This window comes from Gopherus flavomarginatus, chromosome 11 (genome assembly GCF_025201925.1).
Source record: "Gopherus flavomarginatus isolate rGopFla2 chromosome 11, rGopFla2.mat.asm, whole genome shotgun sequence".
Lineage (NCBI taxonomy): Eukaryota > Metazoa > Chordata > Testudines > Testudinidae > Gopherus > Gopherus flavomarginatus.
The window spans coordinates 13,659,338-13,731,426 of record NC_066627.1 but is presented as its reverse complement, the minus strand read 5'-3'; the positions used below and the strand labels follow the sequence as shown (position 1 = coordinate 13,731,426).

At 48.5% G+C, this 72,089-nt stretch overlaps 1 protein-coding gene and 2 pseudogenes across 1 annotated transcript; 2 read left to right on the top strand and 1 right to left on the bottom strand.

The window, feature by feature from the left end:
* Window positions 1-42,375: 42,375 nt before the first annotated feature.
* On the top strand, window positions 42,376-43,346 carry LOC127030819 (olfactory receptor 11A1-like; annotated as a pseudogene).
* An 11,177-nt stretch (window positions 43,347-54,523) lies between these two features.
* On the top strand, window positions 54,524-55,495 carry LOC127030818 (olfactory receptor 1052-like). The gene has a single exon (XM_050917547.1). The coding sequence runs from the start codon at window positions 54,524-54,526 to the stop codon at window positions 55,493-55,495; it is 972 nt and encodes a 323-aa protein (XP_050773504.1).
* Window positions 55,496-68,301: 12,806 nt separating this feature from the next.
* Window positions 68,302-69,004, bottom strand: LOC127031289 (olfactory receptor 6F1-like; annotated as a pseudogene).
* Window positions 69,005-72,089: the final 3,085 nt, after the last annotated feature.

Genomic DNA, 72,089 nt, shown 5'->3' with positions numbered 1-72,089 from the left:
AAAAGTCTGTCCTATCTCGGGGACTCTCTTTCTGCCCTGCCACCCCCACCAACATGATACAGTTCTGCAGCGATCCGGAAGCCTACTTTTGCAGTCTCCGACTCAAAGAATACTTTTAGGACAACAGACAACACTGAACTGCGCACTGATACACAGGTACCCTCCCACCAACAGCACAAGAAGAAGAACTCCACATGGACTCCTCCTGAGGGTCGAAATGACAGTCTGGACCTCTACAATGAATGCTTCCGCCGACGTGCACAGGCAGAAATTGTGGAAAAACAACATCACTTGCCTTATAACCTAAGTCGTGCAGAACGCAATGCCATCCACAGCCTAAGAAACCACTCAGACATTATCATCAAAGAGGCTGATAAAGGAGGTGCTGTTGTCATCATGAACAGGTCTGACTACCAAAAGGAGGCCGCCAGACAACTCTCCAACACCAAATTCTACAGGCCTCTTCCCTCAGATCCCACTGAGGAATACACTAAGAAACTGCAACATCTACTAAGGACATTCCCTACACTAACACTGGAACAAATCAACATACCCTTAGACCCCCGACCAGAGTTATTCTATCTACTACCCAAGATCCACAAACCTGGAACTCCTGGATGCCCCATCATCTTGGGAATTGGCACTCTCACTGAAGGACTGTCTGGATATGTGGATTCTCTACTCAGACCCTATGCCACCAGCATTCCCAGCTATTTCTGTGACACTATTGATTTCCTGAAGAAACTACAATGCATTGGTGACCTTCCTAGCCACCATGGATGTAGAGGCTCTCTAGACGAACATCCCACCCACAGATGGAATACAAGCTGTCAGGAAGAGTATCCCTGATGATGCCACAGCATAACTGGCTGATGAGCTCTGTGCCTTTATCCTCACACACAACTATTTCAAATTTGATGACAATATATATCTCCAGAACAGTGGCACCGCTATGGGTACCCCCATGGCCCCACAATATGCCAATATTTTTATGGTCGACCTGGAACAACGCTTCCTCAGTTCTCATCCACTTATGCCCCTTCTCTACCTACGCTCCATTGATGACATCTTCATCATCTGGACCCATGGGAAGGAGACTCTGGAAAAATTCCACTACGATTTCAACAGCTTCCACCCCACCATCAACCTCAGCCTGGACCAATCTACATGGGAGGTCCACTTCCTAGACACCACGGTGCAAATAAGTGATGGTCACATTAACACCACCCTATATTGAAAACCTACCGACCGCTATGCCTACCTTCATGCCTCCAGCTTCCATCCTGGGAACATCACACTATCCATTGTCTACAGCCAAGCACTGACGTACAACCGCATCTGCTCTAACCCCTCAGACAGAGACCAAGACCTACAAAATCTCCACCAAGCATTCTCAAAACTGCAATACCCGCACGAGGAAATAAGGAAATAGATCAACAGAGCCAGACGTGTACCCAGAAGCCTCCTACTGCATGACAAACCCAAGAAACCAACAGGACTCCACTGGCCATCACATACAGTCCCCAGCTAAAACCTCTCCAACACATCATCAGGGATCTACAACCCATCCTCGACAATGACCCCACACTTTCACAGGCCTTGGGTGGCAGGCCAGTCCTTACCCACAGGCAACCTGCCAACCTGAAACATATTCTCACCAGTAACTGCACACCGCATCATAGAAACTCTAGCTCAGGAACCAATCCATGCAACAAACCTCAATGTCAACTCTGCCCACATATCTACACCAGCGACACCATCACAAGACCTAACCAGATCAGCCACACCATCACCGGTTCATTCACCTGCACGTCCACCAATGTAATATATGCCATCATATGCCAGCAATGCCCCTCTGCTATGTACATCGGCCACACTGGACAGTAGCTACGGAAAAGGATAAACAGACACAAATCAGATATTAGGAATGGCAATATAAAAAAAACCTGTAGGAGAACATTTCAACCTCCCTGGCCACACTATAGCAGACCTTAAGGTGGCCATCCTGCTGCAAAATAACTTCAGGACCAGACTTCAAAGAGAAACTGCTGAGCTTCAGTTCATCTGCAAATGTGACACCATCAGCTCAGGATTAAACAAAGACTGTGAATGGCTTGCCAATTACAAAACCAGTTTCTCCTCCCTTGGTTTTCACACCTCAACTGCTAGAACAAGGCCTCATCCTCCCTGATTGAACTAACCTCATTATATCTAGCTTGCCTGCATATATATACCTGCCCCTGGAAATTTCCACTACATGCCTCTGACGAATTGAGTATTCACTCGAAAGCTCATGCTCCAAAATGTCTGTTAGTCTGTCTGTCTGTTAGTCTGTTAGTGCCACAGGATTCTTTGCTGCTTATATAGAGCAGGGAGTTTCTAAGTGTCTGTGTTAGCATTTCTGGGTTCTACTCATTCCCCTTATGCAACAACCTTCAATTCAGGGTCTCTGTTTCCTTTCCTACCCTTGGCTCATCTTGCTCTTTGTGCGTTACCTAGTGCAGTGGGCCACAGCTTTCAGGGGCATCTATCATCCAGATTTGTATTATTGTTACCCCTCAGCGTTACAGAGTGGGAACGTTAGTAGTTATTATTATTATTATTAATTTATTTTGTTATATTTCCTTTCATAGATTAACAGATTCCAAGGCCAGAAGGGACCACTGGGATCACAAGATGTTTAAGCAGACAAAGGGGAAAGCTACCATCTAAAATTTATCCCCATGAGTCACCAGTGAATCCTGGCCACAGACAGATTTCCACAGGTTTTGGTTAGAAGTTTTGTTAAACCCACCACAGAAAGCCTGCATTTTTGTTGCTCAAATGCCCTCATTTAGCTTTGACTAAAGAACACTGTCTGCTGGAGGTCATAGACTGTGATGTCTTCCATTCTTTATCTGCTCATTCATATCCATAGGGGGCGCTCCAAGGGCTCCAGTAATCGCCAGCACAATCTTTGCTCATAATCATTGCACTTTGTGGTAGAGATGTTCAAACTTTGCCCTCTTCTCTTTTCTTTTCTGTGTTTCTGTCTGCTGCTCCGGCAGTATCAATTAACATGGGCTTGTTTATCTAAAACAGCTATGTCCAGCGTCTGTGACTGCAGTCTTTGTCATGTGACAATTACCATAGCCTTTTTTTCATTCTCTAAAGCATCTTTGATTCAGTGGTTGTAACACTACATGGTTAATTTAAATCCAGAGAGGCTTCAGTGCAGAAAGGTGGCAACCTCATTGTGTCTGTTCATATATACTCTCCCAGCTAGGCTCCTGCAGGTGTTTAACACATGCTCCACCATCTCTTCCTTTTTGGAAGACATTCTGCAGATTGGGGAGCAGTTCTGTCAGTCAATTTGATTTCAAATGTCATTAAGCCTTAAGGACAGCTCTTGTGCACTCATAAAGAGGGTCTCTGCCTCTCTTTTGAGGCATCCTTCTTTAAACCATGAATCTGTGAATCTTTTATCGCTAAGGGTTTTGATCTGTCTCCACCACTGCCCATGCATTGGTTTCTGTGTAAATCTTTCTAGGATTTCTTCGGCAATTTGCTTTCCCCTTCTTTTATGCTTTCTTGGGCTGGTATGGATGTTCACCCATTGACTGGTATCGCAACAAGGTGATCTGTTTTCTCTGGCTGACTCCTCATGCATTTTGATGTCATATTCTTCTATGTCAATTGCTTCTTCCAGAGATAGCAAACACATCACATCGCTGGCTGTACATCCTGTCCAGGTTTTCATTCATATTCAGTACTCTGTGTATCACCAGGAGCTGTCTTGTTTAGATACCTTTTTTTAGCTTCTCCTTTTGATTTCACTTGATCATTCAGACATTGTACCATGTTATATGTACCACTCCCATGTTAATGGCTTAAGTCAAATTCTTCAAGTCAAGCTTTGTCCTTAGAGTGGTTCTTATTCATCTGTATTATCTGTCCTCACTTCTTCTTCGAAATCCTTATTTGTAACTCTCACATTTCCCTGATCCTAAGGGATTATGTTATAGTAGTAGTTGTAAAGGGCTAGGGGCCAGTATATCCTGAATTATTCATTTGACTTTGCTTAGTTACTTCACCTCAGCTTTTCTCAGTTCATCATCTGTAAAATGGAGATAATAATTACAGTTTGGCAGATAATTCATAATCACTTAGAAACCTGCAAGGAAGGAGATTTGCCTCAGGACTCCAACCTGTCAAAGAAGGCCTGAAAACTGTGTAAAAGACTCTTGGGGCTTGATCCTTTCATCTCAGATCTGTTTGATGTTTTATGAAGGGGAAGTTTAAACCGTAAAACTGAGATCTCCAGCCCTAATCCGCAATCATCCTGAATATAAACATTGGATTATAACCTATGAACTAATTCTGAAAGAACTCTTTGCAGATACAAAACTCACCACCTCTGCTATGAATCTGAACATCAAGAATTGAACTCATGTCTGTACGTATACTGATCTTTTAGCCAACACTCTCTCTCTTTTATTTTTAATAAATTTTAGTTTAGTTAATAAGAATTGGCTGTAAGCATGGATTTGGGTAAGATCTGGAATATTCATTAACCTGGGAGGTTCTGTGTCCGATCCTTTGGGATTGGTAGAACTTTCTTATATGATGAATAAGATTTTCAGTAATCCTCATCATATTTGACTTGAGTGTCTGGGTGGAGGCCTAAGGCTGGGTGGCTTCTAGGTAACCAGTAAGATATTATAGAAGCTGTTTTGTGCTGGTTTGGTAAATTTATGTGTTGGAATATCCACCAGCTTTGGGGATTATCTGCCTCGTTCTTTGCAGTTCACTCTAATCGAGTAATTCCAGGGTGGCACTCTGGGATCTCAGTCACAGAGAGCCATCAGGAGGCAGAACCATGTGATGGGGAGCCAGATAGAGTGAAAAGTGAGTTGCAAAGCAGAATGGATGTGCCTCCAGCTAAGCCCCTGTGATGCCCAAAGATAATCAAAAGGCCCAGGGGTTCAGAGGTCTAAGCTCTCAACGACATGGCTAAGGCCTGCCTATCATAAACCTAATCCCAGATTTGGACCTTAGCGTCCAAAATATGTGGGTTAGCATGAAAACCTCCAAGCTTAGTTACCAGCTTGGACCCGGTAAAGCTGCCACCACCCAAAAAATTAGAGTGTTTTGGGGCACTCTGGTCCCCCCAAACCTTCCCTGGGGACCCCAAGACCCAAATCCCTTGAGTCTCACAACAAAGGGAAATAAACCTTTTCCCTTCCCCCCTCCAGGTGTTCCTGGAGAGACACACAGAAGCAAGCTCCGTGAATCTAAACAGAGGGATTCCACCCTCCCCGTTTCCAGCCTTGGAAAACAGAAGTACCGAGAGCTAATCTCTCTTCCCCCCTCACCCAGAGGGAATGCAAAGTCAGGCTAGTAAATCTAACACACACAGATTTCCTCCTGTCTTCTTCCTCCCACCAATTCCCTGGTGAGCACAGACTCAATTCCCTGGAGTTCCCCACTAAAGAAAAACTCCAACAGGTCTTAAAAAGAAAGCTTTATGTAAAATGAAAGAAAAATACATAAAAATGGTCTCTCTGTATTAAGGTGACAAATACAGGGTCAATTGCTTAAAAGAAATATGAATAAACAGCCTTATTCAAAAAGAATACAATTCAAACCACTCTAGCAACTACACACATGTAAAATACAAAAAAAATGTAAATCACTATCTGATCTTTTGTACTTACAACTGGGAAACAGAAGATTAGAAAGCAAGAGACAGAAATCCTCCCATAGCCGAGAGAGAGACAGGCACAAGACCAGAACAAAGGACTCACACACAAACTTCCCTCCACCCAGATTTGAAAAAGTCTTGTTTCCTGATTGGTCCTCTGGTCAGGTGTTTCAGATTACTTCTTTCCAGGTGAAAGAGACGTTAACCCTTAGCTATCTGTTTATGACACTGCCCCAGAATGCTGACAGCTGAGCCTGCTGAGAACTGATGAGCTGCCAGCTGATAGCAGAAATTCTCAATAATAGACCATTAGTGCATGAACTTGCACTTTGTACAATTGAATGTCACCATATTTCTCTCACATAAGAACATGAGAACGTTAAGAATGGCCTTACTGGGTCAGAGGAAAGGTCCATCTAGCCCAGTATCCTGTCTTCCAACAGTGGCCAGTGCCAGGTGCCTCACAGGCAATGAACAGAACAGATAATTATCAAGTGATCCATCCCCTGTCACTCATTCGCAGCTTCTGGCAAACAGAGTCTAGGGACACCATTCCTGCCCATGCTGGCTCATAGCCATTGATGGACCTATCCTCCATGAATTTATCTAGTTCTTTTTTGAACTCTTTTATGGTCTTCACAACATCCTCTGGCAAGGAGTTCCACAGGTTGACTGTGTGTCATGGGAAGAAATATTTCCTTTTATTTGTTTTAAACCTGCTGCCTATGAATTTCATTTGGTGACCTCCTAGTTCTTGTGTTATGAGAAGTAGTAAACAACACTTCCTATCTACTTTCTCTACATCAGTCATGATTTTATAGACCTCAATTATATCTCCCTTTAGCTGTCTCTTTTCCAAGCTGAAAAGTCCCAGTCTTATTAATGTTTCCTCATATTGATGCCGTTCCATATCCCTAATCATTTGTGTTACCCCTTTCTGAACCTTCAGATGGGGCAACCACATCTGCACACAGTATTCAAGATGTGGGCATATCATGAATTTATAGAGAGGCAACATGATATTTTCTGTCTCAAAATCTATCCTATTTTTTATTATTATTATTCCCAGCATTCTGTTTGCTTTTTTCACTGCCACTGCGCATTGAGTGGATGTTTTCAGAGAACTATGCACAATGAGGCCCAGATCTCTTTCTTGAGTGGTAACAGCTAATTTAGACCCCATCATTTATATGTATAGTTGGGATTATGTTTTCCAATGTGCATTATTTTGCATTAAACAACATTAAATTTCATCTGCCTTTTTGTTGTCCAGTCACCTAGTTTTGAGAGATCCTTCTGTAGCTCTTCTCAGTCTGCCTGGGTCTTAACTATCTTTAGCAATTTTGTACCATCTGCAAATTTTGCCATCTCAATGTTTACCCCCTTTTCCAGACCATTTATGAACATGTTGAATAGGACTGGGCCCTGGGGGACACCACTATTTAGCTCTCTTCTTTCTGAGAACTAACCATTTATTTTACCCTTTGTTTCCTATCTTTTAACCAGTTACCAATCCATCAGAGCACCTTCCCTCTTATCCTATGGCAGCTTACTTTGCGTAAGAGCCTTTGGTGAGAGATCGTGTCAAAGGCTTTCTGAAAATCTAAGTACACTGTATCCACTGGATCCCCTTGGACCACATGCTTCTTGACCCCCTCATAGATCTCTAATAGATTGGTGAGCCATAATTTCCCTTTACAAAAACTATGTTGTCTCTTCTCCAACAAATTATGTTAATCTATATGTCTGACAATATTGTTCTTTATTACAGTTTCAACCAGTTTCCCAGTACTGAAGTCAGGCTTACAGGCCTGTAATTGCAGAGATGACCTCTGGAGCCCTTTTTAGAAATTGGCATCACATTAGCTATCCTCCAGTCATCTGGTACAAAGCTGATTTAAATAATAGGTTACAGACTACAGTTAGAAGTTCTGTAAGTTCACATTTGAGTTCCTTTGGTGAATACCATCTGGTCCTGGGGACTTATTGCTGTTTAATTTATCAATTTGTTCCAAAACCTCCTCTAATGATACCTCAATCTGAGACAGTTCCTCAGATCTGTAACCTAAAAAGAATGGATCTGGTTTGGGAATCTCCCTCATATCCTCAGCTGGGAAAACCAATGCAAAGAATTCATTTAGTTTCTCCACAATGGCCTTATCATCCTTGAGTGCTCCTTTAGTACCTTGATGGTCCAGTCTTCAAGTTCATTCACATTATCCTGTATAAATTTCTGATCCTCCCCTGCATTGACGATGCTTCCCAACTCTGTGTCATCAGCAAGCTTCATTAGCACACTCCTACTCTTTGTGCCAAGGTGAATAAGGCTTGTCCAAAGACAAACACTCGAGGAACTCTACTTGTTACCTTCATCCAGTCTGATAATTCATCTTTCAACACAATGCATTGCCTTCTCCCCTTTAGCCAGCTCCTTATCTATTTTACAATGTTTGTTCAAATCCCCATCTTCTCTAATTTAACTAATAATTTCCCATGTGGTATTGTCTCAAAGGCTTTACTGAAGTGAAAGTAGACTAAATCGACTGAACTTCCCTTCTCTAAATAATCAGAAGGAATTCAGGGTAGTGTGGCATGGTCTACCTTGGGTATATCCATGTTGCATTACATTCCCTTTATCGTTTACCTCCATGAATTTAATTGTTATTTCCCTCACCATTTCTTCTAAAGCTGTGATTACTATTGAGGTCAGACTAACAGGTCTCTAATTGCCCAGATTGCATTTTTCTCTTTATTAAATATAGGTGTTAGAGAGCTTTCCCCTCACTCCTCCCCTGGTTCTTGTCACGCAGACAGAAAGCAGAAGACAGAAGTCCAAAGTGCAGGCAATGCAATGTTTATTGGGGTTAGTTCCAAGCAAGCATATCCATAGCTCTACACCTCGGCAGAGTCTGTTTCCCAGTGTTCTGTTCCCAGCTCTGAAACCACAGAGCCTTGCCTGTGTCCCTATTCCCACCTCCTCCTTCTTAGCAGGCCCATATATACCTGCAGTGCACGCCCTAGTCTCATCCCTTACAATTTATGGTCATGTTCCATATTGGAAGGTTGTGAGGCTGGGGGCTTTGTCCCATCTCTTTTGTATCCCATGGGCGAGTGTCAAAACCTAGTCCCAGATTTGGACCTTAGCGTCCAAAATATGGGGGTTAGCATGAAAACCTCCAAGCTTAGTTACCAGCTTGGACCTGGTAAAGCTGCCACCACCCAAAAAATTAGAGTGTTTTGGGGCACTCTGGTCCTCACAAACCTTCCCTGGGGACCCCAAGACCCAAATCCCTTGAGTCTCACAACAAAGGGAAATAAACCTTTTCCCTTCCCCCCCTCCAGGTGTTCCTGGAGAGACACACAGAAGCAAGCTCCGTGAATCTAAACAGAGGGATTCCACCCTCCCCGTTCCCAGCCTTGGAAAACAGAAGTACCGAGAGCTAATCTCTCTTCCCCCCTCACCCAGAGGGAATGCAAAGTCAGGCTAGTAAATCTAACACACACAGATTTCCCCCTGACTTCTTCCTCCCACCAATTCCCTGGTGAGCACAGACTCAATTCCCTGGAGTTCCCCACTAAAGAAAAACTCCAACAGGTCTTAAAAAGAAAGCTTTATATAAAAAGAAAGAAAAATACATAAAAATGGTCTCTCTGTATCAAGGTGACAAATATAGGGTCTATTGCTTAAAAGAAATATGAATAAACAGCCTTATTCAAAAAGAATACAATTCAAAACACTGCAGCAACTACATACATGTAAATACAAAAAAAACAAACCTATCTTTGTACTCACAACTTAGAAACAGAAGATTAGAAAGCAGGAAATAGAGAAATCCTTCCCATAGCCGAGAGGGAGATAGGCAGAAGACCAAAAAACAAAGGACTCACACACAAACTTCCCTCCACCCAGATCTGAAAAAGTCTGGTTTCCTGATTGGTCCTCTGGTCAGGTGTTTCAGATACTTCTTTCCAGGTGTAAGAGACATTAACCCTTAGCTATCTGTTTATGACAGAGGGTAAGGAGTGGGGTTGTGTTCTGGCAAAGGCCAGGCTTTTTGCTGGCTTTTAGTGTTTCTTATGCCTGTTCCTCCCTCAACATTTCCCCTTGTCCCTCCTAACTGGTTGCTTGACCTTGGCTTGAGAGAGGAGCCAGGCAACCTTCCGATTTAGGCTCATATATTACAGTCTTGCCATATTCAGTAACACTTTAGCTCTATCCCTTATCTTTCTCATTATACTAAAAGCCCCATCTGTCAGGACTTCTGGGATCTATTCATTGTTGCCTTTGAATCTCTGTATGACCATCTGGTTGTGAGAAATGTGTGTGACCATCTGGTTGTAGGAAATGCAACGCAGTGTCTAAAAGTTAAACCCAAAATCTATCTCAGGCTAATGAACAAGACTATATATTAACAATAGGTATGATATTAGCTATTCTCCAGTCAGATGGATTTATTTAGCCAGACTTTTTTTAAAGTATAGACAGATTGTGACACTGTCTAAACAGTTTGCCAACTCTGTAATGCAGACAGACCAACAGGGCAATTCACTTGCATAAAAATATCAAAGAGATAGCAAGTGGGCTAGTAGACATAGCCCCATTCACTTGTCTTGATAGAAATCAAGGGAGATGTTAACTACATTGTTTTTATCTGTCTGTATCCTGGATTTCATTAGCCTTAGATCAAAGATGTGTTAAAATAAAAATCTACTTGATGAACACAGTGCATGAAACACATGAATGTTACCTCTAATATTGTCACTTATCTGTGCCTATTGTAATAAATGGCTGACAATTACATTAGATAAATCACTGCACCTAAATTACTGCTTCCCTCAGCTCCCATTGGCTGGCAACGGTGAACTGCAGTCACTGGGAGATGCGGGGAGCCATGCCCAGAGATAGTCAACATAAACATAATGTCTCACAGCCTGCCAGCAGATTACCCTGATGGGCCGCATGTCAAAGGTTGCCGACCCCTGGTCTATGCGGTTTTTTAACGGCATCACTGCAAGCTAGTAGGGATCTAAATTCTGCCCCCATGAGAGACGTGGAAAAACCATCAGATTACTACACCTCTGCAATCATTCACCTGTAATGTATGTTACCTGCTTTATCCTCTCAATACTCTCTCTCTCTTTTCTCATATAATAAATCTTCAGCTAGTTTACTATAGAATTGGCTACAGTGTTGTCTTGATGAGATCTTCAATGTCCCTTGACCTGGGGCCAGTGACTGACCCTTTGGGGCTGGAAGTAACCTAATGTAAGGTGATTTTTGGCTTTAATAACCTTTCATCACAGTCATCTGGCTTGTCTGGGTGGTAATATAGGCTGGAGTGCCGAAAGCAGGGGTTACAAACTCAATTTACCTTAGGAACAGTGCCAGTCCTTAAATGCTTCAAGAGGGCCAATAACGTCACCACCTCCCAGCCCGTTTCCCACCTTTTCCCCACTCTCTTCGCCTCATGCCATCCCAGCTGACTCTGCCCAGCAACTAGTGATGGTATCTCTGTCCCTCTCCCCCAGCCAATGGGAGCTGCGGGAGGCAGTGCCTGTAGCGGACAGTCAGCAGCGTGGCTGCATGGGACTCTCCTCTGTGGCTCTGCTGGCAACAGCAGGGCAAGGAACCACTTGCAGGGAGCCGAGCTGCCTGAAGTGAATGACACATTGCTGAGTGTAACCCCTGGGGGAGTCCCAGGAGCAGCAGGATGGAGCAACGTTGAGGGAAGGGCCATGTGAATCTCTCCTGCCCACTCTCCTCCCACCCCCGCACCCTCACAGCTGGCAGCCATGAGGGCCAGATGAAAGAACTTTTTAAAAAGTTTCCAGGGGCTGCAGTGGGGAAGTTCTCAGGCCACAGATAGCTTGCGGGCCAGGACTGTCTGTGGCTCCATTTTAAGCTGGTATAGTGATCCAGGAGCACACATTTATTGCTCATTTGATTACATCTAATTATAGACTATACCAGCAGTGTTAGGGTTACCATATGTCCATATTTTCCCTGACATGTCCAGCTTTTAGTTCTTAAATTGCAATCTGGGAGAAATTTTTAAATATCTGAAAACATCCAAGAAAGTACAAACATATGGTAACCCTAAGTCCAAAATCCCGGGGTTGGTGGCACTTCCTGGGGCAGCGCCCAGCACTCACCCACTGGCAGGAGCCTGCAGTATGTGGAGGGGGTTGCCGCTTGCTGCACCAGCTCCCACTTGCCCAATCAGAGCTGCGGAGGCAGGGCTTGCAGGTGCTGGCAGTGGGCAGAGAGCTCTCTGCACCCCCCGACCTGAACCAACTCTACCCTAGGAGCCAGAGGGACCTGCCGGATGCTTCCCGGGAACCGCCCCAGGTAAGCACAGCTGGGATTCACCACCTCGCCCCCGGGCAGGGCTTCTGACTCTTAGGGTCAGGTCAGGTCGTGGGGGGCAGAGGTCTCTGCACGATGCCAGCCCCTGGAAGCTCCGCTTCACGGCTCTGGCAGGTCCCATTGGTGCTTTTCCCAGCCAATGGAAGCCACAGAGCTCACACTTGTGGTGGGTGAAGCACTTAGAGACCCTTTGGCTGCCCCTGATCCTAGGAGCCAGAGGCACCAGCAGCAGGACGGGTGAGTAAGCAAGTGGGGCAGGGTGAAGAGGTGAACGGTGAACAGCGGGGGTGGAGTAGGTGAGGGGTGAGTAAGTGAGCGGGAGTGGATGAAAAGGCCAGCAGCGGGGCTGTGGGGGTTGAAGAGGTGAGTGAGCCAGTGGAGGGTGGGCAGGCAGAGGTGTGGAGGCAAGAAGCAGCGAGCCAGCGGCAGGTGGAGATTCTCGGGGTTGGCATGGGGGTTTCTGGCAGGGGAATGAGGAGGTAAATGGCAGATGGGAGGAGGCGAGCAGTGGAGGGGGGACTGAGGAGGGATGCAGCAAGCCAGTGGCGGTCCAGGAGGTGAGGAGGGGTGCGGTGGCGGGGCCGAGTGGGGAGGGAGCAGAGTGGGGGCGGAGCATGGGAGGAGTGGGGGTAGATTGTGGGCAGGGCTGACATCCCCTGTGGAGTGTCCTCTTTTTTGGATGTTCAAATATGGTAACCCTAACCAGTGTAGGGTTGTCTGTCCAGTTTTTTGATTGTCTGACCTGAGATTAGCCCTCTCAGCTGTGACCCATACCAGATACTATGAAACAGATTTATTAAAAATCACTGGCTACCAGACTAGCAATCTCATGTGCCAGTTCTTTTAGTATTGTGGGATGGAAATGATCCATTCTGCCCAATTTCCATGCATTAAGCTCTTATGTAGGACAAATTAGAGGATTGAGCCAAAAGAAATCTGATGAGGTTCAACAAGGACAAGTGCAGAGTCCTGCACTTAGAACGGAAGAATCCCATGCACTGCTACAGACTAGGGACCGAATGGCTAGGCAGCAGTTCTGCAGAAAAGGACCTAGGGGTTACAGCGGACGAGAAGCTGGATATGAGTAAACAGTGTGCCCTTGTTGCCAAGAAGGCTAATGCCATTTTGGGCTGTATAAGTAGGGTCATTGCCAGCAGATCGAGGGATGTGATTATTCCCCTCTATTTGACATTGGTGAGGCCTCATCTGGAGTACTGTGTCTAGTTTTGGGCCCCACACTACAAGAAGGATGTGGAAAAATTGGAAAGAGTCCAGCAGAGGGCAACAAAAATGATTAGGGGGCTGGAGCACATGATTTATGAGAAGAGGCTGAGGGAACTGGGATTAAGTAGTCTGCGGAAGAGAAGAAGGAGGCGGGATTTGATAGGTGCTTTCAACTACCTGAAAGGGGTTTCCAAAGAGGATGGATCTAGACTGTTCTCAGTGGTAGCAAATGACAGAAGGACTAATGGTCTCAAGTTGCATTGGGGGAATTTTAGGTTAGATGTCAGGAAAAACTTTTTCACTAGGGGAGTGGTGAAGCACTAGAATGGGTTACCTAGGGACGTGGTGGAATCTCCTTCCTTAGAGGTTTTTAAGGTCAGGCTTGACAAAGCCCTGGCTGGGATGATTTACTTGAGAATTGGTCCTGCTTTGAGCAGGGGGTTGGGCTAGATGACCTCCTGAGGTCCCTTCCAACCCTGATATTCTATGATTCTATGATTCAGGATCCTAAGACCCATTTTCAAAATTATCCTTAGACCATGTCTGTAAAGGTATATAGGCACCTAATGATGAAGATAGACTTGTAGGCCAGATTTTTAAACTCATCTAGGAGCCTAATGGGATTTTCAAAAGTATCTATGCATGTGACACCTATTGATATCACCCATTGTTAAGCAGCTAGATGCTTTTGAAAATTCCATTGGGCGCCAAGTACCTTTAAAAATCTGGTCCCATATGACTTGCCTAAGGTCACAAGTGAATCTTTGGCAGAGTTGGTCTCCCAAATCTCCTGAACCACAAGACCATCCTTTTCTTGGTTAACTAAGAGAATGTGCCCACCAGTTGTTACCTGAGTTCAGAACTGGAGATAGGGACTTTGATTCCCAGTAGCTTCAGCCAACACCAGGCAAGAGGTCTATCCACATCCAAAGAAGAGGCCTTCTTTCTTCTGAGATGTGGACCTCTCTATGACTTGGTCAGCTCCAAAGCAGATTACTAGGATGCCCTCTGTAGTGGGTCACAACTGAAATCTAATCTCAAGTTGAAGGTCATGCAAGTTACATGAGGCTAGTTGGTAAGCCAGGTAGCTCTTCCTGAGGACACTCCTCCTAGCTCAGGTCTTTGACCATGTCATCCTTCTCTTTGCATCCCTCCACTGGCTCCCAATTCTCCATCACATCAAACACAATCTACTGGTTTTCATTTTCAAGGCCCTGCCTGGCCTATCCCAATCTTTCTTTCACTATCAAAATGTCAACTCCCACCTCTGATCAACCTATTGATGCCAGCCTTCATTGCCCTCTTGTTAAGTTTTCAAATAAGCAGCTTCATGTTTTCTCCCATGCTGCCCCCATGCCTGGGTCGAACTCTGCATAAACATCAACAAAGCTACTTCATTATCCTCCTTCACATTCCTGCTTAAAAATCTGCTTTACCATAATATCTGCCAAAAAGAAAAGAAAAAAATACCTTGACAACTGTTAGAAAACTGGAGAGCTGAGACCACTACCTACCACACTGACCAATATTATCTCACTGTTTCCTTGCACTCCCCTGTTGGCCTATCTGTATCCACCTGTTGTCTCCTGTCTTGTACTTACATTGAAAGCTCCTTGGGTAGAGATCATCTTTCTGTTCTATGTTTGTACAAAACCTAGCACAATGGGGTTTGGGTCCATGACTGGGGACCAAGGTGCAATTGCAATACAAAATATACCTGTGTTAGCTTTAAGCTATCTAGCACTGGTACCAAGTGAAGCCATAATAGCATGCACTTCAGTGTGGAGCTGACTAATAGTACAGTCAATTGACTGAACACGGATATCTTGGTCATCTCTGAACTGAATCTAAACCAACCATGTTAGATGTAGACATGTAATGCACAAATTGAAATCAAGGACTCCTCAGCATGGTGGGGCAGATGCCCATGACAGACCATCAAAGTCACCACCTACTGCCCAGTATATATATCTCCTGATGAAGCCATCTGGCTTGATCGACCTCAGGGGACTAAATAACTAAAAATACCTAAATTTACTGCCAAAAGTCAATAACAGTACAGTGAAGGAAAGAGTTACTATGTTAGTGATACTTCTGGGAAACTGTTCCGTGTCAGTTCATCTAGCACAGAAGGTACATTCCCAAAGTATGCCCTCCCCCGAATTAGCTATATTAATTGTATACCAGTTGCAAGAACTTTATAGAACACCCAAGCAAGAATTCACCAATCAGCGTTTTACGTAAGAACATAAGAACAGCCATACTAGATCAGACCAAAGGTCCACCTAGCCCAGTATTCAACAGCGGCCAATGCTAGGTGGCCCAGAGGGAATGAAAAGACCAGGTAATCATCAAGTGATCCATCCCCTGTCGCCTCCTCCCAGTTTCTGGCAAACAGAGGCTAGGGACACCATCCTCAGTCTATCCAGGCTAATAGCTATTGATGGACCTATCCTGCACAAACTTATCTAGTTCTTTTTTGAGCTCTGTTACAGTCTTGGCCTTCATAGTTGTGACGGGTTTGGTCACAGAGACCCCTTTGAGACCGTCACCTGATGTGCTGAGACTACCTTTGAGCCCATTTTCTCTGCTAGTTTGGGACTCCAGAACCCTGTGGTGTTGAGCCAGACACGCAAGCCTGCTGCAATACAGAGCCAGGGTCTGAACCACACTCCCAAAGCTGCAGACTTCACTGAAAACAGCGTAACAAGTGCTCCTGTCTTCATCACCCAGACATTTAGCTCCCAATGGGATCCAAACCCCAAATACATCAATTTTACTCTGTATAAAGCTTATACAGGGTAAAATCATAAATTGTCCACCCTCTATAACACTGACAAAGAGGTATGCACAGATGTTTGCTCCCCCAGGTATTAATCACTTACTCTAGGTTAATTAATAAACAAAAGTGATTTTATTAAGTATAAAGGGTAGGATTTAAGTGTTTTCAAGTAATAAAAGACAGAACAAAGTAAGTTACCAAGCAAAATAGGACAAAATACACAAGTCTAAGCCTAACACATTAAGAAATTCATTACAGATAATCTCACCCTCAGAGACGTTCCAATAAGCTTCTTCCACAGACTGGGCTCCGTCCTAGTCTGGGCCCAATCCTTTCCCTGGTACAGTTCTTGTTAGTTCCAACTCATGTGGTAACTAGGGGATTTCTCATGACTGGAACCCTCTTTGTTCTGTTCCATCCCCTTATATATCTTTGGCACAAGGTGGGAATCCTTTGTCTCTCTCTGGATTCCCATCCATCCTTCTAAATGGAAAAGCACTAGGTTAAAGATGGATTCCAGTTCAGGTGACATGATCACATGTCACTGTAAGACTTCTTTACCCACTTGTTGGCACCCACATATACAGAAAGGCTTACAAGTAAACAGAGCCATTTACCACCAATTGTCCTGGTTAATGGGAGCCATCAAGATTCCAAACCACATTAATGGCCCACATTTTGCATAATTACAATAGGACCTTAGAGTTATATTTCATATTTCTAGTTTCAGCTACAAAAATGATACATTTATACAAATAGGATGAACACACTTAGAAAATTTTAAGCTTTGTAATGACACCTTAAAAGATACTTTCTGCATGAAGCATATTCCAGTTCATTATATTCACACTCATTAGCATATTTTCATAAAATCATATGGAGTTCAACATCACAGTGATATCCTTTGGCAAGGAGTTCCACAAGTTAACTGTGTGTTGTATGAAAAAATACTTCCTTTTGTTTGTTTTAAATCTGCTACCTATTAATTTCATTTGCTGACTCTCTAGTTCTTGTGGTATGCGAAGGAATAAATAACACTTCCTTATTTACTTTGTCCACACTAGTCATGATTTTATACTTTGTTTTTTCTGGTACCATGATGTACCCTTTAGCTCTTGTTTTTGAACATCGCATTCCAAACCAGTGAGGCGTGAAGGGATTCCTTAACTTATACCAGAGTAGAACACTCACGTGTCCTGATTTTGACAGGGTTTATATACTCTAGTGCCAAACACTCCATTTAACCTTGCAGCACATTGTGGGACATATAGCTCTTGTCACAAGGGAGCAAGAGTGAACCTAGTACAATTTAGCATAACTTTGTGCTAATGTTTATCATATGATATGCAATATGTATAAATATAATGTGCAGTACGTATAACACATCTATTGGCCAACAGCACGCTAACCACCCAAGTATGTACCCAGAGTCCTGGGCCAGATTTGTACAACCTGTGCTGCCGCTGCTTCATGGCTTTTGGTCCTTATGCTCGCTAGATAAAAGATATTGTGAGTATATCTACCTGTGCTGCCATCACACCCTGTGATTGTAGTGGAAGTGTATTCTAAAATCCTCAGGCTAAAGGGGAACGTGAAACCTAAGAAGGTTTTATTGGCCAGGAATACACTCGAAGGTCCAACGCTATTGTGCCTCCTGCTCAGAATGCCAGTTGCATAGCCCCTGACCTCACTTGCGGGCCTCATTTAGTACCTTTATCTATTAGTCCCTTTCAAGAGGATAGCTGTGGGCCCACTAGAAAGATCGACATGGGGCCACCCAAATGTACTAGTCATCCTTGACTACGCCACGCTGTACCCAGAAGCTATTCCTTTAAGAAACCTCACATCCAAGGCAATAGCTAAAGAACTACTCCAGGTTTTTGCCATAGTGGGCATCCCTAAAGAGATTGTGACTGACCAAGGAACATCCTTCATGTTGAAATTAATGAAGGGCTTATGTACCCTGCTCTGCCTCCAGGCCCTACGGACCTCAGTCTACCATCCACAAACAGATGGCCTGGTCGAGCGGTATAAAAGTATGATCCGGAAGGTGGTAGCACAGGACAGAAAAGACTGGGATACCCTTCTACCGTACCTAATCTTTGCAATATAGGAAGTTCCCCAGGCATCCACTGGTTTCTCTCTCTTTGAGCTACTATACGGACACCAACCACGTGGAATATTAGTTATTAGGAAAGGAGGATTGTGAAGAACAACCCAACCCAGGAAAGAATGTCATTGAGCATGTGACACAGATGAGAGAGTGAATAGCTCAAGTGACCCCCATAGTATGAGAACATTTGGAAAAAGCACAAGAGGCCCAGTGGGCATATTACAACCACCGGGCGAAAGTATAGAGATCTCAGCCAGAAGAATGGGTGATGGTGCTAGTGCTGACAGCAGAAAGCAAACGCCTTTCTGGCATAGGCCTTATGAGACAGTGGAAGCCATTGGGGAGGTGGACTATAAGATCAGACAACCAGACCGCCGAAGGCCAGAGAAGATCTACCACATCAACTTACTGAAGCCCTGGCATGACCAAGAGATGTGCCTGGTCATTCAGGGAGCTCCACCCCAGACAGATGACCCACAGAGGCAGGTGAGGATATCCCCCAAATTAACCCCAGAAGAATGAACAGAGGTCATTGATATGATCCAATGGAACCAAGATGTGTTCTGTACACAGCCAGGCCGTACAACACTAGTCCAACATCATATCGTCACCAGTCCTGGAGTAAGAGTGACGTTAAGAATCCAACAGCCAGTGGTCCAGCCCTACTATCCTAGTCCCCAAGCCTGACAGCACCCTGAGGTTTCTCAATGACTTCTGGAAGTTGAATGAAGTATCCCAATTTGATGTCTATCTGATACCATGCATCGAGCTAGTTCATCAGTTAGGCAAGGCCCGATACCTAACCACCCTGGACCTTACCAAAGGATATTAGCAAATTCCCCTGGCCAAGGATGCCAAGGAGAAGACTGCCTTCACTACACCAGATAGCCTGCTCCAATACACTGTCCTCTCTTTCAGACTCCATGGGGCCCCTGCAACATTCCAATGACTTATGGACAAATTGCTGTGACCCCATGCCAAGTATGAGGCTGCCTATTTAGATGACACAGTCATCCATTGACCTGACTGAGAAACACACCTAGGAAAAGTAGAAGCTGTGCTAGATGCCCTTCAGAAGGCCAGCCTCAATGCCACCCTGCCCCCCAAAGTGTGTGATAGGGCTAGCTGAGGCCAGATACCTCGGGTATGTAGTAGGGAGAAGCTTGGTGAAAACTTAATAGAATGAAATGGAGGCAATAAAGAGTTGGCCTCAACCAGTCCACAAAGAGCAGGTCAGAGCATTTCTAGGGATAATAGAGTACTATCGGAGATTCATCCCTCATTTTGCCAAGAGCAGGGCCATTGACAGACCTGATAAAAGCTCAGGGACCCGAGACGGTAAATTGGACTGATGCAGCGGAAGAAGCATTCACAGATTTAAGGACAGCTCTTTGCTGTCATCCATTGCTCATAGTCCTAGACTTCGAGAAGGAATTCATGCTACTAACAGATGCGTCAGAAGGAGGGCTAGGAGCCATCCTTTCACAGATGGTGGGAAGGCGCAACACACGATCCTGTACCTCAGCTGGAAACTCCTCCCCAGGGAACAAAATGTTGCTGTTGAAAAGGAATGTCTGGTGGTAAAATGAGCCATGGAGACTTTCCGCTACTACCTACTGGGGTGGTGGTTTACCCTTGTGACAGACCACTCCCCGCTCCAGTAGTTGCACAGAAACAAGGAGAAGAATGTGAAAGTGAGTAGATTGTTCCTATCCTTGTCACCTTTCCATTTCCATGTATAGCATAGGGATGAAAGCCAACACAGCAACGCTGATGGCCTGTCATGACAACACTGCTTCTTGTCCCAAGTAGCCCAATCCCATGGTGTTGAGCAGGGGCGGGGGAGGAGGGGAATATGTGATATAGCAGGGCCAGAGGGCAGCAGGAGATATGTAAGCCCCAGTGTCATGGTATAATTCCCCACTCTGAACCTTAGCGTCCAAAAGATGGGGTACCAGTATGAATTCCTCTAAGCTCAATTACCAGCTTAGAACTTGTAGCGCTGCTACCAACCAGGAATTCAAGTGCCTGGTACACTCTGGTCCCCCCAAAACCTTGCCCGGGGACCCCCAAGACCCAATCCCTCTGGATCTTAACACAAGGAAAGTAAATCCTTTCTCTCATCGTTGCTTCTCCCAGGTTTCCCCTCCCTGGGTTACCCTGGAAGATTGTTTTAAGATTCAAGGAGTTAGAATCACAGTAGAGAGGAAAATCCACCTTCCCCCGTCCTTCTCTCTCCTCCTCTGTAAATGGGTGACACTCACCCCCGCGGTGCCTCCTACTGGTCATCCTGGGAATTAGCTCAAATTCCAGCTCGGAGCACCTTCTGCAGGCTGGTGATCCGCCCTGTTTCCTGCTACAGGCCCCGTGTCCCTCCCTGGACCCTGGTGCCCCTTTTACGTGGGGTTCTGCCCCCTGGCAGCAACCCCTTTTCCTTAGGGGTTTCCCCTCCCTGGGAACCCCCAACCCTCTATCCCCATTTTGCCTCAGTGTAGGCTACTGCCAGTCATTGTCTAGCCCCACGCCCTGGGGCAGACTGCAGTATCAGCCACTCATCAGCAGCAAAGGGGTTTGGACCTGCTGCCTTGGCCTACCCCTGGGTTGCACCCTGCAACCCCCAGTACCTCTTAGCCTTCTACTAGGCTGCAGCCTGGGGCTTTCCAGGCAGGAGCTCCCCAGCTCTTCTGCCTTTCCCCAGCCCTGCTTCACCCTAGGTACCTTACCTCACAACTTCCAGCAGCCAGGCCCTTTTCTCTCTGAATGCAGAGAGAGACTGTCTGGGCTCCTGGCTCCCTTGGTCTTCTTATACCACCTTGTGGCTCAGTTTGGGGCATGGCACCCAGCTGCAGCCACTCCTGCCATCAGCCGAGGCTTCTGGCTCCAGCTATGGCCCCTTCCCAGGGCTGCTTTTAACCCTTCAGGGCAAGAGCAGAGGACCACTCTGCTACCGGGAGCGCTCTGTCTGCTTGGGCTGCCCTGCTGGCTAGAGCATTCCCCCCCTTCTCTGGCTGGAGCTCCTTCTCCCTTCCTGGGTTGCTGCTGCTGACTGGAGTGCTGCTGCTGCTGCTGCTGCTGCTGAGCGAGGGGTGGGGGGCCCTGTGGGCCAGCCCCCACTCCTCCACCTCCGGAGGGAGAAGCCAGGACCCCACCACCACCGCTGCTTCCACCTGCGTGGGGTCCTTTCTGCCTGGCTGCCTGGGTTGTTGGAGGAGGGGCTGCTGCTGCTGCTAGAGCTGTGTTTGCCGGGGGAGCTGCTGGAACCTGGAGGCGTGTGAGGCCTGAGAGGCCCGCCAGCTGCTGGGGGAGTGCACAGGACGACCTTGAAGACCGCCGTGGAGGGGGCCCTCGGAACTGAGTAACTCTTTGACTGTGCTTTAGTGGGGGGGGTGTAGACTGTGTTTGTGGGGGCACAGGGGGTGTGGCGTGGAGCCTGCCCCCTGGTCCGTCTGTGCCCCCCCCCCCCAACCCCCCCACCACCACCGTTGCCCCCTCCACCGCCCCCACGGACTGCTTACCATCTGCCTCGGTCCCCCCCTCTGGGACTCAGCTGCTTGCCTGGCCAGCCACGCCCTTTTGCCAGCGTTTGGGCCTCCAGCAGCAGCCAGCCACCCCTTTAGCCCCTGCACAAGTGCTCGTGGGTGCACGCACCCCCCCACCCCCCTCCCCAACCTGATCCCTTCCCCTCCGTGTCAGGCCCCCCGGCCTTCCCCTTGTTGCCTGCCCCATTGCCCCTTGTAGCCTTTTGCCCCTTCCACTCCCAGCTTCGGTTTGTTTGCCTGCCCCGCCCGTCCCCCCCCCCCCTTTGTAGCCTTGTTTGTCCTGCCTCAGCCCTGCAACCGGTCCCTTGGTCCCTCCGCCCCACTCCCAGCCCTGTTGAGCCCCTTCCCTACTGCCCCATCGCCCTGTTTGGCCCCCCCCCCTCGTGCGCCTGTACCCTTCTCGTGCACTTGTGCCTCCCCATTTGAGTTTTCCCCTCTGGCACTGCACCCCCCCCCCATTGCTTTAGTTTCCCTTCCCTCCCCTAGTGCAGCTAGAGGAGCCGGTTTTTTTCCCTCCCGTGTCCGGTGACTGATCCCCGCCCCGAGTCCTTGCTTGACCCCTTCTCTGCCCCCCCCCCATTTTTTTTGCACCCTCCTCCCCTGCCTACAGCCTAGCAGGGAGGAGTGGTTGCCCTGCTTCCCCTCCCCTCCCTTTCTCTGGTGTTTCCCCTCCCTCCCTACTCGTCATGGCGGGGGATGCGGCGGATAGGACCCCTGGGACGACCCCTGTTCCCCCCGCCCACCCTGCTCCCTCAGCGACCCCCCTAGTCTCCACCGCTGCCGCTGCTGCCGGACCGCCTGCCACCACTCTCGCTGCGGCGCAGGCAGCGGCGGGTGCAGGGGTGTCTTCTGCTGCCGCCACGTCCCTCGCCCCCTCTGCTTCTGGGGGACCCCCTCCGGCTGGCGGGAAGGGCCAGGGCAAGAAGAAGGGAAAGGGCCCCGCTAGGAAACCTAAGCCCTCCATGGCGGAGCCTGTCACCTCTGCCGCGGCCCCACCGCCGGCCGCGGCGCCCCTCCCTGCTGTTCCCTCCACCAGCTCTGCGGGTGTCCCTCCCCCGGCCCCTGGGGCGTACGCCCAGGTGGCGACGGCCCCCCCGCCTGCCGCTTCGTCATCTCCCCAGGCCGCCGCCTCCGCTACCATCTATAGCGGCCGAGGCCCCTTCCCCACCTTGACCAGGAAGCACGGCGTCCGTTGCCTCCTGGTGCCCGCCTCGCCCCACGTGGAGACCTACGTGCGGGCGTTGGCGAGGGTGGTGGGGCCCACGGCCATCGTGGCGGCCTCCAGAATGTATGGCAAGGTCGTCTTCTTCCTTGCCTCGGAGGCTGCCGCCCAGGAGGCGGTGGAGAAGGGCCTGGCGGTGGGGGGTGTGTTCGTCCCCCTGGAGCCGCTGGAGGACCTGGGGGTCCGTGTTACCCTGACCTCTGTCCCCCCCTTCCTCCCCAATGCCGCCCTATTGCCTGTCCTCTCGACGCTAGGGAAGCCCATTTCAGTGGTGAGCCCTCTCCCCTTGGGCTGCAAGGACCCCGCCCTCCGTCACGTCCTCTCGTTCCGCCGGCAGGTGCAGCTTCAACTGCCGCCGGCGGCACGTGGCGGAGAGGCGCTCGAGGGGTCCTTCCTGGTCCCCTATCAGGGGGCCCATTACCGGGTGCACTACTCCACGGGGGAGGCCAGGTGCTACCTCTGCCGGGCGACGGGGCACGTCCGGAGGGACTGCCCCTTGGCTCGGCTCGGAGGAGCGCCCGGGCCCCCCGGGCCCCGGCAGGGCGCCGGCCCCGTCGTCGCCGGCACCCCTGACCGCCCGGTGCCCAGGGCCGCCCCTCCTCCTCCTCCATCCATCGCTGCTCCCGCTCGGGCTGCAGGGGTATCTCCCTCGGCATGCCCGGATGAGCGGGTGGGCCCTGCCTCCGCTGCCTGCACTCTGGCGGGGCCTGTGGAGGAGGGTGTGGCAGGGGTATTGCCGGGCGTGGGAGAGGGCCCTCCCCGAGGGGTTTCCTCCCTTCCTCCCGCTGTCCCACCTGTGCCCCTCCAGGTCCGCGACCCACCAACCCTGCCCTCCGACCCGACCCCTGACACCCAGCCCGTCGGCGACGCCATGGAGGGCTGGACCCTGGTCCAGGGTAGGCGGGGCAAGCGGAAGGCTCGAGCTCCGCTCTTATCACCTGATGCGGGAGCCCCCTGTAAGACCAGAAAGGGGGCCACGGATGCCGAGCCTTCCGCTGTGCCCTCGGGGTCGGCCCGGCCGCCTGTTCCAGCCAGGGAAGCCGTGGCGGCACCAGAGGGTTCCGTCGTCCCTCCCTTGCAGGCCCCCTCTGTGGCGGCCTCGGCTTTGGTCCCTCCTGCTCCGTTGCCGCCTGTGCCCCCTGCAACGGTCGGGGCGCTTATTGCCTCCGGCTCCAGCGGGGAGGACCTCGGGGTGGTGGGAGGTGAGCACCCCTCCATTTTTGAGGATATCGAGGCCCTGGGTCTGACCCCGGTTACCCAGGGGGAGGATGACCCTCCGCCAGCGGGCCTCGACCTCGCCGTCCTCACCCCAGCTCCCCTCTCCCCGTGTTCCCTCCTCCTGGCCGCTGCATCTGCTCCCGCCTCCGGGGGTCCCCTAGACTCCCTGCCCTGCCTGGCCGTGGTTGGCACCTCGCTGACGGCCGCCGGGCCTGCTGAGGCGCCGGCCGGTGCCCCACGGCCAGGAGACGGGCTCACGGGGGTCTCCCCCGGTGGTGCGGGGCACCTGACTCCCTTCCCGGGTGGGGGCCCCACCGACAGTGTTACCTCTCCCGATGCCGTGGCTAGCGCGCCTACCGCCGAGCCTGAGCCCGGCATCGTTGGGGACCCCCTCCCTGCCCCTCTGACCTCCGCGCCTGGCCGCGAGGAGCACACTCCTGACGGTTCAGCTCCTGCGGTCCCGGATCCCATTTCTGTCCCTCTCCCTGACCTCGGCCCCGCCCTTGCCCTTGACCCCGTCCCTGTCCCCTCCCCTGCCCCTGCTGCTGTTGCCGCCCCTGGGGCTGTCCCCTTCCCTTTTCCGGAGGGTGACCCCCAGAGGGCGGCCTTTACTTTTCACTGTCCCGACCCCCTCGGGGCTGCACTCTTCCCTCCACCGCCCCCCGTCGAGCCGGGCTCTGTGGCGGACCGTGTGGCGCCGGCCCATCAGGCGCCACGTCGGGGGTCCGCCCCTTGCCTTCCCGTCCCCGTGGGCCACGGGGTTGTCCCAGAGGCCCCACCGGTGGGTCACCAGGGGCCGGGGGCCCCACCCCCCCACGCGCTGCGAGAGGAGCTGCGGGAGTTCCTGGAAGACGTCAGGGGCTCCCGCAACAAGGTGGCGCTTGCTCTCCAGCGCTGGGGGGATTTCCATCAGACCCTCCGAGCCGCAAGGGCCCTCATGGGGGAGGGCAAGAGGACCGGGAAGCAGGGTGCCGCGACTTACCAGCGGGTCCGCGGCTTCCGTGACTCCTTGCTCGCCTACGGGGTGGGTCACGGTTTGCTGCGCGGCCCGCTGGGGGCCGTGGGCGTCCCTGCCGGCGAGGATCCCCCCCAGCCCTCCTCATGGCGCCCATCATTTTTGCCACGTTGAACACCCGGAGCTGTAGGGTGGGTTTCCGCAGGAGCCAGGTGCTCTCCTTCCTTCGGGAGGGGCGGTACTCTGTGATTTTCCTGCAGGAGACCCACACGGATCCAGCCGCCGAAGCCAGCTGGCGGCTGGAGTGGGGGGACGGGGTCTACTTCAGCCACCTTACCACCCGTAGTGCTGGAGTGGCTACCCTGTTCTCCCCCGACCTACGGCCGGAGGTGCTGGGGGTTGCCGAGGCTGTGCCGGGCCGCCTGCTGCACCTCCGGGTCCGCTTGGAGGGGCTCGTGGTGAACCTCGTGAACGTCTACGCCCCGACATCGGCCCCGGAGCGGTTGCCGTTCTATCAGCAGGCGTCCGCCTTCCTCGGCTCCCTGGATCCTCGTGAGTGCCTGGTCCTGGGCGGGGACTTCAACCTCATCCTGGAGGAGCGGGACCGCTCGGGGACCGAGCAGAGCCAGGCCGCCGCGGACGTCCTCCGGGAGATCGTCAACCATCACTCCCTGGTGGACGTCTGGCGCGACCACCACCCGGACGATGTCTCCACGTTCACCTATGTCCGGGTGGGAGCCCATCGGTCGTGCCACTCCCGGTTGGACCGCATTTACATGTCGCGATTTCACCTTTCACGGGCCCTGTCCTCCAGCGTCCGGCCGGCCCCTTTTTCCGACCACCACCTCGTCACCGTGGCGGCCTCTCTCAGTGCGGAGAGGCCGGGGCCGGCCTATTGGCACTTCAACAACAGCTTGCTGGAGGATGCGGGCTTCGTGGCGTCCTTCCGGGAGTTCTGGCTGGCCTGGCGAGGGCAGCGGCGCGCCTTTCCCTCGGCACGGCGCTGGTGGGATGTGGGGAAGGTGCGCGCCCGGCTCTTCTGCCGCGACTACACCCGGGGCGTCAGCCGACGGAGGGATGCGGCGATAGGGCAGTTGGAACGGGAGGTCTTAGAGCTGGAGAGGCGTCTGGCCGCCAGCCCCGAGGATCCATCCCTTTGCGGAGCGTGCCAGGAGAAGCGGGAGGAGCTCCGGGTCCTCGAGGACCATCGGGCTCGGGGCGCCTTTGTTCGCTCCCGCATCCGCCTCCTGCGGGAGATGGATCGCGGCTCCCGCTTCTTCTACGCCCTGGAGAAACGGAGGGGGGCCCGGAAGCACGTCACCTGCCTTCTGGCGGAGGACGGCACCCCCCTCACGGATCCGGCGGAGATGTGCGAGAGGGCCCGGACCTTCTACGCGCGCCTTTTTCTCTCCGGATCCGACCGATCCTGCCGCTCGCAGAGTGCTTTGGGACGGGCTCCCGACGCTCAGCGCGGGCGCCCGGGACCGGCTAGAGCTGCCTCTCTCTCTAGCCGAGTTCTCGGACGCCCTCCGTCGCATGCCCACCAACAAGTCTCCGGGCATGGACGGGCTGACCGTGGAGTTCTACCGCGTGTTCTGGGACGTCCTCGGCCCGGACCTGGCCGGCGTCTGGGCCGAGTCCTTGCGGGGCGGGGTCCTCCCTCTCTCGTGCAGGCGAGCTGTGCTCGCCTTATTACCGAAGAAGGGGGACCTCCGCGATTTACGGAATTGGCGTCCCGTCTCGCTCCTCAGCACGGACTACAAAATCATTGCCAAGGCCATCTCGCTGCGGCTGGGGTCCGTGCTGGAGGACGTGATCCACCCAGACCAGACCTACACCGTCCCGGGCCGTAGCATCTTCGATAACCTCTATCTGGTCCGGGATCTCTTGGAGCTTGGGTGCAGGGATGGTCTGTCGTTCGCCCTCCTGTCCCTGGATCAGGAGAAGGCGTTCGACAGGGTGGACCACGGGTACCTCCTGGGCACTCTGCGAGCGTTGGGCTTCGGGTCCCAGTTTGTGGGTTTTCTCCGGGTGCTGTACGCTTCCGCGGAGTGTCTGGTCAGGCTCAACTGGACCCTGACCGAGCCGGTCAGCTTCGGGCGGGGAGTGCGGCAGGGGTGCCCCCTCTCGGGCCAGCTGTACGCTCTGGCCATCGAGCCCTTCCTCTGTCTCCTCCGCAAGAGGTTGACGGGGTTGGTGCTTCCGGAGCCGGAGCTGCGGCTGGTCCTGTCGGCGTACGCCGACGATGTGCTTCTCGTGGTCCAGGACCCAGGCGACTTGGCGCGGGTGGAGGCTTGCCAGGCGGTGTACTCGGCGGCCTCCTCCGCCCGGGTCAACTGGGTCAAGAGCTCTGGCCTGGTGGTCGGGGACGGGTGGCAGGCAGGCTCCCTCCCACCCGCTCTTCAGGCCATCAGGTGGAGCGCGGGTCCGCTGCTCTATCTCGGCGTTTACCTTTCCGCCACGCATCCGTCTCCGCCGGAGAACTGGCAGGATTTGCAGGGCAGGGTGACGGAGCGGCTCCGGAAATGGACAGGACTACTCCGGTGCCTCTCCCTTCGGGGGAGGGCACTGGTGCTCAATCAACTGGTCCTGTCCATGCTCTGGTACCGACTCAACACCCTGGTCCCGGCCCCGGGTTTCCTGGCCAACCTCCGGACGGCGATTCTGGAGTTCTTTTGGCCTGGGACGCACTGGGTCTCTGCAGGGGTCCTCCACCTGCCCCTGGAGGAGGGGGGGCAGGGCCTGACGTGCTTACGCACTCAGGTCCATGTCTTCCGCCTCCAGGCCCTGCAGAGGCTCCTGTTTGGTGCGGGTAGTCCGGCATGGAGCGTATTGGCGCACGCCTTCCTCCGCCGCTTCCGAGGGCTCCGATACGACCGGCAGCTCCTTTATCTCGAACCGAGGGGTCTTCCGCGAGACCTCTCCGGGCTGCCGGTCTTCTACCAGGACCTCCTCCGGACCTGGAAGTTGTTCTCTGCGACCAGGTCCGTGGCGGCCACCGCGGGGGCCGACCTCCTCGCGGAGCCCCTGCTGCACAATCCCCAGCTTCGTGTGCAGGTGGCGGAGTCCCCCGCGGTGCGCCGGAGGTTGGTCCTGGCGGAAGCTACCAGGGTCGGAGATCTCCTGGACTATGACCGGGGAGGCTGGCTGGATCCCCTGACGCTCGCTCACCGCATGGGGCTCTCCAGACCTTGTACTCCCCGGCGCGTACTCCAGGAGGTGGAGGCCGCTTTGCCGCCCGCTGCTCGGGCCTACCTCGACCGGGTCCTGCGGGAGGGCACGCCCCGCCCACCCCCTACCCCAGGCCCTCCGGACCTTTTCATCGGGCCCCTGCCCCGTAGGCCCCACCGGCCTGCCCACCCCTTCTCCGCGAGCCGGCTGCACGACCTGCAGCCGGTCCGTTTCCAAACCGCGCCTAGGAAGCAGCTCTACGCGCTCGTGCTCCACACCCTTCACTTCCTCACCCTCGTGTCCCGCCCCGATACGAAGTGGAGGGACCTCCTGCCACCTCTGGAGGGTGAGGAGCCCCGGTGGGTCAACCTCTACTCCACCTTGGTCCCAAGACCCACTGGGGATATCAGTTGGCGGCTCCTTCATGGGGCCGTGAGCACGGGCGTGTACTTGGCGCGGTTTACCCCTGTCCCGGACACCTGCCCCTTCTGCGGCGTGAGGGAGACCCTGGCGCACGTTTACTTAGAGTGCGCCCGGTTGCAGCCCCTACACCGGCTCCTCATTCACATCCTTTTACGTTTCTGGCTGCACTTTTCCCCTCACCTTCTTCTCTACGCACTCCCTATCCGTGGCCCCACGAAGTCCCGGGACCTCCTGGTCAACTTCCTCCTTGCCCTGGCAAAAAAGGCCATCCACGCGACCAGGGAGAGGCGGTTGGCCGACGGAGACCCCGGCGACTGTGGGGCTTGTTTCCGATCCATGGTCCGTTCACGCATCCGGGCGGAGTTCCTCTGGGCGGCGTCCACTGGCTCCCTTGACGCCTTCGAGGAGCAGTGGGCGCTGTCCGGGGTTCTCTGCTCGGTGTCCCCCTCAGGCTCCCTTCTTATGACCCTTTGACCTCACTCCTGTCCCTGTTCTTTTATTAGTTGTCCCCCGAAATCAGTGGGTTCTGTGGTCCTGTGGGTCCTCCCTTTAGGCTGAGGGGGATCCTTTAGCAGTGGGCGGGCTTCGCCCGCCCACTTCCCAGACACCCAATAGATGGCTAGAGCATTCCCCCCCTTCTCTGGCTGGAGCTCCTTCTCCCTTCCTGGGTTGCTGCTGCTGACTGGAGTGCTGCTGCTGCTGCTGCTGCTGCTGAGCGAGGGGTGGGGGGGCCTTGCTGGCCAGCCCCCAATCTTCCACCTCCGGAGGGAGAAGCCAGGACCCCACCACCACCACCACCGCTGCTACCACCTGCGTTGGGTCCTTCCTGCCTGGCTGCCAGGGCTGCTGGCGGAGGAGCTGCTGCTGCTGGAGCTGTGATTGCCTGGGGAGCTACTGGAGCCTGGAGGCAAGTGCGGACTGAGAAAACCGCCGGCTGCTGGGAGAGCACAGTAGAAGACTCTGGAGACCACTGTGGAGGGGGCCCTCAGAAACTGAGTAACTCTTTGACTGTGCTCTAGTGGTGAGGGCGTAGACTGTGTTTGTGGGGACACAGGAGGTGTGGCGTGGAGCCTGCCCCCTGGTCCATCTGTGTCTCCCCCCCCCCCAACCTCCACCACCACCGCTGCCCCCTCCACCACCCCCACAGACCACTTACCATCTGCCTCGGTCCCCACCTCTGGGACTCAGCTGCTTGCCTGGCCAGCCACGCCCTTTTCCCACCATTTGGGCCTCCAGCAGTAGCCGGCCACACCTTTTGCCCTTGCACAAGTGCTCGTGGGTGCACGCACCCCTCCACCCCCCTCCCCAAACTGACCCCTTCCCCTCCATGACAGGCCGTCTAGCCTTTCCCCTTATTGCCTGCCCCTTGTAGCCTTTTGCCCACCCACCCCCAGCTTCAGTTTGTTTGCCCGTCCCGCCCATCTCCCTTTGCAGCCTCGTTTGTCCTGCCTCAGCCATGCAACTGGCCCCTTGGTCCCTCTGCCCCACTCCCGGCCTTGTTGTGCCCCTTCCCTACAGCCCCTTTGCCCTGTTCGGCCCCTCCCCTTGTGATCCCGTGCCCCTTTCACGCGCTTGTACCCCCCCGTTTGAGTTTCCCCCTCTGGCACTGCACCCCCCAATTGCTTTTGCATCCCTTCCCTCCCCTAGTGCAGCTAGAGGAGCCAGTTTCCCCTCCCGTGTCCGGTGACTGATCCCCGCCCCCAAGTCCTTGCTTGGCCCCTTATCTGCCCCCCGCATTTTGGCACCCTCCTCCCCTGCGTACAGCCTAGCGGGGAGGAGTGGTTGACCTGCTTCCCCTCCCCTCCCTTTCTCCGGTGTTTCCCCTCCCTCCCTACTCATCATGGAGGGGGACGCAGCGGATGGGACACCTGGGATGACCCCTTTCCCCCCCCCACCCACCCTGCTCCCTCGACGACCCCCCTGATCTCCACCACTGCTGTCGCTGCCGGACCACCTGCCACCCCTCTCGCTGCGGCGCCGGCAGTGGCAGGTGACGGGGTGTCCTCTGCTGCCCCCACGTCCCTCGCCCCCTCTGCTTCTGTGGGTGCCCCGCTAGCTGGCGGGAAGGGCCAGGGCAAGAGGAAGGGAAAGGGCCCCGCCAGGAAAACTAAGCCCTCCAGAGCGGAGACTGCCACCTCTGCCGCGGCCCCACCACCGGCCGCAGCGCCCTTCCCTGCTGTTCCCTCCACCAGCTCTGCGAGTGCCCTCCCCCAACCCCTAGGGCATACGCCCAAGTGGCGGCGGCCCCCTCACCTGCAGCTACATCATCTCCCCAGGCCACCGCCTCCGCTACCATCTATAGCGGCCGGGGCCCCTTCCCCACCTTGACAAGGAAGCACGGCGTCTGTTGCCTCCTGGTGCCCGCCTCACCCCATGTGGAGACCTACGTGCGGGCATTGGCGAGGGTGGTGGGGCCCACGGCCATTGTGGCGGCCTCCAAAATGTACGTCAAGGTTGTCTTTTTCCTTGCCTCGGAGGCCGCCGCCCAGGAGACGGTGGAGAAGGACCTGGCGGTGGGGGACGTGTTCGTCCCCCTGGACCCACTGGAGGACCTGGGGGTCCATTTCGTCCTGACTTCTGTCCCCCCTTCCTCCCTAATGCCGCCCTGTTGCCCGCCCTCACTACCCTAGGGAAGCCCATTTCCGTAGTGAGCCCTCTCCCCTTGGGCTACAAGGACCCCGCCCTCCGTCACGTCCTCTCATTCTGCCAGCAGGTGCAGCTTCAACTGCCGCCGGCGGCGCGTGGCGGAGAGGCGCTCGAGGGGTCCTTCCTGGTCCCCTATCAGGGGGCCCATTACCACGTGCACTATTCGACGGGGGAGGCCCGGTGCTACCTCTGCCAGGCGATGGGGCACGTCCGGAGGGACTGCCCCTTGGCCCGGCTCGGAGGAGCTCCCGGGACCCCCGAGCCCCGGCAGGGTGCCGGCCCCGTCATCGCCGGCGCCCCTGGCCTCCCGGTACCCGGGGCCGCCTCTCCTCCTCCTCAATCCATCACTGCTCCCGCTCGGGCTGCAGGGGTACCTCCCTCGGCATTCCCAGATGAGCGGGAGAGCCCCACCTCCGATGCCTGCACTCTGGCGGGGCGTGTGGAGGAGGGTGCGGCAGGAGTATCACTGGGCGTGGGAGAGGGTCCTCCCCGGGGGTATCTTCCCTTCTTCCGGCTGTCCCACCAGTGCCCCTCCAGGTCCACGACCCACCAACCCTGCCTTCCGACCTGACCCCTGACGACCAGCCCGCGAGCGATGCCATGGAGGGCTGGACCTGAGTCCAGGGTAGGCGGGGCAAGCGGAAGGCTCGAGCTCCGCTCCTACCACCTGATGCGGGAGCCCCCTGTAAGACCAGAAAGGGTGCCACAGATGCCGAGCCTTCCGCCGTGCCCTCGGAGTCAACCCGTCCGCCAGTGCCGGCCAGGGAAGCCGTGGTGGCAACAGAGGGTACCCCCGTCCCTCCTCTACAACCTCCATCTATGGGGGCTTCAGATGCAGTTCCCCCTGCTCCCTTGCCACCTGCGCCCCCTGCAACACTCGAGGTGATCGTTGCCTCAGGCACTGGTGGGGAGGGCCCCGGGGTGGTGGGAGGTGGGCACCCCTCCATATTTGAGGAGATCGAGGCCCTGGGTCTGACCCCGGTTACCCAGGGAGAGGATGACCCTCCGCCAGTGGGCCTCGACCTAGCCGTCCTCACCCTAGCTCCCCTTTCCCCTTGTTCCCTCCTCCTGACTGCTGCATCTGCTCCCGCCTCCGAGGGTCCCCTGGACTCCCTGCCCTGCCCGGCTGTGGATGGCACCCCGCTAATGGCCGCCGAGCCCATTGAGGAGACGTCCGGTGCCTCACGGCCGGGAGACAGGCTCACAGGGGTATCCCTCGGTGGTGCAGGGCACCTGAGTTCCTTCCCGGGCGGGGGCCCCACCGACGGTGCTACATCTCCCGATGCCGTGGCTAGCGCGTCTACCATTGAGGCTGAGCCCGGCATCACTGGGGACCCCCTCCCTGCCCCTCCAACCTCTGCGCCTGGCCGTGAGGAGCAGCCTCCTGCCGGCTCAGCTCCTGCGGCCCAGGATCCCATCTCTGTCCCCATCCCTGACCTCAGCCCTGCCCTTGTCCTTGACCTCGTCCCTGTACCCTCCACCGCCCCTGATGTTATTGCCGCCCCTGGGGCTGTCCCCTTCCCTTTCCCGGAGGGTGACCCTCAGGGGGCGGCCTTTATGTTTCACAGTCCCGACCCCCTCGGGGCTGCGCTCTTCCCTCCGCCGCCCCCCGTCGAGCCGGGCTCTGAGGCAGACCGTGCGGCGCCGGCCCATCAGGCGCCACGTCGGGGGTCCGCCCCTTGCCTTCCCATCCCCATAGGCCACGGGGCCGTGCCAGAGGCCCCATTGGTGGGTCACCGGGGGCCAGTGACCTCACCCCCCCATGCGCAGCGAGAGGAGCTGCGGGAGTTCCTGGAAGACGTCAGGGGCTCCCGCAACAAGGTGGCGTTTGCTCTCCAGCGCTGGGGGGATTTCCACCAGATCCTCCGGGCCACAAGGGCCCTCATGGGGGAGGGCAAGAGGACCGGGAAGCAGGGTGCCGTGACTTACCACCAGGTCCGCAGCTTCCGTGACTCCTTGCTCACCTTCGGGGTGGGTCACGGTTTGCTGCACGGCCCACCGGGGGCCGTGGGCGTCCCTGCCGGCGAGGATCCCCCCCAGCCCTCCTCATGGCACCCGTCATCTTTGCCACACTGAACACTCAGAGCTGTAGAGTAGGATTCCGCAGGGGCCAGGTGCTCTCCTTCCTTCGGGAGGGGGGGTACTCTGTGGTTTTCCTGCAGGAGACCCACACAGATCCGGCCGCCAAAGCCAGCTGGCGGCTGGAGCGGGGGGACGGGGTGTACTTCAGCCATCTCACCACCCGTAGTGCTGGAGTGGCTACCCTGTTCTCCCCTGACCTACGGCCGGAGGTGCTGGGGGTTGCCGAGGCTGTGCCGGGCCGCCTGCTGCACCTCCAGGTCCGCATGGAGGGGCTCGTGGTCAACCTCGTGAACGTCTATGCCCCGACATCGGCCCCGGAGCGGCTGCCGTTCTATCAGCAGGTGTCCGCCTTCCTCGGCTCCCTGGATCCTCATGAGTGCCTGGTCCTGGGCGTGGACATTAACATCATCCTAGAGGAGCGGGACCGCTTGGGGACCGAGCAGAGCCCGGCCGCCGCGGACGTCCTCCGGGAGATCTTCAACCATCACTCCCTGGTGGATGTCTGGCGCGACCACCACCCGGACGATGTCTCCACGTTCACCTATGTCCGGGTGGGAGCCCATCAGTTGTGCCACTCCCGGTTGGACTGCATCTACACGTCACGCTTCCACCTTTCATGGGCCCAGTCCTCCAGCATCCGACTGGCCCCTTTTTCCGACCACCAACTCGTCACCGTAACGGCCTCTCTCAGTGCGGAGAGGCCGGGGCTGGCCTATTGGCACTTCAACAACAGCTTACTGGAGGATGCGGGCTTCGTGGCGTCCTTCCGGGAGTTCTGGCTGGCCTGGCGAGGGCAGTGGCGTGCCTTTCCCTCGGCGCGGCACTGGTGGGATGTGGGGAAGGTGCGCGCCTGGCTCTTCTGCCGTGACTACACCCGGGGCGTCACCCGACGGAGGGATGTGGAGATAGGGCAGTCGGAACGGGAGGTCTTAGAGCTGGAGAGGCATCTGGCCGCCAGCCCCGAGGATCCATTCCTTTGCGGAGCGTGCCAGGAGAAGTGGGAGGAGCTCCGGGTCCTCGAGGACCATCGGGCTCGGGGTGCCTTTGTTCGCTCCCGCATCCGCCTCCTTCGGGAGATGGATCGCGGCTCCCGCTTCTTCTACGCCCTGGAGAAACGGAGGGGGGCCAAGAAGCACGTCACCTGCCTTCTGGCGGAGGACGGCACCCCCCTCACGGATCCAGCGGAGATGTGCGAGAGGGCCCAGACCTTCTACGCGCACCTTTTCTCCCCGGATCCGACCAATCCTGCCACTCACAGAGTGCTTTGGGACGGGCTCCCGATGCTCAGCGCGGGCGCCCGGGACCGGCTAGAGCTGCCTCTCTCTCTGGCCGAGTTCTCAGACGCCCTCCTTCGCATGCCCACCAACAAGTCTCCGGGCATGGACGGGCTGACCGTGGAGTTCTACCGCGTGATCTGGGATGTCCTCGGCCCGGACCTGGCCAGCGTCTGGGCCGAGTCCTTGCAGGGCGGGATCCTCCCTCTCTCATGCAGGCGAGCTGTGCTCGCCTTATTGCTGAAGAAGGGGGACCTCCGTGATTTACGGAATTGGCGTCCCGTCTCGCTCCTCAGCACGGACTACAAAATCGTCGCCAAGGCCATCTCGCTGCGGCTGGGGTCTGTGCTGGAGGACGTGATCCACCCAGACCAGACCTACACCATCCCGGGCCGTAGCATCTTCGATAACCTCTATCTAGTCTGGGATCTCTTGAAGCTTGGGTGCAGGGATGGTCTGTCGTTCGCCCTCCTGTCCCTGGATCAAGAGAAGGCGTTCGACAGGGTGGACCACGGGTATCTCTTGGGCACTCTGTGAGCGTTGGGCTTCGGGTCCCAGTTTGTGGGTTTTCTCCAGGTGCTGTACGCTTCCGCAGAGTGTCTAGTCAGGCTCAACTGGACCCTGACCGAGCCGGTCAGCTTCAGGCGGGGAGTGCGGCAGGGGTGCCCCCTCTCGGGTCAGCTGTATGCTCTGGCCATCAAGCCCTTCCTCTGTCTCCTCCGTAGGAGGTTGACGGGGTTGGTGCTTCGGGAGCCGGAGCTGCAGCTGGTCCTGTCAGCATACGCCGACGATGTGCTCCTCGTGGTCCAGGACCCGGGCGACTTGGTGCGGGTGGAGGCCTGCCAGGCAGTGTACTCGGCAGCCTCCTCCGCCCGGGTCAACTGGGTCAAGAGCTCTGGCCTGGTGGTCAGGGACGGGTGGCAGGCAGGCTCCCTCCCCCCCGCGCTTCAGGCCATCCGGTGGAGCGCGGGTCCTCTGCTCTATCTCGGCGTTTACCTTTCCGCCACGCATCCGTCTCTGCCGGAAAACTGGCAAGGTTTGCAGGGCAGGGTGGCGGAGCGGATCCGGAAATGGACAGGACTCCTCTGGTGCCTTTCCCTTCGAGGGAGGGCACTGGTGCTCAATCAGCTGGTCCTGTCCATGCTCTGGTACCGGCTCAACACCCTGGTCCCAGCCCCAGGCTTCCTGGCCGACCTCTGGAGGGTGGTGCTGGAGTTCTTTTGGCCAGGACTGCACTGGGTCCCTGCAGGGGTGCTCCACCTGCTCCTGGAGGAGGGATGGCAGGCCCTGAAATGCGTGCGCACTCAGGTCCACGTCCTCTGCCTCCAGGCACTGCAGAGGCTTCTTTATGGTGCGGGTAGTCCGGCGTGGAGAGCACTGGCGCATTCCTCCCTGCTCCGTTTCCGAGGGCTCCGATATGACCGGCAGCTCCTTTATCTCGAACCGAGGGGTCTTCCGCGAGACCTCTCTGGGCTGCCGGTCTTCTACCAGGACCTTCTCCGGACCTGGACGCTGTTCTCTGCGACCAGGTCCGTGGCAGCCACCGAGGGGGCTACCTCCTCGTGGAGCCCCTGCTATACAATCCCCAGCTCCGTGTGCAGGTGGCGGAGTCCCCCACGGTGCGCCAGAGGTTGGTCCTGGCGGGAGCTACCAGGGTCTGAGACCTCCTGGACTACGACCGGGCAGGCTGGCTGGATCCGCTGACTCTCGCTCAACGCATGGGGCTCTCCAGACCTTGCACTCCCCGGCGCGTACTCCAGGAGGTGGAGGCCGCTTTGCCGCCCACTGCTCGGGCGTACCTCGACCGGGTCCTGCGGGAGGGCACACCGCGCCCACCCCAAGTCCTCCGGACCTTTTCATCGGGTCTCTGCCCCGTAGGCCCGACCAGGCCCCCCGCCTCTTCTCTGCAAGCTGGCTGCACGACCTGCAGCTGGTCCGTTTCCAAACCGCGCCAAGGAAACAGCTCTACACGCTCGTGCTCCACACCCTTCACTTCCTCACCCTCGTGCCCTGCCCCGATACGAAGTGGCGGGACCTCCTGCCATCTCTGGAGGGTGAGGAGCCCTGGTGGGCCAGCCTCTACTCCACCCTGGTCCCGAGGCCCACTGGGGATATCAGTTGGCGGCTCCTCCATGGGGCCATGAGCACGGGCGTGTATTTGGCGCGGTTTACCCCTCTCCCGGACACCTGCCCCTTCTGCGGCATGAGGAAGACCCTGGCGCATGTTTACTTAGAGTGCACCAGGTTGCAGCCCCTACACCGGCTCCTCACTGGCATTCTCTTACGTTTCTGGCTGCACTTTTCCCCTCACCTCCTTCTGTACGCACTCCTGTCCGTGGCCCCATGAAGTCCCGGGACCTCCTGGTCACCCTCCTCCTCGCCCTGGCTAAAAAGGCCATCTACGTGACCAGGGAGAGGAGGTTGGCCAATGGAGACTCCGGTGACTGTGGGGCTTGTTTCCGCTCCATGGTCCGTTCATGCATCCGGGCGGAGTTCCTCTGGGCGGCGTCCACTGGCTCCCTTGACGCCTTCGAGGAGCAGTGGGCGCTGTCCGGGGTTCTCTGCTCGGTGTCCCTATCAGGTTCCCTTCTTATGACCCTTTGACTTCACTCCTGTCCCTGTTCTTTTATTAGTTGTCCCCCGAACTCAGTGCATTCTGTGGTCCTGTGGTTCCTCCCCTTAGGCTGGGGGGGGGATCCTTTAGCAGTGGGCGGGTTTCACCCGCCCACTTCCCAGACACCCAATAGATACACCCTCCCAGACTCTCCCTGAGAGAGAAAGTAGTCCTAACACAGAGAGAAAATTAACCTTTGTCTCCCCCTTCCCTTCTTTCTCCCCACCAATTCCCTTGTGGATCCAGACTCAGTCCCCTAGGGTCTCACCGGAATAAAAAAAAATCAGGTTCTTAAGCAAGAAAAGCTTTTAATTAAAGAAGGAAAAACAGTAAAAATTATCTTTGTAAATTTAAGATGGGATATGTCACAGGGTCTTTCAGCTATAGACACTGGGAATACCCTCCCAGCCTAAGTATACACGTACAAATTAAAATCTTTTCAGCAAAATGCAAATTTGAACTCCTTCCAGCCAAATACACATTTGCAAATAAAGAAAACAAACATAAGCCTAACTTGCTTTATCTGCCTAGTACTTACTATTCTGAACCTATAAGAGCCTGTGTCAGAGAGATTGGAGAGAAACCTGGTTGCATGTCTGGTCACTCTCCTAACCCAGAGAGAACAACAACCAAATTCTAACAGCACACACAAAGACTTCCCTCCTTCAAGATTTGAAAGTTTCCTGTCCCCTGATTGGTCCTCTGGTCAGGTGACAGCCAGGCTCACAGATCTTGTTAACCCTTTACAGGCAAAAGAGATATGAAATACTTTGGTTCTATTAACTCTTACTTATCTGTTTATGACACCCAGGATGATGAGAGCCTTATTCCCTGTAGAGGGGAGACAGACTGCTACAGATTAATTAGAGCACCTGAAACCAATTAAGCCAGTTAGAGCACCTGAAGTCAGTCACCTGATAAAAACACCCTGCTCCAATCAGACAGTTGGAGGAGTTGAAGCAGAGTGGTTTGGTGTTGGAGCAGAGAGCAGTTTGAAGGAGTTGAAGCAGAATGGTTTGGTGTTGCACCGAAGAGTAGTTTGGAGAAGAGCTGTGGTGGTCCAGAAGACCAAGACCCTAGGTAACCTGGGAAACCTGGCTTGGGAAGAGCAGAGGGACTCTACAGACACAAGGAGTTGGGAGAAATTTGGCCCAAGTGGAGACAGTGCAGGAAGCCCCACAAGCTGAAGGGCCAGAAAGGGAAGTAGCCCAAGGGAAATAACCACTACTTCAAGTGGTTCGCCACTATCCCTAGGGCCTCTGGGCTGGGACCTGGAGTAGAGGGTGGGCCCGGGTCCTTCTCTCTCCACTCCCATTTTCTGGGACACTAGTAATATTTGCCACAAATGATAAATAAAAATTAATAATAAATAGTGTGTAATAAGCATGTTATAAAATATAAATATTATTATATTTCCAAGATCACTGCATTTATAATTTATACTCAGGTGTCATAGGTCTCACTGCAACTCTGAACTTTAGGGTACAGTTGTGGGGACCTTCATGGACACTTCTAAGCTTAATTACCAGCTTCAATCTGGTATTGCTGTCACCATCCAGAATTCTCAGTGTCTGGATCACTTCCTTTCCCTCCAAAACTTTCCCCTCCCTGGGTAGCCTTCAGAGATGCCTTCACCAATTCCCTGGTGAACACCAATCCAATCCCTTGATCTTAACACAATTAGAATTTAACCATCCTCCCTTCTTTCCCCCATCAGTTCCTGGTGAGTCCAGATCCAATCCCCTTGGATCTTAAAACAAGGAAAAATCAATCAGGTTCGTTAAAAGAAGGCTTTTAATTAAAGAAAAGAAAGGTAAAAGAGAGGGGGAAAAAAACAACCTCTGGGAGACAGCATATCAACTAATCTCACAGACAATAACTTGAAAACACAGGATGTTCCCCTGGGCAAAAATCTTAATACACACAAGAATACCCAAATTTGATAAGTCCCTTAATTTACACCAAGACAAGTACAAAAGAAAATAAACATAAACCTATTTATTCCTTTCTAAAACTTATTACTCTAAGAGGTTGGTTCCTTGATATTTTTCACTCCAGCTGAAACTGAAAACTGACTAAACAAAGGAAACTTCTCTCCTTCCTTTTGAAGCATCTTGTTCCCCCATTGGTTCCTCTGGTCAGTTGTCAGCTAGGCTAGGTGAACTTCTGAACCCTTTACAAGTAAAAGAGGCATTAACCCTTAGCTATCTGTTTATGACATCAGGTAAAGGAGAAAATTCCTTGAAATATTCATTTTTAGGAGGGGATTCATGAAACTTGACTTTTTAGTGAAAGGGGTTCACAGGTTGTTAAAGTTTTGGACCACTGTGATAGAGGGAAAGGTCTGCTATCTGTGGAGGAAGCAATTAACAATGAAGAATATAACATCAATTCTGTGAGGAGTCAGTCAGAATAAAAGGATACAATACCAAGTGATGGCCAAGTGTGTATCCCAGCCCAAGAAAGCATAAAGGAGAGAAGAAAACAAATCTCCAAAGAAAGACTGGAAAGATTTACCCACACAATCAGAAAATATGTATGATCACACCACTAAACTTATCTTCATGGTCTGGTGAGTTATTGCTTCAAAGTTGCCTGAGCTGTCATCTCATCTACCTAATAAAAACAAAGACTTCCTTTGAGTTAGAAGTTTTTTTCACTCCTTAATTTTCCCTTTTAGTTTAGAAGTTGACTCCATTTCTACATCCACTGATTCTGTCTAGAGAGTATAGATATGATTAGCTTTTCTCCTTTGGCTTATTTCAAGCACCCATCAGCCAAAGTGCCAAGGGAGATGCCTCCTTCTCATATGAAGGATAAATAATGAATCAGAAGAGACACAGGCTCTTTAGTACTACATACAAGGCACAGGAAACCAAGTAGGCCATCCAGACCATTGCTGAGAGAATGAAGACAAGTGAAGAAGATGGTGACTGTCTGCTGAGAATGCAGTCTGCATCCGGCTCTCCAAAATGCTGACTGAAGAGGTTATATCAGAGATTCAAGATCATGCAGATCAGTTTTAAAGGTAAAGCAATCTTCCCCCTTTTCCTATCTGAAATGATAGAAACAGATCAGGGAATAAGAACACAACCATTCATACATTCCAAGGACAGAAGGGACCATGGTGAACATCTAGTCTGACCTCCTGCAAAACACAGGCCTTTGGAGCTTCTCCAAATTAATTCCTGTGGCAGCCACCAATAAAAGAAAATGCTTCTATGTGCTATACAGTGTCAACCTGAAATATTTTCTCATCTGAAACTGAAATGTAGCTGCATTTCCAAAACAAGCAGATATTTATATAGCCAGCAATATTAGATTTGCATTCTCAGCGATACAGTCATGATTTATGGCTGTGATGACTTGAGGAATTTGTCTGTGCAATTTATGAATTCTGGTTGATGCTATGAAGTTGTTATAAAATGGATGCATCCTGGAATGCCTCTATGTGGATGTGGAATCTACCATTTGCTAACACGGGCACAAGGATGTACCTACCAGGCAATGGAGAGCCATTAATCTAAATGGCTGAACTCTGACTCAACAATTGGTATGCTGAGGAAGTGGGCTGGTGCATGGAGAAGCTACTTCCTCCAGATTATTGCAGGGGGGCTGGTGATGGAGGATTTGGAAAAACACTAGAAGCAGAACAAAGGAACCTGGTTTTGGTAGGGGGACATATACATTCAAGACACTTGCTAAGAGAGGAAGACAAAGCTTTGAGTAGGACAGGAGAAGACTCAGATAAACTTTTGTAGTGGGAGCCCTGTTTAGCTGTAGACTAGCCAAATCAGAGAAGGTTGGCCAGAATAGAGAAGTCATGAGCCACCAGTAAAGGATCCTGTATACCCAAGGGGTTTCTCCCGAGCCCAGAGAACTCTCCAGGGTCGGGAGAAAGCTGAGGCAGGGAAATGTGGATAGGTGTGTTTAATATTTTATGTAGCTCTGTGTATCTCTTGTGCCATTAAGTAAAGAGCAATGGGCTTTAGAATTCTGTTCAAAGTCTGTCTGTGCATCTACTGGCTCTCACTGTAAACCAGAGGGCTCACACCTTTAGTGACATGTTGAGGAATGCAGAGAGCTGTTGGAGAGGCCTGAGGAGATGATGCTAGTTTCAGGGCTTGGGCAACTGGATATGGCAAAAGGGGTGCCAGACAAAAGATCTGCACCTGACATCCCAAAGCCAGGGACAGTGCCTAAACTTGGCCCAGCACCAGCAAGCTAAGAGCATGTGCAACCTCTGACAATATTCTGACATGTGCCCCATACGGGAGGCGTGACTAGATCCCTGACAATGGCGTTACACAGATGTTGGTGTTGCCCTTGTCACTTCTATTCAGGTAAATATCCTGCACCAATCACAATCATATCGCAGCACCTACACGAGTGAAAAATGCTAAAGAACAATAAGGGAATCCCCAAAAGTGTCAAATAATGAACATTGTCAGCAGTGGACTCTTCACTGAAGGGAAGCATATTTCTGCTCCTATATTTAGCGCATGACAGAAGGTGAGCAAATAATCAAAACTGTTATGACAACACTTCAGTCTCTGCGTACTGCTAATGAAATCTTTTTCACTGACGGTCATCTTTTGAAGCAAAATGGCTTTTTCAATTAAATGGAATATTTTGTGAAAATTTGCATATTCTACTAAATTTTCTGTTTTTTATTTTCTTTTGAAGAACCAAAACTCCAAATACTGAAAACAATGAGCAAAACTAAAATGTTCTATTTTTTTCATTTTTATGTTTTTTTTCAAGAAAAAAAGAAACAAACAAAAAAAGCAATTTCCCAACCACCTCTAAGTTGGGTAGCCTGAGCTATTATTTGATCTTTTACTGGTGGAGTTTGGATGGCAGAATATGCATAGTTTGTTCCGAAATGAGAGATACCAGACAAATAAATACCACGGTCTGAGGTTTTGATCCAATTGTTGGAAAGGTAAATAGCAGAGAATGAGGAGTTTTGAAATGTTTCTGGATTTTAAAAGAAGATGTGGTTTAGGTTTATTCTTTTCAAATTGTATTTTTGGACTTCTTTTGTTCCCTAGATATGACAATGGCAAACACAGAGTGGAGAAATGAAACGACCATCCCTGAATTCATCCTCCTGGGTTTTGTGGATCTCCCGGCACAGCAGATCCTTCTCTTCCTGTTGTTGCTAGTGATCTACGTTGTGACCTTGGCCGGGAACGTCCTCATCATTGTGCTGGTTGTGGCCGATCAGCACCTTCACATCCCCACGTACTTCTTCCTGGGGAACTTGTCCTGCTTGGAGACCTGCTACACCTCCACCATCCTGCCTCGGATGCTGGCCAGTCTCCTGACTGGGGACAGAACCATTTCTCTTAGTGACTGCTTGGTGCAATTATATTTCTTTGGTTCTCTAGTAGGTACAGAATGTTACCTGCTAGCTGCAATGTCTTACGCTCGGTATTTAGCAATATGTAACCATTGCATTATTCAACCCATATGAATGACAGGTTCTGCCTCCAGCTAGCAGCTGGGTCTTGGCTAAGTGCATTTTTGGTTGTTACCATAATAATATGTTTAATGTCACAATTAACTTTCTGTGGCCCCAAACAAATGGACCATTTCTTTTGTGATCTCACTCCTCTGATAAAACTCCACTCACTACTGATAAAACTGTCCTGTAGTATCACCCACTAGATGGAACTTGTGACCTTCTTGGGCTCCTTCCTATTCACTTTACCACCATTTATATTGACCCTGACATCCTACGTTTGTATCATCTCTGCCATCCTGAGAATCCCTTCTAGCACTGGGAGGCAAAAGGCATTTTCCACCTGCTCCTCTCACCTTATTGTGGTTACTACTTTCTATGGCACCCTAATCATTGTCTATATTTTACCAAAAACCAAGATGCTGCGAGAACTTAACAAAGTGTTCTCTGTCTTCTACACCGTCCTGACTCCCTTGGCCAACCCCCTCATCTACAGCCTGAGAAACAAAGAGGTCATGGAGGCCCTGAGAAAAGCAGCCAGGAACTCTGTGGCTTTCATGAGTTAATTTATAGAGGGTGACATGAAATGGAGTGTATGATCTATCATATTTATTTAGGCATAAGCTTTTATGGACTAAAACTCACTTCATCTGATGCATGGAGTGGAAAATACAGTAGGCAGATATAAATACACTGTACATGAAAAGATGTGGGTTGCCTTACCAAGTGGGTGTCAGTGCTAACAAGACAATTCTATTAAGATGGAAGTGGCCTATTCTTAACAGTAAAATACCAAGGGAGTTATAAATCACTTTTGTAGTGGTAATGAGGCCAATGTAATCAGAGTGGCCCATTTAAACAGTTGACAAGAAGGTGTGAGTAACAGTAGGGGAAAATTAGTTTTTGTAGTGACTTATCTACTCTCAGTCTTTATTCAGGCCTAATTTGATAGTGTCCAGTTTTCAAATTAATTCCAGTTCAGCAGTTTCTCAATGGAGTATGTTTCTGAAGTGTTTTTGTTGAAGAATTGCCACTTTTAGGTCTGTAATTGAGTGTCCAGGGAGGTTGAAGTGTTCTCCAACTGGTTTTTGAATGTTATAATTGTTGACATCTGATTTGTGTCCTTTTATTCTTTTGTGTAGAGACTGTCCGGTTTGGCTACTGTACATGGAAGAGGGGCACTGCTGGCACATGATGGCATATATCACATAGGTAGATGTGCAGGTGAACAAGCCTGTCATAACTATAAAGGGAAGGGTAACAACTCTCCTATGTACAATACTATAAAATCCTTCCTGGCCAGAGGCACCAAAATCCTTTTACCTGTATAAGGTTAAGAGGCTCAGGTAACCTGGTTGACACCTGATCCAAAGGACCAATAAGGGGACAAGATACTTCCAAATCTTGGGGGAGGGCAGTGGAAAGCTTTTGTTGATGCTATTTGTTTTGATGGTGTTCACTCTTGGGACTAAGAGGGACCAGACATCAATCCATATTCCCCAAATCTTTCTGAACCAGTCTCTCATATTTCAAATTTTTAGGTAACAGCCAGGCAAGGAGTATCAGTTTACCTTTGTTTTCTCAACTTGTGAATTTTACATTTTTCTAGAGAGAGGTTTATCCCTGTTTTGTTGTAACTTTGAAACTAAGGCAAGAAGATGTTCCTCTGGGCTCTTTGAATCTGATTACCCTGTAAAGTTATTTTCCATCCTGATTTTACAGAGATATTTTTTACAATTTCTTTTTAACAAAATCATTCTTTTAAGAACCTGACTGATTTTTCCATTATCCAAAAACCCAGGAGTTTGGGTCTTTGATCATTTTGTAACCAGTTGATTAGGATATTATTCTCAAGGCTCCACAGGAAAGGGGGTATAAGGGCTTGGGGGGATATTTTGGAGGAAGAGGAACACCAAGTGGTCCTTTCCTTCTTTCTTGTTAAATCACTTGGTGGTGGCAGTGTACCAGGTTTTAACCTAAGCTGGTAGAAATAAACATAGGGGGCTTTCATGTGGGGCCCCACATCTGTACTTTAGAGTTCAGAATGGGGAAGGAACCCTGACAGAGCCCCTGATGGTGTGGCTGATGTGGTTAGGTCCTATGATGGTGTCCCTTGAATAGATACGCAGACAGAGTTGGCAACGGGGTTTGCTGCAAGGATAGGTTCTGGGTTAGTTAGAACACCACTAGTTGTCACCTTCAGCCCACAACTAAAACCCCTCCAGCACACCATCAAGAATCTACAACCTATCCTGAAGGATGATCCCTCACTCTAACAGACCTTGGGACAGGGGTGCCTCTAGGCACCAATAAAGCAAGCAGGTGCTTGGGGCAACTCATTTGCATGGGTGGCAGTGGAAGGGTTCCAGCCTGGAAGCTGAGAAACCAACAGGGAGGCCTGGGAGCTGTAGTTCCTTGGCTAGCTCCCTGCCTATAGAGCCATCCCTGGAGCAGTGAAAGAACCACATTTCCCAGCATTCCCTTGGCTGCTATAAACAGGAAAGGGAGGAGGAGGGAGTATGGTAGCTGAAACCTCATGCTGCAGCTTGCTGTGAATGGAGAGCTAACTGCTAGAGCGGGGTAGCACTGTGAATGGGGAACAAGTATGCGCAAGGAGTAGAAGACAATGCCCCAGATATCCCCTTCAGAAGACATCCCCACACTGGATTAGGGATACTGGTGTGACCTCACCTTGCAGCCCCCAAATAAGGAATTGGGTGGACTAAATGGACAGTGCCCTCTCTATCTGAAGCCCAGCAAGGGAGGTACGTGGATCCCACTAGAATGGAAAATGAAAAGTAAGAGAGGGGAGGCTCTGGACCGGGGCAGTTTTAGATACAGTACCAGGCAGGTAGGAGGATTTCCACTCCTGAGCCATGGAAACAGAAATTGACTTTTCCTTTCCAGATTTAGCGAATATTCAGGAATGGAATCTAGCACCTGCCTTCCAGATTTGAACACCCTCAAAGTTCAGGAGTGCTCAAGCTCAGTTTGGGCAGCTGTTACTTCATTTCTCCCAAATCAAATATACTGATCCACTGTAATTTGCTGTAGAAAAAGTAGGATAAAATTAAGCAAGAAATGCTTCCCAGTGGTTTTTAGGACTGGAATTGCTATTTTCAAGAGCTGTTGCCTTTTTTTTTTTAAGCTGTATTTGTTTAAAAGAAAGACAGTAATATTGCATTGGCAAATTCCCCATAGAAACAAAGAGTAGAACAAAAGAATAATAAAGGTACGTCAACTTTTCCTCATTTATGGAGGACAGTCTTATAATATGCGTCCAGATATCCTCCAGTCACATAAGCTGAACATTATTCCACTTTACTTCAATTCTGTAACCATATAGCAGTGGTCTCCAACCTTTTCATCTGGTGGGCGCCAGACAAAGGACCGTGGCAGCCGTGGAGCATCCGCAGAAATGCCGCCGAATTTCTGCCATGTTTTGGCAGCGACGCCTCTCGATGACATCGATTGTCAGCAGCAAGTGACGTCATCGAGAGGTGTCGCCGCTGAATTTCTACGGCGTTTCAGCAGTGATGCCTCTCGATGACATCGTTTGTTGGTGGCAAGTGGTGTCATTGAGAGGCATCGCCACCAAATTTTGGCAGTATTTCAGCAGATGGTCGACCACCAGCCAGAACACAGGAGCATTTAGATGCCCCATGGGCACCATGGCACCCGCGGGCACCACGTTGGGGACCCCTACCATATAAGAACCAATCCTGTCTGTCTTCTGTGCACATCCAAAATTCTTGCTGAATGACCCCTCCTGGGAGCAAGTTACCAGTGACCCAGGGCTGGGGCAGCAGTGAGTGTGGGTGGAGGGGGCAGAGCAAAGGGATGGGGCCATAGGGTGTAGGTGGGTGGGGGGGCACTGTTGGGGGGAAAGGTGGGAGCCCAGAGCTGGGACAGCACAGGCTGTGTTGCGGGGAGAGCCCAGGGCTGGGGTGGCAGGGAGTACGAGTGTGTGGATTGAGCCCAGGGCTAGGGTGGCAGGGGGATACAGGTAGGGGGAGAGCCCAGGGCTAGCGCAGCAGATGGGTGCAGGCAGCCAATTTTTTTTTTGCTTGGGGAGGCAAAACACCTAGAGCCAGCCCTGGGAGAGTGCTAAAGTAGTTGGTGGATGTGATTGCAGAGCCATTGGCTATTATCTTTGAAAACTCATGGCGAACGAGGGAGGTCCCGGATGACTGGAAAAAGGCTAATGTAGTGCCCATCTTTATAAAAGGGAAGAAGGAGGATTCAGGGAACTACAGGCCAGTCAGCCTCACCTCAGTCCCTGGAAAAATCATGCAGCAGGTCTTCAAGAAATCGATTCTGAAGCACTTCGAGAAAAGGAAAGTGGCCAGGAACAGTAAGCATGGATTCACCAAGGGCAAGTCATGCCTGACTAACCTAATTGACTCCTATGCGGTGTGACAAAGTTCCTCCTCTACCTTGGTGGGTCCTGCACTTATTGGCAGATTTGCTCACCTCAGTGATCTTCCCCACAGTCTGGATCAACTCCTCCTGTGTCTGATCAGGAGTTGGGAGGTTTGGGGGGAACCCGGGCCTGCCCTCTACTATGGGTTCCAGCCCAGGGCCCTGTGGATTGCAGCTGTCTATAGTGCCTCCTGTAACAGCTGCAACTCCCTGGGCTACTTCCCCGTGGCCTCCTCCATGTACTTTCTTTATCCTTACCACAAGATCTTCCTCCTGGTGTCTGATAACGCTTTTACTCCTCAGTCCTCCAGCAGCACACCCTCTCACTCTCAGCTCCTTGTGCCTCTTGCTCCCAGCTCCTCACACACACTTCCTCTCCTCTGGCTCACCCCTCCCTGACTGGAGTGAGCGCCTTTTTAAATCCAGTTGCCCCGATTAGCCTGCCTTGCTTGGTTGCAGGTGTTCTAATCAGCTTGTCTGCCTGAATTGTTTCTAGCAGATTCCTGATTACTCTAGTGCAGCCCCTGCTCTGGTCACTCAGGGAACAGAAAACTACTGATCCAGTGACCAGTATATTTGCCCTGTACCAGACTCCTGTACCCCACTGGCCTGGCTCTGTCACAGCGGAGATAACTGGGTCTGTGGATGAGGGGAAAGCAGTGGATGTGCTATTCCTTGACTTTAGCAAAGCTTTTGATACTGTCTTCCACAGTATTCTTGCCAGCAAGTTAAAGAGCTATGGGCTGGATGAATGGACTACAAGGTGGATAGAAAGCTGGCTAGATCATCGGGCTCAAGGGGTAGTGATCAATAGTGGCATGTCTAGTTGGCAGCCGGTTTCAAGTGGGGTGCCCCAAAGGTTGGTCCTGGGGCCGGTTTTGTTCAATATCTTCATTAATGATCTGGAGAATGGCGTGGATTGCATTTTCAGCAAGTTTGCAGATGACACTAAACTGGGAGAAGTGGTAGATATGCTGGAGGGTAGGGATAGGATACAGAGGGACCTAGACAAATTAGAGGATTTAGCCGAAAGAAATGTGATGAGGTTCAATAAGGACAAGTGCAGAGTCCTCCACTTAGGACAGAAGAATCCCATTCACTCTTACAGACTAAGGAACAAATGACTAGAAAGCAGTTCTCAGAAAAGGACCTAGTGGTTACAGTGGATGAGAAGCTGGATATGAGTCAACAGTGTGCCCTTATTGCCAAGAAGGCTACCGGCATTTTGGGCTGTATAAGAAGGGGCATTGCCAGCAGATTGAGGGATGTGATCATTCCCCTCTATTCGACACTGGTGAGGCCTCATCTGGAGTACTGTGTCCAGTTTTGTGCCCCACACTACAAGAAGGATGTGGAAAAATTGGAGAGCATCCAGTGGAGGGCAACAAAAATGATTCGGGGGCTGGAGCACATAACTTATAAGAAGAGGCTGAGGGAACTGGGATTGTTTAGTCTGCAGAAGAGAAGAATGAGGGAGGATTTGATAGCTGCTTTCAACTACCTGAAAGGGGATTACAAAGAGGATGGATCTAGACTTTTCTCAGTGGTACCTGATGACAGAAGAAGGAGTAATGGTCTCAAGTTGCAGTGGGTGAGATTTAGTTTGAATATTAGGGAAAACTTTTTCACTTGGAGAGTGGTGAAGCACTGGAATGGGTTACCTAGGAAGGTGGTGGAATTTCTTTCCTTAGAAGTTTTTAAGGTCAGACTTGACAAAGCCCTGGTTGGGATGATTTAGTTGGGAATTGGTCCTGCTTTGAGCAGGAGGTTGGACTAGATGACCTGCTGAGGTCCCTTCTAACCTTGATATTCCATGATTCTATGATTCAGTGCATTTCTACCTATTAGAATAATAATATTTCTAATGTCACCTTTAACTTTCTTTGGCCTCAGTGAAATTGTTGATTTCTTTTGTGACTTCACACCAATGATAAAATTGTCCTGCAGTGACACCCATCAGATACAACTTCTGGCTTTCATACTGTCTGCCATTGAAACCCTTTCCACCATTTCTATTAACCATAACATTCTATGTTCATATCATCACTACTATCCTGAGGATCCCTTCCACCACTGGGAGGCAGAAGGCTTTTTCCACTTGCTTCTCTCGCCTCATTGTGGTGAGAAGTTTCTGTGGGACCTTATGATTATGTATATCTTGCCAAACCATAACCTGATGGGAGACCTACACAAAGTGTTCTCTGTCTTCTACACCAACTTTACTCCATGGTCAATCTTCTCATATACAGCTTGAGAAACAAAGAGGTCAAGCAGGCCCTGAGAAGAGCCTGCAAGAGCCTTATGGCTTTTAGACAAAGTCAGAGAATCTGAGCTCAATTATTTAGGATAAATAATCTGGAGATAATGCATGTGGATGGTCATTAGATGCTTCAAAATCTTTGGGAAACAAGCTCACACTGAGTATTTTGACACACGTGACCGTCATTCAATTTAAAAATCATATGTCTTGAGCTGGGGTCAGGGGTCCATTCAGCATATATGACTTTGTTTTATTTCTTTTTCAGTGTGGTTAGGAATTATCACAGGCTTTGGCTTCTAATTTTCTCTGGGAGTGCTCAGCCTCTGCTCCACCTCCACCTCCAGCCCCACCCCCACTCCACCCCTTCCCCCAAGGCCCCATTCCCACCTCACCTCTTACCTGCCTATTTCCACCCCATACCCCAAGTGCACCCTGTCTCCACACCTCCTCCTCATTCCCAGTGACTCCTGCACGCTGCAGAACAACTGTTCTGCAGCATTCGGGAGGCATTGAGAGAGAGGGGAATATGTTCAGGTGGGAGCAGGGGAGCTTGGCTGTCGGTTGATGCTAAGCACCTGCCATTTTTTTTCTCCATGGGTGGTCCATCCCTGGAGCACCCACAGAGTCAGTAACTATGGTAATTATTAAAGCTGTTTGAATTTTGTTGTTATTGAAAAATTGTCCTTTTTCTAAATTGGTAATTTTTGTGAATATATATATATATATAATTTTCTGTTTCTTTCAATGAAATTGAAAACTATTTTTTAATTCTCTTCTTTTTTTTACTTCCCCGCTTTCTCCTCTCTTTCCCTACTCCCATTTTCTCAGTGGCAAAATGGAAAATGGAAAAAAAAGGGGAAATGTGGGGGGGCGGGGCATGGAAGGAGGAAGATGAGAGAAGAGAAAGAGACAGGAAGGGCTGGGGAGGGAGAACAAACCATCCATACAAGAATAAACCCAGAAAACGCAGAGAAAGGAAATTTTTCTAACAGGAATATTTTAGATAATTTTCAATATAAAATGTGAAGAAAAAAACAATTTTTCATTAAAGTCTTTCCAATTTCCAACCAGCTCTGGTCATGATCATTGCCAGCAATGAGGTGTTGATGATGATGGGTCGTGATCACTCTTTGCTTTGGGGGCAAACTTTGGTGAAACCAGCATAAAAACTTTAAAGCCTGCTGTAGGTTAGGGTTTTCAAAAGATCCCCAGTGAGTTAGAAGCCCAAAAGAGTTTAAGGAGTTAGGTGCTCAACAACGGTAATTGGGTTCCTAACTCATTTTGTCTTCTTAGAATAGCCCAGCTTCAGGCCTGTCTTGTCCTTATTTGTGGCCTCTGACCTGGGTAAATGTCAGTCTGAGGCTGAGGAAGGTGACACTAGCTGAAAAGGTGCAGAGACCGGTGATAGAGTGAAATAGTGTCCGATATTTGACACAAGGCAAATATAATTAAGCTGTGGGGATGGACCAGGCGCATGTGAGGGGGTAAGAATATCACAATAGCAAATTTAATAAAATGAAAAAACAAATCACTAAATATGCCTAACAACCTTTTTGTGATCTTCCATCACTCTGCATTTTTCTTCCTTTCTTAAACTGTATTTTCCCTAATACTCTTTGATAGGCATCCTTATAAGTTCCAATTCTACCTGTGGGAACATCTACATGGCATCTGGGTTCGACATACCTGCACTAGCTTTGAGCAAGCAAGCCAGCTAAAAAGAGAAGGGCATCTTTGGCAGCACAGGCTAGCAGAACCCCACCGAGACCCTAGTGATATCTTCAGGACAGGCAACCCACCCTGTTGCCTCCACCACTGCTGCTACACTGCTACCTTAATGTGCTAGCTCAGTCAAAACTAGTGAGGGTATGTCTGCCTGAGCCGAAAATAACACCTCCAGCTGCAGTGTAGACACTCTGTAAACAAAACGTAGCTTTCATCTCTTCAAACTATCTACTTCTACGACTCCTCTTAACCGAGTGTTAGGGCATCCTTGGCTGGGTCATCTTGGGGAACTGATCATAAGACCTCTGGATCTAAAAACATGTGTGTCTACTGATTGAATTAAAGTACCAGCCATGCGAGCTGTACATGGTCTAGCTCCTAGGTAAAGAACCCAACTTTTGTATACTAGGGTCTGCATGACCATTTTGTATTTATAAACAGAACCCTACAATAAATCTGTCCCCATATTATGGAAGGTGGGATTTTTCAAGGCCACGTATGAGGCTCAACTGCTTTTAATTTATAATGGGGACTGTGCAGTCAACATAGGTTGATTTCCCCTCCAGAGCCCCACAGTCTCAAGCATGGGTGGGAATTGAGTTGATAGCTCACATATTTTCATACAATACGATAAACACAAGAACAGTCTTGCACTTGTAACACCAACAGATCATGGTTATCAGCAAGGGAGACTGAACCTGGGACATCTGAAGCTTAGAGCATGAGCCTCTACTGCAGGGGCTAAAAGCCATGCGCCTCTTAGCTAAGGTTCTAGCAAACTCATTAATGTCTAGCAGGTCTAGGTGCTAGTAGATGGGGACAGAGTGCAACACCAAGCAGGCGGTGGGTTACACACTCTCTTGATAGGCTTTTCTACTGACTCTTATGCATGTGGGGCGTTTTATGCCTAAATTCAATGGGATTATTCATATGTTAAGCTAATGATATGCAAAAGTGTTTTTCACTAGTACAGCAGGAATACAGTGGGGCTGGCATGTTTCAGTGAGGATTTCATGCTGCAGACCACTCTCTGCATCCACTAGAGACCTCCTGTAATGGACTAGCTATTGCAATATTGCTTCATCTGAGGTTACAATTGTAATTAAAATTGCTTTTTACTCAATCTTCAAAACAAAATTATTAGCTCTCCAGCTCAGTAATTCTTATGCCCCTCAAGAGCTTCAAGGGAGACCTTGCTGTCTGCTATAAATAGTACATTGTTAGGTACAAGGAGAGGTTACTTTTTCATCTGTTGGCTGCCAGACAGAGTGATACTTGAAGACAAGAGGTTAAAATCCATCCTCTCCATTCTCTCCTTCTATCTGCAATTCTTATGGAAAGAAGAGGAAAACATCAGGAAGGAAAGGTGATTGATAACTGTCCTGAATAACTACTGAACATGTGAATCTGATCAGGGCCTTTACAGTGCATTTCTACAAAGAAAACACAGGCCAAATTCTGATCTCATTTGCACTAGTGTAAAAATGAATTGCTGCTACTGGTTTTAATGGATTTAAATTGGATAAGAATCTGGCCAGGTATGACAGGAAGTTAATATATTGACACTTGTTAATTTTTCTTGATTCTTAAAAGTAATGTCTATTTCTAGGTGATGGTGATTAATATATTTGTATGTAACTGGGATCTAGAGGCCAGTTTTAAGAAGGGATTAGTACTACAGCTGCTACCAAAAGGGGGAAAATTTACCATGAAAAATCTGGGAAACACACTGAGATTTCCAAAGTGGATGAAGGTTGCATAAACAATGGGCCACTTCCTAAAGTCCTAGATCAACCAAACTCATGATTACTTCAGTGGGAATTTGGCTGTATAAACCAGGGGGGAAAATGGAGTAATGGTTTCAGGCTCTGATCTTTGAGCTCTGTGAGTGGCTTTTCAAGAAAGGCTTCAATTTTGCCATCCTTTGTCATCTTGAATAGCACTTGGGACTAGTCACGGGGTAAAATATCACTCAGTGGATGAAATGATTGCATGAAATGGATGTGCAGATTGTCCAGCAAATAGCCTACGCACTACAAATGTCCCAAGTGGAATTTAAATGGACCACAAATGTGTGACAGACATGGCAATTTCCTGGGCAGACCTTACTGAATTACGTTAAACCCTATTGAACTAAGTAATTTTAGGAGTTCATTGTATTAAAAATGCAAATGTTTCTGTATTATTATGGGATGAATGTAAGATTTATAAGGAGGAGACCTAACTAATGAAAAGCTTGGGAAGGGTTATGAGCTTCAAAGAACTATTTGGAACAATGTGAACTTTTTAAGATAAATGGGTTCCCCAAGAACTGTCTAAGCAGAGGTGTATGCTAATGTAACCCCCACACCGAGGGAAAAGGTGACCCTTTGTCTATAGATCAGCTCTTAAATGAGGGCTGGTCAAGGAGTGAAACTGTATAAAGAAGTCATTCATAGCTGCATGGGTGTACTTGTTCTGAACCAAGGCAGTTATGAATTTGTAGGCACAAAAAATATCCTTAGTGGTATTTGAAGGACTGGCCAGAGCCCTGGTTGGAGTTGGGGTGATCTCTAGTGAGGTGATTAGCAGGTGTGCAGCTTCTTTTATGGGTTCAAAAAAGAACTAGATATGTTAATGGAGGATAAGTCCATCAGTGGCTATTAGCCAGGATGGGCAGGAGTGGTGTCCCTGGCCTGTGTTTGCCAGAGCTGGGAATGGGTGACAGGGGATGGATCACTTGATGATTCCCTGTTCTGTTCATTCCATCTGAAGCACCTGGCATTGGCCACTGGAGGCAGACAGGATATTAGACTAGATGGACCTTTGGTCTTACCCAGTATGGCCATTCTTATGTTCTTAGTGTTTTCTCTGTAATGATCTCACCTTCAGAATAAATGCACTTGCTTAGAAAGGGTGGTGTGGTAATTGAACAATGAGCAATTATACTATTTATAGCTTCTGAGGAACGAAGGCAAAGCAGGCCCGGTGAGGCAGATGGTCTTGCTGGGAAATTCACAACACAGTCTGTGAAGACTGGAAATATGGTGGGGAGTCAGGAGGGAGGGACACACAAGTCTCTGCCCAAGAGAGATGATGGTTGAGGAGCCAGGAGCCATAGAGGCGGTGCTCCTGCTGGACCACAGGCGGGGATGAACTGTATCAAAGTGCACTTGGGACCAAAGTATAGAATAGTTCTTCTGCTGGCCCCTGTGCACAGGGGTGAATTTCACCAAACGAGTCAGGCCAGAATCTAGCCCTTACTGAGGAATGAGTAAAGACAGAGTATGAACTTCATATTAGTCTCTGTAATACTTACTAGCATTCTAATGTCACTTTTCTCCAGCTAAACCCTATATGGCAAAGCTCCTTCTATGGAATGAAACATCAGTCACGGAGTTCATACTGCTGGGATTTTCAGAGAGCCATGAAGTACAGATCCTACTCTTTGTGTTGTTTTTACTTTTCTATCTTGTAGCCCTGGTGGGAAACACCCTCCTGCTCATCACACTGTCTGCTGAACGGAGCCTTCATACCCCCATGTACTTTTTCCTGGGTAACCTCTCATTCCTGGAGATCTGCTACACAACCAATATATTCCCCTGTATGCTAGCCAGCTTCCTCACTGAGGCAAAATCGATCTCTTTCAGTGGCTGTATGACCCAGTTTTATCTGTTCGGTTCCTTGGGTGGCACCGAGTGTCTCCTCCTGTCCATGATGTCATATGACAGGTATCTAGCAATATGCAATCCACTCTGCTATGCAGCTGTTATGAGCAGGGATATGTGCCTTTTCCTGGCAGCTGCCTCCTGGATCAGTGGCTTTTTGATCACCTTGGTCACCATTCTGTTCATGTCGAGCTTAACATTCTGCGGTCCCAATGAAATAGATCATTTCTTCTGTGATTTCTCCCCGCTCCTGAAACTGGCCTGCTCAGATACTTACCTCTTCGAAAAGATCTCCTTCTTCTTGTCTTCTACTCTGACACTGGTCCCCTTTTTGTTAACCGTGGTTTCCTATATTTATATCCTATCTGCCATTCTCAACCACCCATCCACTGCTGGGTCACAAAAGGCCATTTCCACTTGCTCATCTCACCTTATAGTGGTCACCGCATTCTATGGGACTCTGATTGTTATGTACGTGGTACCAGCCGCTGACCACTCCCTAGATCTGAATAAAGTCTTCTCCATCTTCTATACCATGGTGACTCCCATGGTGAATCCCCTCATATATAGTCTGAGGAACAGGGAAGTATGCGAAGCCCTAAAGAGGCTAGTAGATAGAAAATGTATTTCTTGTTGGAAAGAAAAGAGTGGGAAGATGTGACTGCCCAAAATGGGTGTGTGTCCTTTATTCTTAATTAATCAATTAACTCCATGAAGACAGGAATATTTCTGTTGGTTATAATACAGTTGTTGGCTGAGAGTATAGGAAATATGGGTTCAGTTCTTAGCTGTGTCACTGACTTACTATGTGACCTCGGGTATTTCATATAACCTCTTTAGGATTCAGTTTCCTCCTCTATAATACTGCCCTGTTCCTTTAATAGTTATTTGACACCTGTAACAAGTGGGGATGTTTTTAATGTTTTGTCTGAATAGTGTTGTGACATTGCTTGATAGAAATATGTTTATGATTGTAAATATGACATAACTGGAATATGTTTCTGTTACATATGCCAAGTAACGTATCTTTGAATAGGTTATATTCTAATGAATGTATTCATTCTATTTGTATGCATGTGTCATTTTTATATCTGAAGTTGTGAGTGTTGGCTCTATGATTATATTTAAAATGTTTGCTATAGGAAGCACATAAGGCAGATTTGGACAGCATAGTGTGAAGGGATTATTCAAGTAATTGGGAGTACTTAACTAAGAATGAACATTGAAAGACGCCAGTCCACATCTGAGCTTTCCTGGGAACATTCTTACTAGTATGTGGACAATGGCATTGGCCTGAACATGTGACTTGCCCTGGGGACTGTAAAACTCCATCTTATAGCTGCAATTCTAAATAGGAGAAGACAAGGGGTTTCCACCCCACAAGAGAGACTATATAAGGCCCTGAGAACCCCCTTCATTTTGTCAAGAGATAGCCTCTCCACCCCAAAGAGATGCCTGAAAGAAACTGGAACAAAAGACAGTAACTACAGGGGTGTGAGTGATTGCTGGATCCAGACTAGGAAGGAGTCTGGTCTGTAAAAGAAGCTTATTGGAACATCTCTGAGGGTGAGATTTACCTGCATTTAATTTCTTACTGTGTTAGGCTTAGACGTAAGTTTTGTTTGTTTGTTTGTTTGTTTTATTTTGCGTGGTACTTTACTTTGTTCTGTTTGATATTACTTGGAACCACTTAAATGCTAATTTTTATATTTAATAAAATCACTTCTGACTATTAATTCACCCAGAGCAGGTAATTAATTCCTGAGGGAGAAAAGAGCTGTGCATATCTCTCTATCAGTGTTATAGAGGGTGAACAATGCATGAGTTTACCCTGTATAAGCTTTATACAAAGTAAAATGGATTTATTTGGGGTTTGGACCCCATTGGGAGCTGGGTATCAGGGTGCTGGAGACAGGAGCACTTCTTAAGAAGTTTTCAGTTAACCCTGCAGCTTGTGGGGGACGTGGTTCAGACTTGGATCTGTGTTTACAGCAGTCAAGCGTGTCTGACTCAAACAAGGCAAGGTACTGAAGTCCCAAGCTGTATGGGAAAATGGGCTCAGAGCAGTCTCAGCACATCAGGTGCCAGTTCAAAGGGAGTTTCTGTGATCCAACCCATCACAAGTTTGTGTGACTCAGTTTTCCCTGTGTGTTACCCCAGTATTTATGTGGTGAGACAAGGGTGTGTTGATCATTGCAGAGACGCCTAGTGAGCTGTGACTGTCGCTGTCGGGATCCATCCTCTGCAAAAGCCAGCTGGAGGTGATGGAGGACAAAGCAAGAAGTGGAAGCCAGATGACCAGTTTGCCCAGGAAAGAGACAAAGGATGGAGTAGGGGCAAGTGAGCATGACTGAGGGTGGGTTGCTGGAAACGAGTTAGTCTCCTTTTGGGACTCGGGGTGGGGAAGAAGAGCCTAGGGCCTCTGGATTCCCCAAGATGGATTTTGCTGAGTTTCTGTCTAACAATATCTGTTCTACGCTGTGTCCCAATCAAGTAATAAACACTTTTGTTTTACTATGCTGGCTGAGAGTCACTATTAACTCCAAAGTTGGGGTGCGCGGCCCATCTGAGGGGGGTGTTGTAAGGCTTCCCGTGGTGTCGAATTCAGGCAGACTCACTGTGGGGAACTCACAGTGTAAAAACAGGAGGCGTTGAAACCAAGGAGGCTTGCCCTAGTGAGACTGTGCCCAGAGGGGTTGTCACACTATACCAGAAGGGTCCCACTGGAACTTCATTCTTATGGTTCCAAAAATACCAAGAGTGTTCACTCCATGACAACAGCACAATAGGCATCTTAGTGTGATAGATAGATAGATAGATAGATAGATAGATAGATAGATAGATAGATAGATAGGACAACACAAATTAAACCAGTGGAACTCTTTACCAGATGATGTTGTGAATGCCAAGACTATAAAAGAGGGTTCAAAAAACTACCCAGATAAATTAATGGGGGATAGGCATCATCAATGGCTATTAGTGAGGATGGGCAGGGATGGCGAACCTATTAAATCTCTCTTGTCAGAAGTTGGGAATGGGTGACAGGGATAGATCACTCGATGATTGCCTGTTCTGTTCATTCACTCCGAAGCATCTAGCATTGGCCACTGTTGGAAGACAGGATACTGGGCTAGTTGGACCTGTGGTCTGACCCAGTACAGGTCTGTCACACCTTAGGTGCATTTAGCATGCACAATTTCAGCTTTACACAGTCAGCAAAAACAAGAAAAAAACAAAAAAAAAAGAGAAAAATAGCAATTTATATACTGTTTCTGTAGTGTGAGTGATTCCACCGGCCATTACACTAAAGTAATTTTGACTATGCACGATTTTCGCTTTACGTGCTGACTGCGGAACGTAACCCCAGCATAAGGGACCTGTATGGGCATTTTGTGTAGAGAACTTTGTAGAGTTCTTTTATGACTTTGTAGATTTACATCCCGCAGCTTGCTCAACACTAACCCTCCATATGGACAAGCCCTTAGGGTCCTTTTAGCCTAGAAAGTCACAGTTTAATGCTTACATGTTGGTGGAACTGGCTGAGTGGGGTTGGGAAGTGCGATGGAGGGAAAAGTTACCAGAAAAATTATAAGAAACCTGATTTTCACTAAAACTCAGGCCCAAAGAATTCCCCTTTAGCTGTCGAGGAAGAGAAGAAGTTCTCTGATCCTCTAAACCTCCAGCCCCCAAGAACACTGAATCACAGAATCATAGAATATCAGGATTGGAAGAGACCTCAGGAGGTCAACTAGTCCAACCTCCTGTTCAAAGTAGGGATTGGTTTTCGGACCAATCTTATTTAATCTTTTTATTACTGACCTTGGCATAAAAAGTGAGAATGTACTAATAAAGTTTGTGGATGACACAAAGCTAGGAGGTATTGCTAACACAGAGAAGGACTGGGATATCCTACAGGAAGATCTAGATGACCTTGTAAACTTGAGTAATAGTAACAGGATGAAATTTAATAGTGAAAAGTGCAAGGTCATGCATTTAGGGATTAATAACAAGAATTTTGATTATACATTGGGGACACATCAGTTGGAGGAGGAGGAGGAGGAGAAGGACCTTGGAGTATTGGTCAATCACAGGATGACTATGAGCCGCCAATCTGATATGGCTATTAAAAAAACTAATGCGGTTTAAGGATGCATCAGGCGAGGTATTTCCAGTAAAGATAAGGAGGGGTTAGTGCCATTATACAAGGCACTTGTGAGACCTCATCTGGAATATTGTGTGCAGTTCTGGTCTCCCATGTTTAAGAAGGATGAATTCAAACTGGAACAGGTACAGAGAAGGGTCACTAGGATGATACGTGAAAGGGGGTTTCAAAGAGGATGGATCTAGACTGTTCTCAGTGGTACCTGATGACAGAACAAGGAGTAATGCTCTCAAGTTGCAGTGAGAAAGGTTTAGTTTGGATATTAGGAAAAGCTTTTTCACTAGGAGAGTGGTGAATGGGTTACCTAGGGAGGTGATGGAATCTTGTTCATTAGAGGTTTTTAATGTCAGGCTTTACAAAGCCCTGGCTGGGATAATTTAGCTGGGAATTGGTCCTGCTTTGAGCAGGAGGTTGGACTAGATGACCTCCTGAGGTCCCTTCCAACCCTGATATTCTATTATTCCATTTTGGACGCGGTAATTTCGACCTCCATATCCTCATTCCCATTAGCCACCCTGCCTCTACTCCTAAATTCTCCATTAGCCTTATTAAAAACTGAGGCAAAGTACATGTTCAGGTGTAAGACCATGCTTAGATTATCTTTGATCTCTATCCCATCCTCAGTACTTCGTAGTCCAACTTCTTTCCTTGTTTTCTTTTTATGTATATGGCAATAAAACCTTTTACTATTGGTTTTAATTCCATTTGCATATATGACTCATATTCAATGTGGGATCCACTATAACCCCCAGATACTTTTCAGCAGTACAACCACCTAGACAGTTATCCCCCATTTTGTAGTTATGCATTTGATTTTCCCTTCCTAAGTTTTGTCTTGCTTGAATTTCATCTTGCTGATTGGTGACTTGTTCTCTAATTTTTCAGAGTCTTTTTGCATTCTAACCCTGTCCTCCAAAGTGGTTTTAACCCTTCTTAGCTTGGCGTCATCTCCACTGCATAGTCTCCATTTCATTATCCAAGTTATTAATGAAAATATTGCCAAGTATTGGACCCAGGACTGAGCCCAGTAGGGCTTCACTAGGTACATTATCCCAATGTAACAGTAAACCATTCATAGCTACATATTTGTGTACCCATGTGATAGTAATTTCATCTAGACTACATTTCTCTAGTTTGTGTCAAAGCCTGACTTTCATCAAGATATATCACATCAACAGCTTCCCGACATCCACTAGATCAATAACCCTGTCAAAAAAAAAAGTTTTGATATAAAACTGAATACTTTTAAACAAAAAAATATTTTTTTCAATGAAAAAATACATTAAAATTTTGGATGAAAATTAAAATATCTTTATGAAGGATATGTCCATCAATGGCTATTAGCCAGGGATGATGTCCCTATCCTCCGTTTGCTGGAAGCTGGGAATAGGTGACAGGATAATCACTTCATAATTGCCTTTTCTGTTCATTCCTTCTGGGATACCTGGCATTGGCCACTGTTGGAAGACATGATGCTGGGCTAGATGGGCCTTTGGTTTGATCCAGCATGGCCATTCCTATGTTCTTATGTTATGTTCTTCTGTTCACTAAATATTAGATGCAAAAAGCCCAACTGACTCTATTAGATACACAGTTTAAAATGAATGCTTTTTCCTTTTGCTCACTCTAGACTACAAAATATATTAAAAAATAAAGATGAGCTGTATCCATTCTTCCTGACTCCTCAATGAGGCAAACTTTTAGAATGACAGCGGTGATTTCCAGCTGGCTCACATTGCCCTGAAAGGTGAAGTTATTTCACAATACAGTTACTTTCTCTTACAATTCCAGGTGTGTCTGGCCAGTGGATCTGTCTTACCAGTTGTGCTGATGGACCTTGTCAATATAAACTCCCTTCATTCCCACACTTTTTCTCTCCAGAAGACACACAGCAGCCTTGACTGCTGCTAAGTGGTGCATTATAGGATGGCATATCCTGCTTTCCCCAAATACATACATATACACATTGCAGGAAGATTTCTTAGGTGATTCTCATTTCTGTGACAGGAACTTTACACGACTGTAGCAGTGTCATGGAGACTTAAAGCCTTTGTGACATTCTACATCACTTCCCTTTTATGAACCCCGAGCACTGCTAGAGTGGTGTGCAGGGTAGTCTGTATAAACAGGGCCAGCTCCAGGGTTTTTGCTGCCCCAAGCAGTGCAAAAAAAAAAAGCCGCATTTGTGATCAGCTCTACCGCCACCGCTTCAGAATTCAGTGACAGGCTGTTTGCTCCAAGAGGGAGTGAGGGACCTCCCACCGAAGAGCCGGATGTGCTGCCCCCTCTCCGTTGGCCACCCTAAGCACCAGCTTGCTGGGCTGGTGCCTGGAGCTGGCCCTGCATATTAATGAGATTCTGCGATGTCACAGCCAGACAACACTCTCAAAGTCGGTAGATCTCTACATCGGTTAGAATCTCTTTCCATCACCATCCATCTCTCTTTATCCTACCTACATTATTCATGAAGTGCATCTCAAATTGATTGCATGAGGGGAACTGTTTTGTACTCTACCCTCAGCTCCCCATCACCCTGGGGTCATGTGAACTCAACAGAATGTCACAGATTTCCTAGGATGTGTAACACATTCTACCAAGTCAGGCTGGTCTCCTGGTTAAAGCATAGGAAACGAGCACACTAGCCCTGTCTTTCCCAAACGCTTCTTACACTGTGAACTTCAAGTGTGTTACACCAGTCCCCTCCCTCGGTTTCATTTTCCCCTTCTGTGAAATAATGATAAATACCATAATTTGACCCCTCCCAGTTCCTTGGCACAGACAAAGAGCTCCCAGAAGAAGCCACATCTATGAGTTTTATTAGTCCTAGAATGGTAAGGATTTATGCTGCATATACTTGAGTGCAATCCACTAGCACCTGATCTAATCACAGTTTACAGATATACAACTGCAGAGCACTACTGTAACAGGGGAAAGCAGCAGTACACAAATCCATAGATTCATGGATTCCAAGTCCAGAAGAGGCCATTGTGATCATCTAGTCTGGCCTCTCCAAAATAATTCCTACTACATTTTTTTTTAGAAAAAAATCCAATCTTGATTTAAAAATTCCCACCAGATACCTTGGTAAATTGTTCTAATAATTAATTACATTCATTGTAAAAATTAACACCTTATACCCAGTCTGAATTTGTCTAGCTTCAACTTCCAGCCATTGGATCATGTTAGAACTTTCTCTTCCAGAAAGGAATTTAGGAATTTAGAGACTTTGATTAAGTCAGCTCTTAACTTGCTGTTTGTTAAACTAACTAGTTTGAGCTCTTTGAGTCTTATCACTTTAGGGTGTGTTTTCTAATCCGTCAGTTGTTCTTGTGGTGCTTCTCTGAACCAGTTCCAGTTGATCAGCATCTTTCTTGAGTTGCAAACACTAGAACTGGACACAGGATTCAAGCAATGTTTGCACTAGTGCCAAATACACAGACAAAATTACCTTTCTACTCCTTCTTGAGATTCCCCTGTTTGTGCATCCAAGCATTGCAGTTCATGGTCTACTAATTATCTGTCCTGGCCCCAAACCTTTTTCTGAGTCATTGCTTCTCAGGATATTGTTCCCCATCCTGTGAGTAAGGCCTGCATTCTTTGTTCCTGTGGGTATACATTTACATTTAACCACATTAAAATATATATTATTATTTGCTTACATCCAGCTTACCACACAATACATATTTCCCTATATTAGGAACCTCACTTCTTCATTATTTACCACTCCCACAATTTTTGCATTATCTGCAACCTTGTGATGATTTTATGCTTTAATCTAAGTTGTTTATAAAAACATGAAATAGCATAGTGCCCACAATCAAACCCTGCAGGACCATACTGGAAAGATACTTTCGAGATGACGCTTCTCCATTTATAACTACATTTTGAGACTTACCAGTTAGCAAGCTATTAATCCATTTAATGGTTGCCATATTGGTTTTATGTATGCAGTGCTGCTGTAGATGTGTCCGTCCCAGACACTAAAGAGACAAGGTGGGTGAGGTAACATCTTTCACTGGACCAATGTCTGTTGGTGAGAGAGGCAACAGTTTGTGCTTACAAAGAGTTCTTCTTCAGGTCTCAGCTCTGTGAGCTCTGTCTAAACTCTAAAGCTTGTGTTATCAACAGATATTGGTCCAGTAAAAGATGTTACCTCACTCACATTTTCTCTCTAATGTTGATATTGTGTCATTCTAGAGTTTTTTTTAATTCAATTTATCATGAGGTAACAAGCCAAATGCCTTAATGAAGTGTATTACATGAACACTATTACTGTTATTAGCCAAACTTGTAATCTCATCTGAAAAAAAGATATCCAATTAGTTGAAAGGGTCTATTTTCCATAAAAAGCAAGGGGAGTGGCATTAATTAATTGAGTCCTGGATCAGCTTCTCTATTATCTTGCCTGGCATTGATATCAGACGAACAGGTGTATAATTACCTATGTCATCCCATTTTCCCTTTTGAAATATTGGCCCAACATTAGCTTTCTCCGAGTCTTCTGGCACTTCCTCAGTATTTCAAGGCTTTATGAAAATCATTATTAGCAATCCAGTGATCTACTCAGCCAGCTCTTTTCAAATTCTTGGATAAAAGTTCTGCATTGCTGTTAATTTGAAAATGTTTAAATATAATAGCTGCTGTTTAACATCCTCCTGAGATACAAGGGACAGGGAAATTGTGTTATTATCATCATCTTTCCCAAATGCAAAACAAAAATATTTACTGAACACTTTTGCCTTTCTGCATTATTTACTGATAATTCTGCCATTTCAAGCTAGTAATGGAGCAATATCATTGTCAGGATTCTTTGTGTCGCATATATATAAGGAAAGTGACTTCTCCTGAATTCTGCTGGCCATAGAATTCTCCTTTTCTCCCTTTTGCTCCCCATATCAATTTTCTAAGAATTGTAATTTCTTATTTCAGTTCAGTACTATCAACTTCCCCTTTCTTTCATTTGTGTCTTATGTATCTATGTCTTCACTTCCTCTCTATACAAACCCATTTTATTAACCAGTATGGCCTTCTTCCTTGAACTTCCATGGCATCGCTCAAGTTCTCACTAGTGGAAAACAAAGTTTATACTGTGAACGTAGCGAGAGGAGCTACAGTGCATAAGTGGGATTTTCAAAGTGCATAAGAATGGCCAGACTGCGTCAGATCAATGGTCCATCTAACCAAGTATCCTGCCTTCTGACTATAGCTTGTACCATGTACTTCACAGGGAATGAACAGATCAGGGCAATTATCAAGTACTCCAACCCTGTCATCCAGTTCCAGCTTCTGGCACTCAGAGGTTTAGGGACATCTCTTACTGCATTCCTGACCATCTTGGCTAATAACCACTGATGGACCTATCATCTATGAAGATACCTAATTCTTTTTGGAACCCATTTACACTTTTTGCCTTCACAATGTCCACTGGCAACTACTTCCACAGGTTGACTCTGCATTGTGTGATGAAGTAGTTCCTTTTGTTTGTTTTATACCTAATGCCTATTAAATTCATCCAGTGCTCCCTATCTCTATTGTTATGTGAAGCAGTAAATACCACGTCTTTATTCATTTTCTCAACACTATTCATGATTTTATAGCCCTGTATCAAATCCTCCTTCAGTTGTCTTTTTTCCAAGCTGAACAATCTCAGTGTTTTTAATTATTCCTTATATGGAAACAGTTCCATACCCCTAACCATTTTTGTTGTTCATCTTTGCATTTTTCCACTTCTAATACATATAGATATATATATATATTTAAGACAGGGGAATCAGAGCTACATTCAGTGTTCAAGGTCTTGGCATATATACTGCTATTATGATATTTTCTGTCTTACTATCTGTCCTTTTCCTAATGGTTCCTAACTATGTGTTTACTTTTTTGCCTGCCACTACATACTGAGCAGATGTTTTCAGAGAATTATCCATGGTAACTACAAGATCTCTTTCTTTAGAGGGAAGAGTTAATTTCATAATTTTGTATCTATAGTTTGGATTATATTTTCCTATGTGCATTACTTTGGATTTATCAAAATTGAATTGCATCTGCTGTTCTGTAGTCCTGCCACCCAGTTTTGGGAAATCCCTTTGTAAATCTTCACAGTTAGCATTGGACTTAATGAACTTGAATAATTTTGTATTATATGCAAAATTTGCCACCTCACTGTTTATCCCTTTTTCTACATCATTTATGAATATGTTGAACAGTACTAGTCTCCGCTATTTATCTCACGCCATTGTGAAAATGTTAATTTCTTCATACACTTTGTTTCCTATCTTTTTAACCAATTACAGTACTTTCTTCTTTTGCCATGACTCCTCACTTTGCTTATGAGCCTTTAGTGAAGGACCTTGTCTGAAGGACAAAATCCACACCGTGTAGAGGCCAAGCATAGGAGTTTATGACACACAGCACTGGCAGAGTGTCACCTGGCTTATTAGGCTCAGAGACACTGTCAATCAATTGATTGCAATAGCATATAAAGATTTTCCATGGGCAGAGGAAAGTGATGGGGTAGGCAGTTCCACACCCCAGGATAGGTTTTGCAGCAAAACAAAATAGCACATTAGCCAATGGTTAAAAGGTTACATAACGACTCCACCCATGGTCTCAAGTTAGCAAGTTAACATTTAATTAATATTTTGATAAAATGTTATTAATATAAAATATATATGTTGAATTCTGGTTTGGGGTCCATAGAAATGGAGCAACTCCTTTGATTGTCCACTAGGTACATTCCTAGGGGTTGAAGCAAAGAAACAGTGAAAGTATATGACAATAAAAATTGTCCCCTTTATGTCTTAAGGCAGGCACTGGTCCCTGGGAAGGGAGGTGGAAGGATGCCATATGTCATACTGACATGTGCCAACTTTTCATAAACTCAAGGTTGGATCTGTGGGAAGAATGTTCCCTACAGAAGAGACTGACACAATAGGAACAGGGATCCTTTGTTCAATCTGCAACTCTGAATAAGACACAATTATTTAGTTCTTAGCTCCAACACCTGGCAATTTGCTGACCAGGCCTATTTTAGCAAAACAAGATTATTTACTTTCTCTTAACTAATCACTATTTGCTAGGCCTCTGATGTCTTGACCAAACTCTGGACTTTGGGTCTGAGAAAGAGCTAGCACAATCCATTTACCAGGTTCTTATATAAAATGCACATGGATTTTAACCCTTCATTGTCAAAGGCTTTTTGAAAGTCTAAGCACACTATATACCCTGCATCACCCTTTTCCACATGTTTGTTGCCTCTCTCAAAGAATTATAATAGATTGGTGAGGCATGATTTGCCTTTACAAAAGCTGTGTTGACTCTTCCCCAACATAAGATGTTTATTTCTGTGTCTGATAATTCTGTTCTTTATTATAGATTCCATTTATTTGTCTGGTGCTGAAGTCAGGTTTACTGACCTGTAATTTCCAGGACTGCCTGGGAGCCTTTTGGAAAAAATTATATTACATTAGCTATCTGCCAGGTACGTGGTACAGAGGCCAATCTTAGCAATAGTTTACATATCACAGTTAGTCGGCCTGCAATTTCATGTCTGAGTTCCTTAAGAACTCTCGGGTTAATAACATCTGGTCCTGGTTAATTTGTCAATTTGTTCCAACATTTCTTCTTTTGACGCTTCAATTTAAGTGAGTCTCTCAGAAGCCTAAGGAATTCAGCCACTTTTCGTCTATTCAAATTCAATGGGATATAGACAATTAATTCACACAGATTCCTTTGAAAGTGCTAGCTTGAAATTTGTTTTGATATGTGTAGTTAGCGCTTTTGTGTGTCTTAATATTTCCCCTGTGCTGTGCCCAGAAGTCTGCTATTAGCGGCACCAAGGTAACTTGCACCTTATTGATTCAGCAGACCTCAATGTTACTGTCATAAACAGATAGTTACAGGTTAATACCTCGTTTACTGTAAAGAGTTAATAAGTTCACCTAGCCTAGCTGACACCTGACCAAAGGAACCAATGGGGGAACAAGATGTTTCGAAGAAAGGAGGGAAGTTTTCTTTGTTTAGAGTTTCAGTTTCAGCCAGTGTGAAAAAGATCAAGGAACCAGCTTCTTATCAGAGTAGTAAGTTTTAGAAAGGAATAAATAGGTTTATGTTTATTTTCTTTTGTAACTTGTCTTTGTGCAATTAGGGGAATTATCAAATTGAGTATTCTTGTGTGTACTAAGGTTTTTGCCCAGGGGAACATCCTGTGTTTTAAATCTCTTTTCTGTGAGATCAGCTTATATTCTGTCTCCCAGAAGTATTTTTTCTTTTACCTTTCTTTTCTTTAATTAAAAGCCTTCTTTTTAAGAACCTGATAGATTTTTTCCCTGTTTTTGAGATCCACAGGATTTGGATCTGGATTCACCAGGGAATTGGTGGAGGAGTCTCTTAAGGCTACCTAGGGAGGGGAAAGTTTTGTGGGGGAAGAGAGTTTTCCAGATAATTCAGAAATCTGGATGGTGGCAACGAGACCAGATCTAAGCTGGCAATTGAGCTTAGAGGTGTTCATGCAGGTCCCTACATTTGTACCCTAAAGTTCAGAGTGGAGGTGAGATCTATGACAGTTACTCATAAGGAAAGACCACACACTCGGTTCAGTGTCAAAGGTTGGGACAGTTTTATTGTCAACAAAGCATGGTACTGGTTCCGTGCATACCATGCTACAGGTTTACTAACATATATAAGCCTGTGACAAGGTGTCTGCTCAATACAAAGTTGCCCCTCCTAGCTCTCTTCCTCATATACGGTATACCAGCAAGTTACATATTACATTCCAAATTTTATTACAATCCTTCTATAGTGTAGTTCAAACAAAACATCCCCATCCATTATTCTGTCATCCCATCCTTTTCTTTACAAGCAGTCTGTGTGTTCCTCTACCATCCTGTTAGCAATTTGTTTATGCAGTGACTTAAGAGATCGTTGTGTTCCAGTAGCATCCTCTCAGATCAGGAATGTGCTTATTTGGTTAGCCGATATTCTGACAGCCTACTTCAGTTAGTATTGTTACCCACAATTGGGGCCCCAGCAAATCCTCCAATATCCAGTGGGAGCTAGGAACCTAACTCCCTTAGGCATAATGTAATTAACAATGGTTCTATCCATAGAGATACTGGTAAGTGACACTCAAACCTAACAGCTTGGAATTTCTACTAAATCTAGTAGTGTCTTTGACCACTTTACATGCCCCTAATTATCTTTCCCAAGGCTTCCTTCACCTCTTTGTTTCTTAGCATGTAAATAAAAAGGTTCAGTAGTGGAGTTACCATAGTGTTAAAGTTGTTGATAGTTTTATTCAAATCCAACTATTTCTGTGCAGAAGGCTTGACATGCAGAAAAATACCAGAGCAGTACCAGATAGTCAGAAGACTGAGGTGGGCCGAGCAAGTGGAAAAGGCCTTTTTCCAGCCTTGGGCTGAAGGGATTCTCAAGATGGTGGAGATAATGAAAATGTAGGAGACCAGGGTTATTGTGCATGAGACCATGACAACAATGAATGAGTCGATGAAAGTTGCCAGCTCAATGAGATGCGTCTAGGCACAGGAAAGCGCAATCCATGAATCTATGTCGCAAATGAAATGATTGATGACATTATGGCCACAGAAAGACAACCTGGATATTAGAGCTGCCAGCACAGAGACAGCCAGGAACCCACACAGCCAAGAGAGAAGTGCCAGCTGAGTACAGAAGGTGCTGCTCATGAGGAAGATGTAGTGCAATGGCTGGCATATGGCCAGATAGCGGTCATAGGCCATGACGGCAAGGAGGAAACATTCTGTGGCACCCATGGAGAGGAGAAAAAACAATTGCAGGAGGCAGACAGTGAAAGAGATAGTTTGGCTTGTGTCCAACATGACACCAATGGCCTTGGGAATACATGCTGTGGTGTACCAGATCTCAAGGAAGGAGAGATTGCAGAGGAAGAAGTACATGGGGGGTGTGCAGGCATGAGTGGGTCGTCACTAGGGCTATGATGGACGTATTCGCTAGGATCGTTAGGACGTACATCACAGAAAACAGCACAGCAAGGGCCACCCGGAAATACCAAGTGCCGGGAAAGCCCAGGAGGATGAACTCCTGCACGTTGGTTTGATTTCTTTCTGTCCCAGTCATGACGTCCACCTGTCAAGATATGAGAGATAATAAGACATTTAAACATGCTGAACACACATGTGGATGTGCAATAGTGCAGGCCCCAGAAACCTGGTACTAAGAGAAGAGAAGACAAAATGGGCGCTACTCAACACCATCCTTTTTTATGCATCTTTCTACCTCCACAATAGAAATGAGATCGCCACTCCTCATTTCTCTGAGGCTCGTGAGGAGGCAGTGCCGTGGCTGACCCTAAGGTATCTTTTCTCTCTTGATGCTGTAGCCTATTCACCTCACTCCTCCCTTCGAGAAAGCCTCAGGATTTGGCCCATTCTCTTTATGCTGAACCTTGGAAGATAACTTTCAACACTGATCAGGAGTCCGGAGCAAGAATGCACAGATCTCATTGAAAGTTGATACAATTTCCACTCCTAAATAAGTGATAGTCTTCTGGCTGTCAGTGGGACTTGTGTTACTTAAGTGTCGAGCTGAACAAAAAAATTCTACAAAACTTTTTGTTTCTCTTTGAACACCAGTTTGTTAAAACTGTAATATTTCACAGAAACACACTAGGTTTAGCTCAAAAATCTCATCAGGCTGGTGTCTCAGGTACAGATTGAAGTCTCTGTTTAAAATCAGCTTTCTAGACCAGTGGTTAGGGAACTTCTGTGGGATGTAGAAGACCCAATTTGAGTCTCATTTTTGTCCCATATTGAAATAAAAACAAAGTGTAAAGTTGTGCCATTTTTAACAAAATGGTATTCTTCTTTCCTGGGCAGCCCTGATTAGTCTTTTTTGAAAACCCCACCTCAAATTCTCAGGAAGGAAACAACATTAAAAAACTGGAAATATATAGTATTTCTGTGTGTTGTGGTAGAATCTTAGGCTCCCACCTCTGTTTGGGACACCATTGGATTAGGCACTGTAAAAACATAACATAGAAACCATTCCTACTCCAAACAGCTTACAATCCAGAAGACAAGACAAATAAGTAGAGGCAGACAACAAAGAAACAGCTTCCCAGATATACAGTGCAATGGCTCCCAGTTTCCTTTTGCAAAACACCCTCCTTCTTCCACTCACCTCCCCTAAGCTCAGCTCCACTCACACCTTCACAGTCTGAGCTAGACCAGAACAATAGTTAGGAATCACCTTCCAAGCCCTGTCAAATGCCAAATGCTTTAAAAAAACCCTATAACCCAGCTGGTTATTGCATGTATATTTGCCACATTCTGCAAATGCCATTGCTCCTGAAGCTGAGAGAGATGTCATTGTATGACAGGAAGAATAAATGGTCAATCGTCATTGTAGTTGGGTATTTTCAAAGAGGTTAAGGGAGTCAGGTACCCAGCTCTCTGTAACATTCAGTGGAAATTGGACGATTAACTCCCTTAGGCTTCTTTGAAAATCCCAACTGCAATGTCCTTCCTCAGTATTTCAGCTTGGTATCATTCTTGTATAGATAATAATACTAGTTCTTTACCGCTGCAATGTATAGAGAATGGCTACTCAGGCACACACACACTGGCAGGCTATCAGCTTGATTGAAGGCATAGTGGAGAGAAAGGATGACTAGATAAGTATCATTGTTCCCATTTTACCTCAGCAAAAAATAAGTCAGGGAGGTGAAGGGATTTATGCAAAGCAGAGAGACAACTGGGCATAGAATATAAGAATTCAAATTCCCATATCTGTACCCTGTGTCCCGATATAGACATCCAGAAATCTCCAGTTACTAGAAGTTGGTATTGGAGAACAGGGGAGGGATCACTCAAAATTGGTCTGTTCTGTTCACTCTCTCTGAAGCGTCTGGCTCTGGCCACTGTCAGAAGACAGGATACTGGGCAAGATGGGCCATTGGTGTGACCCAGTCTGGCCATTCTTATGTTTATATATAGATAACTTCTTTATTTGTCTGAGCTAAATTACTGAACCAGTGAATTAAAGAGTTTAATTAATTAGAGCTCCTTAAAACATTTATATTTCCCTTTAAACATTTTTGTGTCTTTTTGATGAAATGGAGACTTTAGCAAAAAAATATGTTCATAAAACAATTCAGGATTTTCATAAACAGAAAAAATCAGTTTCCACTATCTTAATTATAGAAATTAAAAGACCTCAATAAGTCTTTACGTCCAGCCTTTTGTCCTGTAGCAGGGCCACATAACCCTGGGTTATCATTGAAAAGTCCAACCAGTTTACAAAAACTTGCAGTGATGAAGATTCTACAACCTCCCCTGGAAGCTGGTTCCAGAGTTGAACTAACCTTATAATAAGAAAGTTTTTCCTAAGATGTATCCTAAATCTACTTTGTTGCAGATTAAGCCCATTACTTCTCGTCCTAACTTCAGTGTGCATGGAGAACAACCAGTTCCCGCTCCCTTGATAATAACCCTTAATATATTTGAAAATTGTTGTTAGTTTCCCCTCACACAAGTCTTCTTTTCAAGTTTTCTAAACCTTTTATCATTTTTGTTTTTCTCCTCTGGACCCTGTCCAATTTCTCCACATCTTTCCTAAAGTGTGATGCCAGAATTGGACACACTACTCCACTAGGGCCTCACCCTCACCCACAATAGCAGTGTGGATAATTACTTCCCGTGTCTTACACACCACTTTCCTTTTAATACACCCCAGGATGATACTTGTCTTTTATGCAGCTGCATCACATTTGTGATTAATATTCCATCTGTGATTCCCAAGATCCTTTTCAGTAGACTTAACATCTAGCCTTTTACCCCAAGTTTTGTAGCTGTGCATTTGACTCCTCCTTTCAAACTAAAGTACTTTACACTAGCCTTTCTTAAATTTCATCTTGCTGAATATGGACAAATTGTTTAATTTGTCAGGGTCATTTACAATTTTAATCCTGTCTTCCAAAGTGATTTCAAACTCACTCAGCTTGGTGTCATCTGCAATTTTATTGAGGACAACTTCCACTACATTATCTAAATCAGTAAGGAAAATATTGGATGGTACTGAACCCAGGACTGACACCTGC

Excerpts from the sequence above, each read along its gene's own strand:
- LOC127030818 (XM_050917547.1), top strand. The coding sequence starts at position 54,524 with ATGGCAAAGCTCCTTCTATGGAATGAAACATCAGTCACGGAGTTCATA.